Genomic DNA, 60,337 nt, shown 5'->3' with positions numbered 1-60,337 from the left:
GAGGTCACGAGCGGCGGCTGGAAACCCTAACGAATGGTCTAGGGTTCCCACCGGTCTCCAAAACCACTTATGTACTGGACGCGCAGGGGTAAAACTGTCCGCACCATCCTGGACGCGCTGAGAGTCCATCCCAACCGTTATACTTTGCCCCTGGGGCACGTGGCTCCCATCTGACGGCCCCCGCCCCCCACCAGGCCTCGGGGAGAAATCCACACTCACAGCCTGGGCCGGCCCAACCTGCTCGCCCGGCCCAGACGAAGGCCCAACCTGGCCCAACAGCGAAAACGACGCTGGACCAAACCCTAGCTCCTGCGTCCTCGTCTCCGCCACCGGCGCCGCCGTCCGCCTCGCCGGCAGAGCCACCTCCACCGCACCCACCAGAACGTGGCCGATCTGCGTCCCCGGCCCCAAGGGAGGGAACGCAGCCAAGGAGTCGAGCGGCGGCGGCCCCCGCGCCTCCCTCGAAGGCGCTCGCCGGGAGACCTCCAGATCCAGGGTGCATCCCGCACCACGAGCTTGATCCTCCAAAGGCCGCCGCAGAAAAGCGCCGAGCGTCACCGGCAGCGGAGCAGAACCCTTTTCTGCCCCAGGTGCCGTGACCTCGTCGACAGAAGATGCTCCATCCGAAGACCCGCCGCCGTCCGGATCCCCACCGAGACGCACCGTCGCCTCCGAGGCCTTCCTGCTCCGACCAGCAGAGGAGTTCCCTAGAGCCCCCTCCCTTGACCGCCGTGCTGAGCCCTGTCTCCGGCGCCGTCGGGGTCGGAGCGGCGGGGGAGAGGCCCTGTCCTTGCCCCGCGCGCCATCCGCGTCGCCATACGCAGGAGCGCGACGCTTCGTGAGACACATCCTCGCTCCACGGTTGAGGCCTTTGTTCATGTAGTGCTATTTGGCAAGTTGAATTGCTTAGCCATTCACCGAGCCTAACAGAATCAGCCAAGTCCCAAAGATAGATAAAAAAAGATCCATAGTCAATGATTTTCTGTTTGTTCAACGCATCTTCAGTTTGACCTCCATAGGAACAAACTCTACTGTATACATCATTGGCAAATTTTGTTGCAACTGATTTTTTATCATTTCGTACAAAAGGCGACTTCTGGTTTGCGGCTGGCTTGACAATTCTCTTTCTGTGAGCTTCAGGAACAGGAGTGTAGCTGCTGGGTCCAACAGATGTAACAACAGGAACTTGGCACTGATCTTTGTGAGGAGTCCTCAAAGGAATCTCAACTGTGGCATAAATCTTATCTAACGAGTCGCCACTCTCGTTACTAGATATAACAATGAGCTTCTCCTCCTTTGTGTCGAGACGGTTTGAGGGTTCTTGGTTAACTTGGGTTTCAAATCCAAGATCAAAACTTGGACAATCATCAATTAAATCTCTACGTTTCCTCTGCATTTCTGTTTCGACAAGAACTGGAGAGTTCTAGGCTTCATCCTCTGACACTATATTGCTGGTGTTGTTCACAGAATAAGAGGATGCACCTTTCTGCAAAAAAACATTGACTGGTGCGTGTTCGATGATGTCTGATTTGTTGCTGCTTGCCCTCAATTCAGATGTAGCAAGCCTAGTCTGCCTTCTGGATTGTTGAGGACTTCCTTGAGAAGTTATTGCTGGCTTATTAGGAGACATTGACCTGGTCACTGGTCTCCTAGCAGATGGACTATACTGAACTATTTCTGAAGGAGAAGCTACAGTGTCTTCATTTAATTTTGGTTGCTGAAAATGGTTTTCTCCCTGTAAATCAAATGACACTGACTTCTTTTTCCCTGTCGAACTGCCTATTAACACAAACTTGGTACCACTACCATCATAATCTTGATCTTTGGACTGTGCATTTTGGCTGGAAGTTGTATGTTGGGAGGCAGAACCATATAAAACCTGCAGCTGGTTCAGAGCATTTGGGGTTGCTAGTTCAGTAAGTTGAGGTACATTACTTGACTGTGGATGTACAAACTGATCATCCAAGCAAACATCATCTTCATGTAAAGGAACTTCCTGTCCAAGAATGCTCTTGTTCAAATTATCTTCCTGAGCATTATGGTCTACCACATCACCGGCCACTTCAGCTGCATTTTGTGGTACAACGTTGTCAACATCCATCATTTCTGCATGGGACTGAATTTGGTTTTCCTTGGGGCCTCCCAGCACCTCCTTGGTTGGAGCACGAGTAACTCTTCGCCTTTTCTGTTTCTTACTGCATGGCACTTCTTCTTGATTGTGTTTTGATGTCGTGCCTTCGTTACATCCCAGAGAGCGAATGAATGTGACCAACCCATCTTCGAAAGTAACGTACATGCTTACAACAGCCTTTCTGCAATTCACAATATCCTGGAAACATGTGTAGAAAATAAATAAATTGGAGAACATAAGTTTTCTGTCACATCAAAAGAAATATACATCCTACCAACTGGAAAAACATAAGTTCTTGTCAGTATTAGCGAAAAAGGAACAAATGCTGACACAAAAATGATAGACATGTTTAAGAAGATATTTAAGAACATATGCCGAGAACAGTAGGGTACAAAAAAATGTTGCAGTGCAACTAGAGGTACATTTGCTCACCTCTTCTGTGTGATTGCCCGTCAGATGGCGTTTTATAAACATGTCAACTTGCGAAGGTTCAGAAATGAACAATGATAAATTAACCCTGAAGCATGTTTTCAACTGCAAAAGGAAGAATATCAGTACAAAAATTAATTTAAGGGACATTTAGCTGAGAGATGAAAAAACAATACACGAAATGTAAAATTAGAATGACGAAAACGTACCGGTAAGGCACCAAATGAACCATCACTACGTGTGTCCAAATCACATACAGTGGTCATCATCTTGTTTGTCCAAACTGAACAACGAGTTCCATCCTGTGGAACATCTAAAGCGTCTGTTTCCAATGAATCAACATATAGGACCTGCAAAGCACATTCAAAAAAGAAAAATCGTCTAAGTGTTGTCCTCAACATGATTAAGATAGAGGTTAAGATACGAAAGACAATACTGACCATGAGATAAGGCATACAAGCCTTGAACCAATTCTTCTTATCCTTTGCACTTGCAGTCTGGCATATGATGTCAACAATAAACTGAGCCCATTTCAAAGTACCTATGGCTTCTATATTCACAACTGACGGATAACATTTAGGACTAACTTTTATCCCACTAGTAGGAGCAAAGACTGAGCTAATAAGGAATATTACAAATTTCCTCATGTATGAATCATCTGCAGGATATTCTGGACCAAACTCCTTCTCGACAGTTGAAACATTTGGGTGTACTCCATTGTGAATACCAAACATCTTCAAAACCAAACAAGTGGCGTCAACGTTTGGGTGATAAGGAACATCAGCGCTGCCAACAGGGACACCTAAAACTCTGACAACCAACTCAGCATTGACTGGGATTATTCCTCTTCCTCCAAAATCCAGACAGCATCTTACAGGATCAAAACAAGACATTAGGAAGCGGCAGAGCTCCGGTACAAGCTTGGAACACTTCATCTGAGCAATGTCAGCAAAAACTGATGTAGAAATCAATTCCATCTGTTTTGGTGTCATGCCCTTCCAGACACGAACAATTTTCATAGGAGATGAACGATTGAACAGAGAACTCTGACAAAAACAGCAAAAGAAAAGGAGTGAACCCTGTCAGACCTATGACTAATTAACAAATTTTCACTCCAACATAATCATAGAGAATCAAAGGATTATGGATGGATAAGTACCTGGTTTTTCTTCTTAGTAACAACCATCCCCTCTTGATCATTATCCTCATCAACATGTTTATCATCGACAGCAACATCAACAGCTATATCTTCCAGATCGGCTAATGGCAAAGATGCACTTGGCACGTCTCCAACAACATCTGTCTTTGGTATCACCCCTGTTTCATCACCGAGATCACCCTGCACAGTTGATTTTAAGTGCAATTTGTTCCTCATTCTGCTGTACTTTGATTTCTCAGGTTTTGAACTCTTTGGAGTATGTTCAGGTCTCTACAAAAAGGAAGATGTAACTGTTTAGTCATCTGGGTAAGCTGTGATAGGAAAAAACCATCATGGAGTGAAAGCACATATGATATGATAGGCAAACATTCATACCATGATTGGTAGAAATGATTGGAAATGATTACACCTGCAAAAACATTAAAAATAATTATGAAAAATACATTATATAGTGCCATATACATTTTGCATGCACTGGATAAAAAAAATACAACATAAGCATCAGAAAAGATGTACAAAAAACAAATGTATATAGTTACTATTTTTTACATCCTAAAAGTAAAAAAGCGAAGCAATATGTCAAAACATATACATACAAAACAACAAGTATATGGCAATTATATGACAATTTTAAATGTGAACAATTATATGACAATTTTTAACATTATACAACACATTTGCATGGACATGAACATTGTACAGGATGTATATATCAACAAAAATTATAAAATTCCTGTGACTGCCATCATACTGCATGGTTTGAAAAAATAATAAATCATATAGAACAAATGTTACATGCAATTCAGATAATTTGCAAAATAATTACTACATCCTGTAGAAAATATGAAGAACCTCATCAAATATACTACATCCTGCAAATAATTACTACATCTTGTAGAAAATCATCTATGAGGTCACCAACTAAAAGTCACATGGCGTGTATTGAAAAATACATCCAACAGAGCATTCACGCATGCATTACTGCTAAATAGACCCAGGATGTATAAACAACAAAAAATGAAGCAAACAAACTACATCCACCTCCTCTGTGCCTAAAACAGATGATATCATGGAAAATCGACCTCCTCTGTGCCTAAAACAGATGATCACATGGCGTGTATTGAAAAATACATCCAACAGAGCATTCACACATTACTGCTAAATAGACCCAGGATGTATAAACAACAAAAAATGAAGCAAACAAACTACATCCACCTCCTCTGTGCCTAAAACAGATGATATCATGGAAAATCGAAAACCTAACGCATTCAGGAACGTAAGCAAAACGCGAAGAATCATCTAATTGGAGGCGACGGCACGTACGCAACTCCGATTGACTCCTAAGTGGAGGAGAAGAAGCTTAAACGAGGGGAAATCGACCTACATAACGAGCGAAATCCAACCCAAAAATCAACAGTAAAAAGCATGGACGAAGAACTCACCGACGGGGATGCTCTCCTTCGACGATGTACTCCACGGACCGGTCGGATTTGCGGCCCCCGCACCGCCGCGCCGCCGCCCAGCCGCCGAACGAACCTCCAAGCGCCGCACCGCAGCGCCGCCGAACGAAAGCTCCAAGCGCCGCGCCGCACCAAAACGCCTCGATCTGCTTCTCCGCACCGACCGAGCTGCTACACGACTCGACCACAGATGCTACTACACGATTTGGTCGGGGAGCTCGCCGCCGACGAGCCAGATACGGCGGTGGAGATCGGGAGCGGAAGGATTTGAGACGGGGAAGAGACGAGAGGCGACGGGGACGAGAATGTGGAGGAAACCGTAGCTGAAACGGCTCTCTCGACGAGAAAAGAAAAAGAAAAAAAGAAAAGAAGCCAATCGTTTTGGACGTTAGCGGGGAAGAATCTGGGACGCACGATTCTGATCCGACGGAGCGGACGGGGGAGCACCGTGTAAGGCTACAGAGTGCCATAGCATGTAATAGAATTGGGTTTCTTTTAGCCATGCTTCGCCACAGCCAAACCAAAACTATGTGAGATAAGAGATTGTACATGTGGTGTCCTATGTAAGTGCGTGTATTATTGCAAAAAAAGACTAAAAGAAGAAAACACACAAGGACAAAAAAGATAATTTTTAAAAGATGAAACCCCAAAAAAAAGCAAAAGTAAAATAAGAAAACAAGAAGGGTAAAGAAAGAAAAATAAATAAAAACCGTGCACAGGATTGAATCTCATTTTTGAAGCCCACATTATCTCCGATGCGGGGTCTAATTGAATTCGGAATTTTTGCTAAAAAGAGGAGGAACTTGAATTTGAATAGAATACGATAATTTCCCTGCGTCTTCCTTCCCTTTTCCGGAGCGAGACGGAAAAGACCCAAATCCCGTCGTTTCTTTTCTCCCCGCACCGGCGCACCACCACCTGACTGACCCCAAGGGCGCCGCCGCCGTAGCCCCTCTTCTTCAGCGAGGTTCGTCCAACGGCGGGTTACTGTCTCCGCTCCCTGCTTCCATTGAGCACCCGGTGCAGGTTACGTCCTCAATCCCCGGGCAGGCCACGTCTCGTCAGCGGCGACTGCCGACCCCGGCGCGCCTCTGCTCCTCCACCGTCCATCTAGTCAGCGGCGACCGGCGGCTTGACGCCCCACCGCCGCTGCCCTTCCTCATCACCTCCACGTGGTACGCATAAAAATCCCCATTTTCTGGGTGATCCTGATCTGTTCCCTTTTGGGGCTTTAACTTCAAATTTCCGAGTTAAATTTTGATGATACACACTAATTATGGATGCTATTGCACTAGCTTATACTGGTTATCTACTAGTTTAATTGGGGTCGATTTCGCTATCGCTAGTCAAAAGTTCAGCGCCATGTGAGCTGAAACCTACGTTTCGTGGAGTTCAGTGCTCAGTTTCTTTATCACGGCCGAACATCTGTATTCTGTCAGATGAAAGCTGAAATCATGTCAGTGCAAAGCTTTTCGCGAAAACGCAAAAGGTTTGCGTTTCGATTCATTGATAGAAAGGAAGTTTACATTACAAGCCTAAGAAAAGGCCGAACACCCACAGTACACACCCGACACTCAAACTAGACTACGACAAAAAGGCCGAAATCCGTCGAGTGCTCCTCCGGGACACTACAGAGTGAGCTCCTCCGCAAGACAGAACCCTTGCCGATGAAAGCCGCAGTGCTCGCGCATCGTCGAAATTACCAAGAACCTGCCAGCTGCAGCCAAGACGCGTACCACCTGAATCCCGCGAGCCCACCACGGCTCAGCTGGGAGCAATTGCTGCTCCGGCCTCGACCCAAATCCGAGGAACGCCGTCGGCGCGGCGGCTAGCTCCCGGCAACCTTGACAGACGTGCAAGCGTGCAGTCTTCAGCAGCCCGCCAACAAACACAGAGGCCAGCCCACCACTGCTCATCCAGAGGCATGCTCGCGCTGATCGAGGAAGATCCTCATCGCGCAAGCCACCGCGATACTACACGAGAGGCTAGCGCGCTACCTGCATCGCAAGACACCTCCCATGTGGTCAGCGCTAAGATCCACGAGGAAGACGTACGGCCCGAACTCAAGTTCCCAAGACGACGCCTCCAAGGAGGGTACGACGTCCAAGACGCCGTCGTCGCCCGATTTGGCTAGCCAAATCTGAGGTTTTCACCCGAAACATGAGACCCTAGGCAAGGGAGGTGCCGAAACTCCTCGGTGACGCCACAAGAGGAAAACGGCGCCCTCAGGCGTCGCCGTCACCGGCCCCGAAAGGCAGGGCTTTCGCCCAGAGCATGGTTCCTCACCACTGCAGGCACTATCATCCTTCGCCAAGACCTCCTGCGCTGACCCTTTTCTCTCAAAGCGCTAGCTTTGGCAGCGCAACCCACCGGCAGCACGTCCGGCGCGCCGGTCGGGGGCAGCCATGCCCACAAAGGGAGAGGCTGCCTAAGAGGGGCACTGCGAGCCGCAAGCGGCGCAGTGCCACCATGGGGTGGGTCGCCGCGGGATCGCGGGACTGCACACATCCACCTCGTAGAGCATCGCCGCCCACCCAGCATCCTCCTCAGTCCCACCAGCGCCGCGCCGACGCCACCAGCCGCCCCGCCACCAAGGCCTACGGTTCCACCCAACCCGGCCAGACCAGCAGCACCTGCGCTCGGAGCCGAGACGGACGGACAAGGAGGAGGTGCTCGGCCGCACCCGTGCGCCGGAGGGCAGGACGGCCGGGGCCCGCCAAACCCAGATCGGGCCCAAAGGGCCCAGATCCGAGCCAGCAAGCCCGCGCCGCCATGATGCCAACTCCGGCCGCCCAGCACAACCTGCCGCCAGCGCCGTCGCCGTTTCCCCAGCGCCGTCGCTGCCATCCCCAGCGCTGTCGCCGTCGCTGGCCACCCCTACGGCGCCGCCCGCCGCCGGACTTGGTGGCCGCCCGAGGGCAGCCGCCGCCTCCGGCACGGGGTCGCCGCCACGCCACGAAGCGTCCACGCCGCTGCTGAGGCAGCCGGGCCGCCGCGCCCCTCGTCGAGCGCGCCGCCCTCACCGGCCGCGTCGGCCCGCGCCAAGGCTTCCGCGCGAGGGGGAAAGGAATCCCCGCCGCCGCCAGCGCCCGGGCTTTGCCCAGCGACGCCCTCCGGCGGCGGCGAGGGGAGGGAGGAGCAGGGGGAGGGGCCTGGGCCGGTGGCGGCTAGGGTTCCCTCCCGTCGCCCACGGGAGCGACGAGGGGGGAACGAGGGGGGAAACCAATTCTAACACTAGATTTGGCTAAGTCTATGTTCCGTCAGTGCAAAGCTTTGAATTCAACTAATTGAATGTGTTTGGTGTTGATCTGTTCTTCACTGAGTTGAAAGTTGTCACGTGAAGTGTTTTTTTTTTTTCGTTCATCAACTTAGACGTGGCGCTATCTATAGCCAGCACTGGTGGCAGATCTCTTCTCCTGCCCTATGTCCTACTATCTTCTGGCCAGATCTCCCTGGAGATCGGCCTCCTTGGTTCAAGCGCGTCTCACGTAAGGTCTTAAAACAATACTGCCTAGGCTTCATTTTCAAGCCGCACGTCTAATTTCTTATCCAAATCAATAAATAAGCTTGCTCTTTTGTGCCAACTCATCGATTTATGTATTGTTCATTGTTCCATCCAGTTCAGTAGTGGGTGTCATCTCTTGACACGATGGGGCTCTAGATCTGGATTCGTTCTAGTAAATAATTTTTTGTGCTGCTGCATACTGAGATGGACCTGTATATAGTATGTTGCGTTACAGTGTGCTATTTCTTCTTCTGCAATTAAACAAACTACATTTGAATGCTCTTTGTTCTTGCGCTATGACAGTGGTCCCTTTGGTAATAAAGTGAACAACATCAGACAACGCTAAGACCTGCTGTCAATCTTATCATCTCCTAGAGTTTGCTACAGTTGCCTTCTCCAACTCATCGATGGCTTCTTCCTCATCCCCACGTCCACTTGAGCCTGTTGCTGACCTCCCATCGTCCTGCAGTCCTGCATCTCATCATCCTCTGAAGTTTATAACTGGTAAGGCCTCAAGCAGCTTATAATTGTGTAGAGTCTGTAAATGTGTTGTAATTGCATTGATCCTTGCTCATTCTCTTGTGCTATATTGTGACCTTATTGGGTGGGCTACAGATGTTGGATTAACTGTCTCTCATGCTGAAAGCAAGGTTTCACCTTGCCAACAGGCTGATGGTTCTCCGAGTGCTGATGTATTGGAGCCAGAGGTTACCCTTCCAGAGGTATGATGTAACTGCAACTAAAATATCCCCCCTGGACCAAGTTAATGCGCGCGGCCATATACTATCTCCACTACAAGTGTACTCCTGAGCTGTGTCAATTAATTAGGGCCGGAGGGAGTACTACTTTCCTTTTTTCGGAAATAGATGAGATGTCCTAGAAAGCGAAAAGTCAACTATTTTATGTAAAACTTATAGTTTTTCATGTGAAATAGAATCATTATATTCGTCATGACAAACATTGTAATGGTGACATAATATATGCTTACTATAACATACTTATGTGAAAAGTCAGTCAAAGCTGCACGTTGGAGGCTGTTCCCAAGACCAAAAAAATGTGTATTTACAAACATAGGCAGTAATGCATTCTCTTATATTTTCTAATTTTTGGCATAAAGTAATTCAATGTTTAAATCATGTTTGCTTGATAACAGTAACTGAATTACTCCCTTTGATCCATATTACTTGTCGCTGATTTGCATGTATCTAGACACATTTTCGTGTGTTCACTCGTTTAGGCGACAAGTAATATGGGATGGAGGGAGTAAATCATTCAGTAATTTGTCGTAGAGCCCGAGGGCGAAACACCCCTATTCAAATTTTATTCAACATGAAACATAAAGTCCATTTGTAGGGCATGCCAGCTCTGAACTAGTAAAATGTACAATCCATTGGTACGCGCTCCACGGGGCGTACAATTGATCTCAATGAGTAATGTAGAGCAACAAGTCATCATGGCCAACACTCTTCAACACTTAATTCTTGTAGCATGTTTCTGCAGGATATCCTTTGGAAGATACATGCACTTATGCCAATGCAAGATGCTGCTCGTGCTGCCTGCTTGTCTCATAGTTTTCTTCACTCTTGGAGATGCTATCCCAAGCTCATATTTGATATGAGAGCACTTCGCAAACAAACAAAAGATTTTATCAACAGAGTTGACCACATCATGCAAAATCACTCTGGCGTTGGGGTGGAGATATTTAAATTGCAAACTCGCAATGATTTCAGTGTGCATCCAAGTTATCTTGATCGCTGGCTAGAAGTTGCACTTACGCCTGGGATCAAAGAATTTGTGCTAGGGCTCCCCATAGAAAACGAAATGAAGTACAACTTTCCTGGTTCACTTTTATCTCGCGAGCGGGCACACTCAATTCAGTATTTTCACCTCAGTAGCTGCTTGTTTCATTCTGTAGGAAAAGTTGGTTGCTTGAGTAGTTTGAGGACTGTTCGTCTGCATGATGTTGGTATTACTGAGGAGGAGTTGTGTCTTCTTCTGTCCAATTCCTTCGCATTAGAGCATCTGGACCTCGAGTACTGCTATGATATACGTTGCTTAAAGCTATCACATCTTTTGTCGAAGCTTAATAGACTGGACGTGTACAGTTGCAAATTGTTGCAGATGATAGAATGCAGTGCTCCAAAAGTCTCCATCCTCAATTATGATGGCCCCACAATACCTATCTCTCTCGGTGGTTCATTGCAAGTGAAGAAAATGCAGATGACAAGTACCGATGTGCCCAACCTGCTCCATTATGCTAGTACCAAGCTTTTATCCATTGCGCCAAATGTCGAAACTCTTTTTCTGTACTCACTTTATGAGGTTAGTGTTATCTTTCATGTACCAGTTCAGTAATTTGTTGACCTAAGCTATAAATAAGTTCTAATCTTTGGGCATTTTTTTTCAGAAAGTCAATACACCAATGGTTTTGGGTAAATTCCTGCACCTCAAGTATTTGGAGATAAAGCTTTTCATACCAACTCGTTCTCCAGATTACGACTTCTGCTCTTTGGTTTCTTTTCTTGATGCTTCTCCCAACTTGAAGATGTTTGTTTTGCGTGTAAGTCATTCTCCATTTCTCAATACTTTTTTTTATGCGAAATAATTATTAGTAGATTATACCTTGTCTTGATTATACAGATTAGCTCGGCCCTTCTTCATTTTTATTTGGTGAACTATCATGTACTTTTTTCTTACAAACTATTTTTGTCACATCAGTTTTATGCAGTAGATACAATGAATTACTACATTAACTGTGAATCGGTGATACCTTATGCATTACCTTAGTAAACTCAATCTTGCTAAGAATCAACTGTTCTTGGTGTTACTTTTCTGTATGGATGCCCTTCATCCCAACTCTTACGGTCAATTGATTTACTATGATGCACTTAAAAATGGACTAACAATATTATGTGACAAAGTTTTGCTTAAGAAACTGATATCGGGAAGTACATCCATGCAGATAGAGGCGCCTACCATAGAATCTGGTTTTATACCTGGAGTCAAAATTGGCGAAGACTTCTCATTGGCAGGTTGCATTCGGAAACACCGCCATCGCAAGCTCAAAAGTGTGATTATCAATGGCTTTCGCCCCTGGAAGACCATGATTGAACTTACTAGATGTATTCTTGGTTATGCGACTTCACTAAAGCACCTTATTCTGGACACCACCAATGGGTATCATAGGAGGAAGTTTGCCAAGTGTTTTCCTTTGGATAAGGATACAGTTAACGAAGCCCGAAAGGCTGTTGTGGCTATCAGGACATACATCGAGGGGAAAGTTCCCCCAACAGTAAAATTTAAGGTTCTTGAGCCCTGCAACTGCAGTAAGTGTTGGGTTCCGCTGTAATGCTGTATGGATAACGTTTTTTCATCTGTTTGAAAATGTCACCTCGTCGGCTTGAGCACACAAGCGCCATACTCGGATGCCAAAGGCAAACAAACACTAGCAATCGCCTTGCTCTATAAAAAATTTCTTCTACGCTGCTTCCTTAGATGCCAAACAATATAGAAAGCAATTGCCATCGTCACATTCCTCTAAGGTCCAGGCACACGACAAAAAATGCGTTGCCACCACCCTCAATTGGTTGTCACCTGAAAACTAGCAGACGCCATGGAAGGGTTAGTGATCTTTACTATACTCCTTCCGTAAAGAAATGTAAGCTGTATTTTCATTTGCTAACATAAGTACTTGACAAAATATTTACTCTATCTATGTATTTGACAGATTCGAAGTTACAGTCACATGTACTTGTTACAAAGCTCATGGCATCGATTTTAGTCTTCACACATGAAAAAAAAAATAGTTTTCAGATATGTGTACTTATTATCGATGCTGTCAGCGGCCGGAGCATGCCAACACACTGGTTGATGATAAGGTAAGCAAAATGATACGTAGTAAATACCTTAGGCGAGGACGATGGCCGTCATGTCAACTATGTTAGACGCAATCTGATCCAGCACCTCGTGTAGCTGTGTGGACAGTCGACTAGGTATGATGGAGAGCCACACGATGCCGAGTCCCTTTCTTTGGCAGGCAATGACAAGCGTGTGGGCGCGGCGGAAGGTAGCGAGGAGCTTCTCCAGGGCGCCTCTCATCGCCGGCTCGTGCGCCATCTTTTTACCCTCGAGCCGCGACAGGAGGATGCTTACTTTGTTCACAAGCTGGCCAATCTCAAGGCACTCGTCATTGTTCTTGCAAACCGCCCCCGCCGCTTCTTTGATGTTGCCGGCAACTTTAGCAATTCTGTGTACCAGGCTGCGCGGAGCCATCATATGAGCGCTACAAAGAACCTGTAATGTTAGTATTTATCTTTACTATTAAATTGAAATAGGACGCGATGGTTGGTGATGGTACGTCGTGTCTCTCCTCTGAAAAACATTACCTGGTTTCACTCAGTTGGATCAGAACTCGGTTTTCCTCCACGCTTGATCCCTGCACGTCGTCCTGCGAGAAAGATAAAAAAAAATAGCTGGGTTCAGTCGTACCCTTCCAGGAGTCTGCGTGTGCACTCAGCCCGCCACCAAGAGACCCGCTTGTCCGGTTCCTGACACCCTGAGTTATCCCCTCCCCCGGTGCCGCCGGTACGGCGGTACTGCCACGATCCATACTTGCCCCGAGCCAAGCCGCCAAGATCCGCCCGCAGGCGAGGGCGCACATGGACGGTTGACCGTCGGCGAGCCGTTCCTGGAATTTTCAACCATGGGAAGAGGCCTCCCTAGCCTCTGCTACTTATGCCGTGCGACCGCCTCTACATGTGCATTCATGGGTCAACACTTACCGGTGTCCTGGTGTGATTGGATGGACAGCATTTTCTCTACATCTATGTCTGCGGTGCTCCTTAATGGTATTCCGGGCAAATGGATCACCTGCAGGAGGGGTTTGCGGCAAGGCGACCCCTTGTCTCCATACTTATATCTCCTCATGGGGGACGTGCTGCAGCGGATGATTCAGCAGGACGCCGTTCTCCGTCACCTCCTTTCTGACGATGCACCTTGCCCGGTGTTGCAATATGCCGACGACACGCTGATTATATTTCGTGCAAGTGCTGAAGCTGCTACACGGATGAGGCTGCTGCTGGATCAGTTTGCTCAGGCAACCAGGCTGGTGATCAACTTTGCAAAAAGTACTTTGGTCCCCATGCACACCACTCAGGAGTTAGCGGATGAGATGCAGGCGATTCTTGGCTGCCGAGTGGAGGGTTTCCCGCAGACCTACTTGGGACTGCCACTGTCCAGTGGAAAGCTGCGTATGGCTCATTTATCCCCGATGATTGCCAAGGTTGACAAATACATGTCCGGGTGGTGCTCGCTTCTCCTCTCCTCGGGCGGCTGGATTGTGTTGTTGAATTCCGTGCTCGATGCTCTGCCAGCCTATGCTATGGGGGCCCTTGAGCTTCCCCCGGCCCTCCTCCAAGCCATCGACGCTCTCCGAAGGGCTTTCCTCTGGAATTTCGATGGGCGTGCTTCTGGAGTCTGTAATTCAGGTGTTGTCTTGACGGTAGATGTATTGTTGTTGTTAGGTCCAAGATACTGTAGCGGGACTTTTGTTTCTTAGTTTTTTTCCTTTTTTTTGGCTGCGTGCATCCGTAATGCCATTAGGGTGGTGCGTTGTTGCAGAGGTTGTGTGTAATTGGTATCTTATTGATATTAATATATTCCCTTTATCGAAAAAAAAGATGTATCTAGACGCTAAATCTATTTATAGACATAGGTAGTAGAAGAAACTGGCAATTGGCAAAGCCATGCAATGACCATGTTGGTTTCACATACTTGCAAATGTAAGATTTATGTGGTGCACATTAACTTTTAATAAAACGCGCAAATAGACACACTCGTAGCACGAAAGAAAAATATGGAAGACTTTACCACCGCCGATTCGTGGTTACTCTCGGTCCTAATCCTCTCGAATATTACGGTGTAGCTCTCTGTCTGGTGTGAGTTCGTAGTGTCCCATTCTCCAATCGCAGCGTCCCATTCTCCAAACACTGGAGCCTAGAAATTTTTTAAAAAAGTTACATGTCATGTGTTGTGGGGGATGCGACAGTAGTAGTCCCATATTGTATATAGATGCATACAGGAACATATAAATTCACTTTTGATCTTAGGTAGATATGCTCCGTTTACCGAAAAACATAATTTTAAATGTGAAAATAAATTCTAAAAAATATTTCACACGTGCATATCGATATTTTATGTGAGCATGTAAAGTTTCCAGAAAGAAAATGATAACTTTTGAAAAATAATATCTCCTACAAACCTTTATTTTAGCTCCGATTTAAATAAAGGAAGAATATGCAACCTAGAGCCAAAACATTGCTCCCATGCATATAGACATACTTACAAATGAGAATGGAAGTTGTACCCGTAGGGGTGGGTCAATTGTACGTGTGCTTGCATTAAATGTTAATTTGACAACGAATTTGAAGTTGTGTAGATATGACTATTAAGGATATATATAACAACCTGCATGTTTTAGCAAGTGCACAGTCAGGTTTATATTAGAATTTGTTTATTCTATAGTTATTCTTGACAGTACCACACTAATCATGTTTGTGTTACCCCCTCCCTCCGATCCATTATAGTGTCACGGTTTTTATTTAAATTTAACTAAAAATAAATTAAAGCCACAAGACTTATTATATATAGATCAAATGGAGTATTTCTTACAGATACTTTTAGGAAAAGATATATAAAGCTTGGCCTCTATACTATTGATTCATGCACTCATATATTATTAGTTCTACATCAACTGATTAATATGTCGACTCGATAATCCTAAGCAACGTCAAGCATCGGTGCCCTACATAAATTTTACAAAAAAAAAAAGAAACCCAAGGCTATCCAAACTGGAGGTTTATCGCGGTAGTATCTGCACAATCCTATCACAAAACGTATGACCTACTTCATTAATCCCCAGGTCAAGTTGGTACATAACTTTCGAATATCATAGTCACCATAACATAGTGGCGACATATTAATGTACATATTTAATTAATGAATTGTAGTCATACCTGCGATGTCTGAGTCCGAGTCTGTTCTTTCTCGCTGGCTTCATCTTGATTTTGTTTTGACTTCTGGTAGTCAAGGATTTCAGCATAATATCATTTATACATGAAAAAATGCACATAATCACACATTTCAGGGCTAGAGTGATATTCTAACTGTAACTTACACGACTTTAAAACATGACGACTTAGTTACATGAAGGGGGTAAACCTGCGTTTGGTTCGTGACCAGAAAATATGGATGATCCCATCCAAAAACTGAATATTTCTAAAAAAGGCTGAACCATATGATCTGTGAATTTCATGACTAATCTCAATAGCCACCTGAGAATCCATGGTCGTCGACACGACTCCGACACCTAGCACCGTCGTATGTCTAGCTCCACAGCTCGGCGGTGGCAAAAATATCGCGGCGAGCGGTGGGCTTGCTTTTCCGCGTGGCTCCCCAGCTCGGCAGCAGCGGCCTCCATGGTGCGGTGAGCGGTGGGCTTGATTTTCAACGTGGCTTCCTAGCTCGGCGGTAGCGGCCTTCATGGCATGGCGAGCAACGAGCTTGCTACGTCTGCGCCACACCCAGTCGACAGAAACGGCCTCGCTAAATACGTGTGGGCAGTGACCTTGCTAGGCATGGGTAGGCGGCCGCTCCGCTAGGTCCGGCCTCTACCACGAAGGGAAAAGGACTCATTAATTACATATTAACTGGTGTGTTAATAGCATATTTATCCTTTTCTATTAATCGTTAATTAAACATATTTTATCCCATCTCATTCCGTACATATTTGCCCATGAACCAAACACACACGTTAAATCAACCCACGAAGGGGTATCAGCAGATTCTAGCCGTCTAAGTAGAACAAAGTTTAAAGAGGGGGGGACACCGGAGCAATAGCCTTAGGACATAGGAGTGTAACGTCTAACATCAGTAATCATGACAATTATCCGGTTGACTAAAAATCCGATACATGGAGCTCACACGTAAGTAGTATAAAGGACAAAGCTTGACATGAGCCGGACTTGAGAAGTTGAGCTCAGCTTCATCAAGACCAAGATGCATACTTCCTCCGTCCGTAAATAAGTGTATATCTAGATTTTATGTGTAGTCAAACTCTTTAAACTTTGATCAAATATATAGGAAAAAATAGTAGTATTTATGATACTAATTTAGTATCTCGAGATTCGTTTTGAAATGTAGTTTTAAATTATACCAAAATCTTATTATATATGTTGCTACTTTTTTCTAAGGTTGGTCAAAACTTAAAATGTTTGACTTAATACAAAAGCTAGAAGTACACTTATTTGTGGATGGAGAGAGTAACTAATAAATTTATGCATGGCCTGGTATCTTCTAGCGATATGTATGTCGAACGCTAATCGACCGGCTACTTGTTCTTATACATAAGTATGTAACTATCTAACATGATAATCACCATACAAACACAAGTTGGTGGCATATTAATGAAACAAGAGTAAGTAGATTGTACATATATATTTAGGCAAACATACCCGTGATGTCTGAGTCTCATCTTTCTTGTTGGCTTCATCCTGATTTCGTTTCGACCTCTCGTAGTCAAGGATCCAGACATACCATCATTTACACATGAGGAAGTTAGGGCATCTCCAACGCGGGTTCGCAAAACGTCCGCGTGCGTTCTTTTGAGTAAAAATGCGTTTCAATACGCGGACGCAAATGCAAAATGGACGGCCAATAAAGTCCGAGGTGACCTAAATTCGACTTAAATTTGGGCGGACTTTGCGTCTGTCCGGCTAGCTTGGGACGGCTCCGGACGTCCGCTTTATCCACCCAGGCCCAGAGCTTCTCTCTCCTCTGTCTTCTTTTCCCCATGGAAATGACCGGCACAGCCACCGGATTTTGGCTGGCCTGGGCTAATGCCGCCGTCGCCCACGCCGGCCGCACCCCGTTGCCGACTCCTCACTTTATTCCATCCATGCCGGAAGTTGCCGCTGCCAAAACGAGCTCCGGCGGCGAACCTCGTCGACGGCGACGCGCAGGGCGATGGCCGCTCGCCACGCCGGTGCGAGCACGACCAAGGGCGGAGCCACGGCCAAGGGGCGGGCAAGGTCGTCGGCCGCTCGCCACGCCGGCCACGGAGCCACGGCCAAGGGCGCAGCAAGGTCGTCGGGCCGCGCCTCGCCACTCCGCAGCGCAGCGTCGGCTGCAAGCACCGGCCGCCGCGGCGCCCTGCCATGCCACGCCGGCCGCGTCGCGCCACGCCGCCGCGTCGGCCACGGGCGGGCACGGGCGGAGCTCGCCGCGACGGGCGCGGGCACGGGCACGGGCGGGGCCGGCCGCGTCGGCCACGGGCGGCGTCGGCCACGGGCGGCGTCGGCCACGGGTGGGCACATGCGGGGGCGGGCGGGGGCCGACGCGCACGGGCGGGGCCGGAGCCGGCCGCGACGGGCACGGCGGAGCTCGCCGCGACGGGCGCGGGCACGGGCGGGGCCGGCCGCGTCGACCACGGTCGGCGTCGTCCAAGGGCGGGCTCAGGCGGGGGCGGACGGGGGCCGGCGCGCACGGGCGGGGCCGGAGCTGGCCGCGTCGGCCACGACCGGGCACAGGACTTCCGACGCCGGTGGGGCGTCCTCCGCCTCGGCCAAGTCCGGCGACGCGCGCACGGGCTCCTGCTGCGCGGGCGCACGGCCTCCCCTACCTCCGCCGTGGCCCTGCGGGAGCTTGCCGTCGTGCGTCTCCGAGTAGTACTAGTACGAGCAGACTTTGGGTATTTGGGTGCATTGGGGAACACAAAAAAAAGTAGGACATCCGCTACTATCCGCGTGTCCGTGTAGCTGATCCAAACGACCCAAAACGGGCGGCTCAACGCGTCCATTTGGGTCGCAGGGTTGGAGATGCTCTTACACCAAAACACATATTCAGAGGCTGTTGTAATAAAGAACTACAGATTTAGTTATCTCAAAAAAGAACTACAGATTTAGAATATTTCAGTACATAATCCAGACTCGGGGTATTGACTAACAACTTCAATCATTGTCAGCTAGCCGAATGATTGAAGATCTGTCGCATGCGGCCCACATATAAGTAAGCCAGCCTTGTGCTCAGCTTGACATGCGTAGTTAGTAGACACTTCATCGAAAATTCAAAGCTGCATATTGGTTACGTGTACTACTTTACCATCTTATACGGCTATAATATGTACTAGTAGAAAAAGAGGCTTCCGTTCAGCCCCATTAGTCGCCAAAATATATGAACCGCGACTAAAGGGGTCTTTAGTCGCGGTTCGGGAGGCGAATCGCGAATAAAGACCTGGGTCCAGCGCGCTCGGTGGCTAGCTGGTGGACCGGAGGAGCTTTAGTCGCGGTTGGCCAGGCCAACCGCGACTAAAAGCCCATCCCTATAAAAGGCAGCTCCGCTCACTTCACTTAGCCATTTGGTGCCACTTCTCTTCACAATCTTCACAAGGGGTGGTGGGTTTGATTTTGGTTCCTCTTATGCACACAAGGTGTTCGTTGAAATGCCCGAGAGCATGAAACAATATGATATGAACTGCCGAGTCACACTTGAGATTTCTCATTTATTTTTCCTCGATCGCGCGGTTAGCAACTTGAACCTTTCATGTGTCATTGATAAAATATGCATGTGTGTAGTTTATTGTTTAATTTCTATTGTTTCTAGCTCGTTAGTTTAACAAATGCATGATAGTTAATTATATACTTTATATAATAATAATGCAGATGAATCGGCAATGGATGTACGGTAACCGACTCTTCGGCGAGTTCACTACGGGTTTGAAAGGTTTCCTCGTAGTGGCTAATGCGAACAAGCAGGGGGGGTTTTGTTATTTGTCCATGTGTTGCCTGTGAGAATCAGAAGAGTTACTCTTCCTCAAGAGCAGTTCACCTGCACCTGCTTCGGCACGGTTTCATGCCAAGCTATAATTGTTGGACCAAGCATGGAGAAAGAGGGGTTATAATGGAAGAAGATGAAGAAGGGGATGATATCATCGATGACAACTATTTTGATCATTTCGGTGATACTTTCATGGAGGATGCTGAAGGTGGGGAAGGTGAAGAAGAGGCACGTGATGAGCCCGCTGATGATCTTGGTCGGACCATTGCTGATGCACGGAGAGGCTGTGAAACTGAAGAGGAGAGGAAGAATTTGGATCGCATGTTAGAGGATCACAAAAATTCACTGTACCCCGGATGCGATAATGGTCTGAAAAAGCTGGGCTGCACACTGGATTTGCTGAAATGGAAGGCACAGGAAGGTCTATCTGACTCGGGATTTGAAAATTTCTTAAAAATGATGAAGAATATGTTTCCAAAGAATAATAAGTTGCCCGCCAGTACGCACGAAGCAAAGAAGGTTGTCTGCCCTCTAGGTTTAGAGGTTCTAAAGATACATGCATGCATTAACGACTACATCCTCTACCGCGGTGAATACGAGAATTTGAATGAATGCCCGGTATGCACTGCATTGCGTTTTAAGATCAGAGGCGATGACCCTGGTGACGATGTTGAGGGCGAGAAACCCAGGAAGAGGGTTCCCGCCAAGGTGATGTGGTATGCTCCTATAATACCACGGTTGAAACGTCTGTTTAGGAACAAAGAGCATGCCAAGTTGTTCCGGTGGCACAAAGAGGACCGTAAGTCGGACGGGGAGTTGAGACACCCCGCAGATGGAATGCAATGGAGAAAGATCGACAGAGAGTTTAAAGATTTGGTCTAAGTACAGATGGCATGAATCCTTTTGGCGAGCAGAGCTCCAGCCATAGCACCTGGCCCGTGACTCTATGCATCTACAACCTTCCTCCTTGGTTGTGCATGAAGCGGAAGTTCATTATGATGCCAGTGCTCATCCAAGGTCCGAAGCAACCCGGCAACGACATCGATGTGTACCTAAGGCCATTAGTTAATGAACTTTTACAGCTGTGGGGCAGACCTGGTGTCCGTGTGTGGGATGAGCACAAAGAAGAGGAATTTGACCTACGAGCGTTCGGACTGATGTGTGAGTAGTTCATCCTTGGACTATGAGTCCATAGCAGTAGCTAGATGGTTGTCTTCTCCTCTTGTGCTATCATGTTAGATCTTGTGAGCTGCCTATCATGATCAATATCATCTATTTGTAATGCTACATGTTTTGTTTGTTGGGATCCGATGAATATGGAATACTATGTCAAGTTGATTATTGATCTATCATATATGCGTTGTTTATGATCTTGCATGCTCTCCGTTGCTAGTAGAGACTCTGGCCAAGTTGATACTTGTAACTCCAAGAGGGAGTATTTATGCTCGATAGTGGGTTCATGCCTCCATTGAATGCAGGACGATGTGAGAAAGTTCTAAGGTTGTGGATGTGCTGTTGCCATTAGGGATAAAACATCAATGCTTTGTCTAAGGATATTTGTGTTGATTACATTACGCACCATACTTAATGCAATTGTCTGTTGTTTGCAACTTAATACTGGAAGGGGTGCGGATGCTAACCCGAAGGTGGACTTTTTAGGCATAGATGCATGCTGGATAGCGGTCTATGTTATTTGTCGTAATGCCCTAAGTAAATCTCATATTAGTCATCATGATATGTATGTGCATTGTTATGCCTTCTCTATTTTTCAATTGCCCAACTGTAATTTGTTCACCCAACATGCTATTTATCTTATTGGAGAGACACTACTAGTGAACTGTGGACCCCGGTCCATTCTTTTACATCTGAATACAATCTACTGCAATCATTGTTCTCTGCTGTTCTTCGCAAACAAACATCATTCTCTACACCATACGTTTAATTCTTTGTTTACAGCAAGCCGGTGAGATTGACAACATCACTGTTAAGTTGGGGCAGAGTATTTTGATTGTGTTGTGCAGGTTCCACGTTGGCGCCGGAATCCCTGGTGTTGCACCGCACTACACTCCTCCACCAACAACCTTCACGTGGTCTTCATCTCCTACTGGTTCGATAACTTTGGTTTCTTACTGAGGGAAAACTTGCTGCTGTACGCATCACACCTTCCTCTTAGGGTTCCCAACGGACGTGTGCTTCACGCGTTATCAAGCTCTTTTTCTGGCGCTGTTGCCGGGAGATCAAGACACGCTGCAAGGGGAGTCTCCCACATCCAATCTCTTTACTTTGTTATTGTCTTGCTTTACTTTATTTTCTGTTTTGTTTGCTTTCTTTATATCAAAAACACAAAAAAATTAGTTACTTGCTTTACTTACTGTCTTGTTTACTTTCTTTATATCAAAAACACAAAAAATTAGTTACTTGCATTTACTTTATTTACCTTTTGTTTATTTCATTATGCTTTCCTCTAAGTTCACTCTTAAAGATATGCCAGTGGGGCATGGGTCTATCATTGGAAGAGATAATATAGAAGAATTTTTCACTTATGTTAGTACAGTTAAAGATTTTGAAGATAGACACTTGGTAAAACTTGTTCCTACTTATGAAAGTGCTACTGCCTCTTTAGTACACATGTTGGAAGCTAGATTTGTTAATCTCAACCCTATAATGCAACATATGTTTCTTACACTCTCTGATATGGAAATGGGAGAAAAGAGAGATTTTGTTTTAGAAATCCTTCTTAGAGAATTTGGTGATATAGCTAAAGAAGCTAGGAAAGTTTTTATTAAGCATAAGAGGCTTGGCTTTTATACCGATTTTGCAAAAACACTTGAAAAGATGGAAAAAGATAGACTAAAGTACACTAATAAAGTCAATTGTGAGGGGAGATTAAAGTACCAATACCTAGTAAGCTCCTAGGAATGCATGAAACTCTAGAAAATAACTATGCTTGGCTTGTTCCTGAAAATTTGTTTGATGAGGATAGTAAGCTAAGAGTAACGAAAGAGGAGTTCCTTACATAGACAAGATACAATGCATAGTTGATAAAAATCCGAACCCCTCCGTTGATGCTTCATCTCTTGATAATACTTGATTTACACTTTCTGCGCCTAGCTGAAAGGCGTTAAAGAAAAGCGCTTATGGGAGACAAACCATTATTTTACTTCTGCATTTTGTTTTATATTTATGTCTTGGAAGTTTTTACTACTGTAGCAACCTCTCCTTATCTTTATTTTGTTGCATTGTTGTGCCAAGTAAAGTCTTTGATAGTAAGGTTGATACTAGATTTGGATTACTGCGCAGAAACAGATTTCTTGCTGTCACGAATTTGAGTAGGTCTCTCTGTAGGTAACTTAGAAAAATCAGCAAAAATTCATGAGTGATCCTCAGATATGTACGCAACTTTCATTAAATTTGAGCTTCTTCATATGAGCAAGTTAAGTGCCTCTAAAAAATTCGTCTTTACGGACTGTTCTGTTTTGACATATTCTGCCTTTTATTTCACATTGCCTCTTTTGCTATGTTTAATGGATTTCTTTGTTCCATTAACTTTCAGTAGCTTTGAGCAATGTCCAGAAGTGCTAGAAATGATTGTGTCACCTCTGAATATGTGAATTTTTTATTATGCACTAACCCTCTAATGAGTTTGTTTTGAGTTTGGTGTGGAGGAAGTTTTCAAGGGTCAAGAGAGGAGGATGATACAATATGATCAAGAAGAGTGAAAAGTCTAAGCTTGGGGATGCCCCCGTGGTTCATCCCTGCATATTTCAAGAAGACTCAAGCATCTAAGCTTGGGGATGCCTTACCTTCTTCATTGACAACTTATCAGGTCACCTCTAGTGAAACTATATTTTTATTCCGTCACATCTTATGTGCTTTACTTGGAGCGTCTGTATGTTTTTGTTTTTGTTTTTGTTTGAATAAAATTGGATCCTAGCATTCTTTGTTTGGGAGAGAGACGCTCCGCTCGTTCATATGAAAACTGGTGTTCTTAGCTTTACTTTTAATGTTCACGGCGAAGGATGAAACTGCTTCGTTCATTGTTATTTGGTTGGAAACAGAAAATGCTTCATGTGGTAATTGGTATATGGTCTTGAATAATTTGATACTTGGCAATTGTTTTGAGCTCTCAAATAGATCATGTTTAAGCTCTTGCATCGTGTACTTTGCACCTATTAATGAAGAACTACCATAGAGCTTGTTAAAATTTGGTTTGCATGATTGGTCTCTCTAAAGTCTAGATATTTTCTGGTGAAGTTTTTGAACAACAAGGAAGACAGTGTAGAGTCTTATAATGCTTGCAATATGTTTTTATGTAAGTTTTGCTGTACCGGTTCATACTTGTGTTTGCTTCAAACAACCTTGCTAGCCAAAGCCTTGTACTGAGAGGGAATGCTTCTCGTGCATCCAAAACCTTGAGCCAAAACCTATGCCATTTGTGTCCACCATACCTACCTACTATGTGGTATTTCTCTACCATTCCAAAGTAAATTACCTGAGTGCTACCTTTAAAATTTCATTCCTTGTCTTTGCAATATATAGCTCATGGGAAAATAGCCTTAAAAACTATTGTGGTAAAGAATATGTAGCTTATGTATCTTATTTCTTATAAGTTGCTTGTTGAGAGGTAACCATGTTTTTGGGGACGTCATCAACTATTACACTTTTGTTGAATATCATGTGAGTTGCTATGCATGTTCGTCTTGTCTGAAGTAAGGGTGATTTATCATGATCAAATGGTTTGAGTATGCATATTGTTAGAGAACAACATTGGGCCGCTAACTAAAGCCATGTATCATGGTGGAAGTTTCAGTTTGGACATTAATCCTCAGTCTCTTATGAGAATATTATCTGTTGTTGAATGCTTATGCATTAAAGAGGAGTCCATTATCTGTTTTCTATGTTGTCCCGGTATGGATGTCCTTAAGTTGAGATCTATCAAAAACGAGAAATCAAATGCGATCTATCTCCTTGGACCTTTGTACAGGCGGTATAGAGGTACCCCTTTGTGACACTTGGTTGATACATATGTAATGCAATGATAATCCATGGAAATCCGAGCTAATTAGGACAAGGTGCGAGCACTATTGGTATCTGATGCATGAGGCTTGCAACTTATAGGATGTCTTATGCATAACACATATGAATTATTACTACCGTTGACAAAATTGTTTCTATGATTTCAAAATAAAAGCTCTAGCACAAAAATAGTAATCCCTGCTTTCCTCTGCGAAGGGCCTTTCTTTTACTTTATGTTGAGTCAGTTTACCTATTTCGTTCTATCTTAGAAGCAAACACTTGTGTCAACTGTGTGCATTGATTCCTACATACTTGCTTATTTGCATTCATCATATTACTTTGTGTTGACAATTATCCATGAGATATACATGTTGAAGTTGAAATCAACTGCTGAAACTTATATCTTCCTTTGTATTGCTTCAAAACCTTCTTCTAAGAATCTATTGCTTTATGAGTTAACTCCTATGCAAGTCTTATTGATGCTTGTCTTGAAAGTACTATTCATGAAAAGTCTTTGCTATATGATTCAGTTGTTTAATCATTGTCTTTACCATTGCTTCGAATCACTTCATTCATCTCATATGCTTTACAATAGTATTGATCAAGATTATGATAGTAGCATGTCACTTCAGAAATTATCCTTGTTATCGTTTACCTACTCGAGGGCGAGTAGGAACTAAGCTTTGGGATGCTTGATACGTCTCAAACGTATCTATAATTTCTTATGTTCCATGCTAGTATTATGACAATACTCACATGTTTTATACACACTTCATATTATTTATATGCATTTTCCAGCACTAACCTATTAACGAGACGCCGAAGCGCCAGTTCCTGTTTTCTGCTTTTTTGGTTTCAGAAATCCTACACAGGAAATATTCTCGGAATTGGACGAAACAAAAGCCCAGGGTCTTATTTTCCATGGAGTTTTCCAGAAGACCGAAGGAGATACGAAGTGGGGACACGAGGTGGCGACACCACAAGGCGGCGCGGCCAAGGAGGGGCCCGCGCCGCCCTATGGTGTGGGCCCCTCGTGCGCCCCTCGACTCTGCCCTTCCGCCTACTTCAACTCTCCGTCGCGAAAACCCTATCACCAAGAGCCACGATATGAGAAAAGTTCCAGAGACGCCGCCGCCGTCAATCCCATCTCGAGGGATTCAGGAGATCGCCTCCGGCACCCTGCCGGAGAGGGGAATCATCACCCGGAGGACTCTACATCACCATGATCGCCTCCGGACTGATGTGTGAGTAGTTCATCCTTGGACTATGAGTCCATAGCAGTAGCTAGATGGTTGTCTTCTCCTCTTGTGCTATCATGTTAGATCTTGTGAGCTGCCTATCATGATCAATGTCATCTATTTGTAATGCTACATGTTTTGTTTGTTGGGATCCGATGAATATGGAATACTATGTCAAGTTGATTATTGATCTATCATATATGTGTTGTTTATGATCTTGCATGCTCTCCGTTGCTAGTAGAGACTCTGGCCAAGTTGATACTTGTAACTCCAAGAGGGAGTATTTATGCTCGATAGTGGGTTCATGCCTCCATTGAATATGGGACAGTGACAGAAAGTTCTAAGGTTGTGGATGTGCTGTTGCCACTAGGGATAAAACATCAATGTTTTGTCTAAGGATATTTGTGTTGATTACATTACGCACCATACTTAATGCAATTGTCTGTTCTTTGCAACTTAATACTGAAATGGGTGCGGATGCTAACCCGAAGGTGGACTTTTTAGGCATAGATGCATGCTGGATAGCGGTCTATGTTATTTGTCGTAATGCCCTAAGTAAATCTCATATCAGTCATCATGATATGTATGTGCATTGTTATGCCCTCTCTATTTGTCAATTGCCCAACTGTAATTTGTTCACCCAACATGCTATTTATCTTATTGGAGAGACACCACTAGTGAACTGTGGACCCCGGTCCATTCTTTTACATCTGAATACAATCTACTGCAATCATTGTTCTCTGCTGTTTTTCGCAAACAAACATCATTCTCTACACCATACGTTTAATCCTTTGTTTACAGCAAGCCGGTGAGATTGACAACCTCACTGTTAAGTTGGGGCAAAGTATTTTGATTGTGTTGTGCAGGTGACAAGGTATCAACTTGTCAATGCCTATGGATTGTAGGCTAGGGTTTAGTTAGAAGTAGAGGGCAAGTAGATCTCGAAGGTTTCAGCCGAAAAGTACTCGACGATTATGAAAATTAGGGTTTGCAGATAATGATTCGATGATCTCCTCGTCCCTCGACTCCCCCTTTATATAGGAGGTGGAGCCGAGGGATTCGTGTAGTACAAATTACAGAGTCCGGGACGGTTTCTAACTCATCCCGCCAGATTACAAAATAACACTTCCTATTACAACTCTATCTTTCCTTAAATACATCTTGGGCTCTCGAATCCTCTTATTCTTCGGGTAGTGGGCCTTCAGTAAACCCCGGGTACTATCTTCGGCAAGCCCATTTGGGATGCCTATGTCAGTAGCCCCCGAGATTTTGCTTGAATCGTAGAATCAGGGAAAATCTCCACTGTTTATTTTTATTCAAAAGCTTTAACCTTTTTATACTTCTTCATATAAAATTCTATATTGTACAGGGATAATGGTAGTTGGGGCTAGTTCATCTGACGGATCAGGTACTAGTTAACTGCTCTGGTGGCAATCCGCAAAAACCTACTTCAAGATCACGTCCCTGGACATGATCTCGGGATACTGGTGTAAACGTCGACAGTGCCGCTTAAGGTCTTACCATTCGTCGAGTCCCAGTCAAATTTATCGGGTACCTAACGCGTCCGTTAGGATTTTTCTTCGTATCTGTTGATACGGATAAAAGCAGCAGAGCGCAGTCTTTGGCGATGCCACGCCCAGCAGAACGGATCTGGGGTCTTACCTTCGCAAATTTGCGGCATTCAGAAATTGATCGCAACTTTGGCGTTCTGAGAATATATTGTCGAGTGCTTTTCCGGCTGTTGGAATGGCACATTTTATCGAGTCAATTTTGACTTATATTGTTCTCCCGATGGGAGTATATGTAGAGTTAATTATAACTCGAAATATACTCTCTTGCTTTTCTATCTTTTATTTTTGAACTTCATCGGGTACGCGAACAGCGTTCCCGATGGGAGTAGCCCCCGAGGCTACAGCCAAGAACTTGTGCTTGGTTGTAGGCTCAACATTTTAGTCCACCTTGTCACTATATTGTTATTATGTCCCAATATGATCTTCTCTTTATCTCTCGGGTGCGCGAACAGCGCTCCCGATGGGAGTAGCACCATAGGCTACAGCCAAGGACTTGTGCTTGGTTGTAGGCTCAACATTTTCTATATTGCCATACTCGAAATTTTACTTTTTGTCGAAGTAGCCCCCGAGCATTTGGGCAAAAACTTGTATTTGGTCAAAGGCTCCCGAAGTATTCAAATAACTCCTCTTGTCGCCAATCTTTTCGAATTCTTGTCGGCATGCTTCAAATTTACTTCATCTCTGTTTAACAGTCGTGATTTTTCTGCCCTGTGGGTCCATTTGCTTCTTCCACGTTGACACGTCGTGCAAGTGGGGGACACACGTCCTCCGCTTTTCCGGCGCACGTACGGTAACGCTTATCTCGATAAAAATACCTTTTTACCCTTTTATCTAGAAGATTTGTCGTCACCACACGATTTCTTCATCCAACGGTTCATCGCTTCACCCGATTCTTATATAAACCTTTCTTCAACCTCCGTGCACTCCCTCGCTTGCGCCGCACATCTGTTTCTCTTCGCAAAGCTTCCCCTGCGCCCAACTCTCTCTGTTCTTCCACACTCACGATCACTGCTTTGCCCATTGCCGTTGATGCCACCGCGCACACGACTTACTCGCCACAGCACGCCAGAATCCAAGATGGCCGCCGAAGATCTTGAGTGGGAGAGATCCAAGATCTCCAACCAGGATGTCAATACGCTGAAGAGGCTTGGCCTCATGAAGAAAGAAGACGCCATCCGCTTTCCTAGCGAGGAGAGCTACCCCAACCCTCCAATGGAGTATCGGGTTAGTTTCGTTGATCACCTTATCCGCGGCCTGTCGGCCCCAATTCATGATTTCCTCCGCGGCCTTCTTTTCGTTTATGGGATTCAATCGCACCAGTTGACCCCCAATTCCATCCTTCACATTTCCATTTTTATCACACTTTGCGAATGCTTCCTCGGAATTCCTCCTAATTGGATTACGTGGAAACGCATTTTCTGCCTCCGCCGTAATGGCTCTCACAACGCCACCTATAACATAGGCGGCGTTGTTATCTGTGTCCGAACTGATGTCGATTATTTCGACGTCAAGTTTCCTGATTCTGTCCAAGGATGGCGCAAAAGATGGCTCTACATTCACGAAGAAAATGCCAACTCTGTGGAGCACAACATAATTCCTTTCGACGGAAGTGCCAAGATCCAGCGCCGCCGTTCCTGGGACGCTGAAGCTTCCGAAGAAGAGAAAAAGGCGACAGAAGCTCTTATGTCTCGTATTCATCAGCTCCAAAATACTCGAGGCAAAGAACTATCTCGGTGTTCAAATCACTGCCTACTTCCTTAGGATTAGAGTGCAGCCTCTTCTGTGCTCGCAAAAATCCCCTTTGAACGTATTCGGTGAAAACGACGCCAATGCAGAATCTCCAACGATCTTTACGTAAAGGACTTGGAGAAATTGGTTCGAAGAGTTTCTCGACTAGCCAAGAAGGATCCTATTCCCTCCTCTTGTCGAGTAGAACCATACAGTGCTTCCAATCCTCTTCCCGAGGTATTTTGTCTTCTCGAGTTTTTGTCTTGTTCTAAACTTTTCCTTGCATCTCATTGTATTGGTATCTCGCTAATTTTCTTTTGTCGCTATTTTCTTGCAGAACCATCCTACTATGGCTTCCCTTCCTCCTCTTCCTGAGGATGGAGAAGTCGAAGAAAGGACCATTGTCACGGATGATAATCAGGAAGCTCCATCTTTTGTGAACGAACCCGTGGATTCTCGAAAATCTGCGGGTCATTCTGAAGATACTTTATCGGCACAATCTCCTCCCCCCACTGTCTCTCCAAGAGGCAAAAGGAAAAGGAACGATGTCGAAGATTCCGGCACTTCCAAAGCCGAAGAAATTGATCCTTCACGTCAGAAGGCAGCTTATGAACCTTATCTTGGATCCTTCGTCAGCTCGTAAGTCCTTTTTACTTTTCTTCTTATTTCTGTACTCGAAATGTTTATCTTGTCTTGATTTTAAGCTGTCGATTTTTAACCAACAGTGATGACGAGGAAGAAGTACCAAGTGTTGACGTGGCTCCTCGAACAAGCACGTCACATCTTGTACTTGCCTCGTACACGCTAGTTGAAGGAGAAGAATCCTCGCCTCCTCAACAAAACGTCGTCACCACAACTCCGCCAGGAAGCCCCCTTGCTCCTTCACCAAAAAGGACAAGGGTTGAAAAGATTGTTGAGCCTGCCCCTCAATTGGGCAGTTAAATGGACTCTGCTCTTGGATGATGTAAGTTTGTTGATATCTGTGTTTCCCCTATGTTGCTTTTTTTACGTCTTCACTCTCTTTTTCATGTCGGTGCTTCTTTTCCTGCGTTCTTCTTTAATAGCCCATGATCAAAGAGCTTCTCCGCATTGGGTCCCAATTTATTGGGTACCGTGAGTATGCTAGCGAGCCGAAGGTAACAACTTTTATACTTGCCGTTTTTCCTTGACTTTTTGCTCCTGTTGCTTGTCGCGATTTTTGATCTTTCCTCTCTCTCTTTTTATATCTCGACGGAGAAACTTGCAGAGGCCACCAAACGTGCCGACGCGCTTGCTCAAAAACTTGAGCAAAGTGAAGCGGCTCGTAAGAAAGCCGAGCTTGTTGCTAGTGAAGCCAAAGCCGAGGCTGATGACGCTAGAGCAAAGGCTGCTAGTGTCGAGGGATTGCAGAAAAAACTTGAGGATGTCAGAATCGCCTTAGACGAGCACAAAGCTGCACAAGCTTCTCGTGAACAAGGAATCCTCAAACGTCCGAAATCCCAAAGTCGACGCACTTTCGTAAGTTTTGATCCCTTCTATTTTTACGAGAGTCACTGTTTTTTGTTGTTTGACCCACATTTTATTTCCTTGGCAGACCAAACAAACCAGGAATTTGATCTGTCGAATCCTCGTCGACGACCCTCTCATTGATGCACTTTCCTATCTGGAGCTGCATGGGTCCGAAATTCGTGAAGGCGTGGCCAATGCTAATGCAGGATTGTCGGCGTTGTTCCCCTACTTCTTCCCGAAGAAAGAGGAGCCCTCGACTTTCCTTAATCTCGCCAAGATGTTCAATTCATCAGAAGACCTTGGACTGAAGATGCGCCAAGAAAATATGAAAATTGCTGTCGAAAGCACTGTCGCTTTGGTTGCTGACAGTCAACAGGCTGTTGATTGGACGAAAGTTGGCGACACCGAGCAGATAGAGCAATCAAGATGGAGGTCGTTGATTAAGGCAGCCAAGCCCAACACGAAGAAGATCTTGGCCTATCTCGGGATCAAACCAGCGTCGACTCCTAGCTCATCAAGGCCGGAGGTCTAGTTGCATGCCTCTTTATTTTTCTTTCTATGTTTCTTTTGCTCTTGTCGCCAAAGTAGTCATTTGGCGACACGTACTTCCTTAGCTCCACTGTAATGCCTTTGTAATTATTCCGAGAGATCAATGAAAACTCTATCTTTGTTTGTTGTTTGATGTTGTCTTGTCTAAATTTCAGTTGATATTTGATAACTATACTCCGTCTGCCGCTCCTTCCAATATTTCGCCCTCTTCTTCTCGCTCGAGGGGAGCTTTTGCTGGTACTGCACCTGTCGAAGATACCTTGTCGCAAGAACTGGACGAACTTCGACAGCAACTTCAGTATGCGAAGAAGCAAACACTTGTGATGATGGAAAAGTCTCATAAATCATCTGAAGCCGAAAAAATTGCACTTCAGCAAGCTCGCGAGGCCGTGGCTGCTAAGGAAATTGCTGCTTCCGAGGCTGAAAAGGCGACTACTCGAGAAAATTTCATGCTCGAGTTAATGAATGAAGCCAGTGCTGATATGTCGGGTATGCTTGTTTCATCCTCCGATATCTTTTATCTTCATGCTACGTCTCTTGAAGTTTTTCTGCTCCTTTGCTTTAATGTGTTCCTTTATCGATATATTGTTGCGGAAGAAGAGAGGGTAAATACTAGGACGAACCTCCTTGTTAACCTTTCCCTTGATCATGGTTCTTTGTTTTGGGCTACGCCAGAAAGGACCCGCCAGGTTGTCAGATTTCAAGATCGCGTTTCTCAAACTCACGATTTCCTTGATTTCTGTACCAAGACCCTGTTCATGGTTTACAATTCCATGTTCCCTCGGAACGTTCAACCAAAAACTCTTCCTGAGGTAATGGAAAAATTTAAGGACGCTCACAAGATCCATGATTTTGTCAAAGCTCAACTGGTGGCTGGCGCCAGATTTGCTCTTATCATGCTTCAGATATGCCACTCGAAACTTGACCTGACCGAAGTTGTTGCGAAAGTTCATGAGAAGGTAAAGCGCCGAAGAGTTGGTGTCGACCGAATTAACACGAAGGTTTCGCCTATAGCCGAGGAAATGATTGAAGACCTTCTTCGGATGGATGCCGACTTTTTTGCCGACGGTCATTATGCTGACTTTCTTGGCGCTGCTCCCGAAGAAGGCAGAATTACCCTTGATGACATACTGCATCAGGAGTAATTATTTTCCTTTTGTAGATAACTCTTCTTTTTAACCTATGACTTTGATTATATATTGTGAAGCAAACGTCGTATTTCTATATTTGACTAGCCCCCGAGTATTTCGGTGGCTAGTTGTTGCGAGGTTTTTGAACCAAGGCATTCATTATTGTGAATATCAGCCCCCGAGCGTTTTTATTGAGTACTATTTTGTATTTTCATTGACTCACGAGGTATTTTTAATACCAAGGCGATGCTTTTTTCTTTCGACGAACTATATTGAAATTTGTCGGGTTCGAGACTTTGAGCATGTCGATAAAGAAAAAGTTATATTGACACTATCTTTATTATATTGCAGCACCGCGAGCCCGCCTCATTAAAAACCTTTCCCGGCCCCACTCGGTGCCCCGAAAAAGGAAAAGAGTGCGTCTGAAAACTCGCGGGCGTTTCAGTACATTGAAGTTTCATAAGGACTGTATTTCAGCTCTAGGCATAGAAACGCCTGAGTTGCGCCACGTTCCAAGGGTTTTGCTCCTCCACCCCTGTCTTCTTGTCCTTTATTCTGTATGCTCCTCCTCCGATTACTTCTGTGACGATGTAAGGGCCAAGCCATGGTGACTCGAGTTTTTCATGACTTTTTTGCGTGAGCCGAAGAACTAGGTCTCCCACCTGAAAAGACCTCGGCCGCAAACGTCGACTGTGGTAGTTTTTCAAGTCCTGTTGGTATTTGGTTACCCTTGATAGTACTTCGTCTCGAGCTTCGTCGAGTGCGTCGACGTCGTCCTCCAACGCTGCCGTAGAAGTTTCTTCATTATATTCAGTGACTCTGGGGGAGTCGTGCTCTATTTCTGTTGGCAGTACTGCCTCTGCTCCATGGACTAGAAAAAACGGGGTCTCCTGTGTCGCCGTATTTGGTGTTGTTCGGATGCTCCACAACACACTTGGTAGTTCTTCTGGCCAGGTATGCCGAGCTTTTTCCAGTGGTCCTAACATGCGTTTCTTGATGCCGTTGCAAATGATGCCATTGGCTTTCTCGACTTGCCCATTGGTTTGAGGATGTGCAACTGATGCAAAGTGCAGCTTGATACCTACTTCCTTGCAATAATCTTTGAATTCGTTGGATGTGGAAGTTACCGCCATTGTCCGTGACGATCTTTGTGGGGTACTCCAAATCTGAAGACGAGGCCTTTTACGAATTTTACTGCAGATACTCCGTCTGGTGAATTTATCGGCTTCGCTTCTATCCACTTTGTAAATTTGTCGACAGCTACTAGCATATACTCCTTTCCTCCTGGCCAGGATTTGTGTACTTGCCTACCATATCAAGTCCCCATTGGGCAAAGGGCCATGACAATGGTATTGGTGCTAGTTCTGCTGCTGGAGAGTGGGGTTTTGCGGCAAACCTTTGACACGCGTCGCAAGTTCTTACTATTTCCTTAGCGTCCTCGATTGCTGTCAACCAGTAGAATCCTGCCCGAAAAACCTTGGCTGCAATAGCTCGACTACTTGCGTGGTGGCCACAGATTCCTTCGTGTACATCCTTCAGAATTATTCTTCCTTCTTCGGGTGTGACACACCTTTGCAGGGGCCTTTGAAATACTCCGCTTGTATAATTCCCCTTTGACTACCGTGAAGGCTTTGGAGCGTCGAATTATTCGCCTTGCCTCGACTGGATCATCGGGTATTTCTTTCCTGAGGATGTATGATATGAACGTCTGCATCCATGGTATCTGTATCACCATGACCAGGTCTTGTTCTTCTTCTTCTTCCTCTTGCTCTTCCTTGGTAGCCCCCGAGGGTTTCTTCTTTTTTGACTTTGTTGATTTGGTGGATCTCTCTGTTATCTCTTCCCAGAATACACCTGGCGGGACCGCAAGGCATTGCGACCCGATATTTGCAAGAACGTCGGCTTCGTCGTTGCTCAATCTACTAATATGATTTACTTCGCATCCATCGAACAACTTCTCGAGCTCGTTGTACACCTCCTTGTATGCCATCATGCTATCATTGACTGCGTCACATTGGTTCATAACTTGCTGAGCCACCAGTTGTGAGTCGCCAAAGATTTTTAGTCGAGTTGCACCGTTGTGCTTTCGCCATCTTCATCCCGTGTATGAGAGCCTCATATTCTCGCTTCATTGTTAGATGCGTTAGGGAACGTCATCCGAAGGATGTACTTCAACTTATCGCCTTCAGGTGATATGAGCACTACTCCTGCGCCAGCCCCTTCTAGTCTTTTGGACCCATCAAAGTTCATGGTCCAGGTTCTCGACAAGTCTGGAGGTCCTGTGTTTTGCAACTCCATCCACTCTGCGATGAAATCTGGCAAAACTTGCGACTTGATTGCTTTTCTTTTTTCATACGTGATGTCCCGAGGGGAAAGTTCTATTCCCCAAAGGGAGACACGACCCGTAGCTTCTGGATTGTTTAGTATATTTGACAAGGGAGCTTCATTGACCACTATGATCGGATGTGCCGAAAAATAGTGGCGCAATTTTCGTGCTGTTGTGAACACTCCATATGCTAGCTTTTGGTACTGAGGGTACCTTTGTTTTGAGGGCGACAGAACTTCGCTCACGAAGTATACTGGCCTCTGCACTCCATGGATTTTGCCTTCTTCTTCTCTTTCGACTACTAGCACCGTGCTAACCACTTGAGGTGTGGCTGCAATATACAGCAGGAGAGGTTCCTTTTCCTTTGGTGCCACCAAAATTGGTGGTGTCGAAATTTTGCGTTTCAAATCCTCGAAGGCTCTATCGGCCTCTTCGTTCCATTGGAATTTATCTCCTTGCTTTATCAAAGCGTAAAATGGTAACGCTTTTTCTCCTAGCCTGGCGACGAATCTGCTCAATGCTGCGACTCGCCCAGTTAGCTGTTGTATCTCTTTCAACTTTGTTGGCTTCCTCATTGTTACTATAGCTTGTATTTTGTCGGGATTTGCTTCAATCCCTCTTGCTGAGACTAGGAACCCCAGGAGTTCTCCTGCTGGGACACCGAAAGAACACTTCGTCGGGTTCAACTTTAGGCAGAATTTGTCGAGGTTGTCAAAAGTTTCTTTGAGATCCTCGATCAGCGTTGCCCCCTTTTTTGACGTTATGACGACATCATCGATGTATACTTGCACGTTTTTCCCGATCTGTGTTGCTAAACACTTCTGCATCATCCTCTGATATGTTGCTCCCGCATTTTTTAGACCGAAGGGCATTGGCGTGTAGCAGAACACGCCCTAAGGTGCAATACACGCTGTTTTGGCTGCATCATCTACTAATAATCCGATCTGGTTATAACCGTAGTATGCATCCAGAAAGGAAAGACGTTCACAGCCTGCCGTGGAGTCGATGATTTGATCGATCCTTGGGAGGGGAAAGTGATCCTTAGGACAATGTTTATTGAGACACGTAAAGTCGACGCACATGCGAAGGACTACCGTGTGTTTCTTCGGCACCATCACTGGGTTAGCTACCCATGTAGCTTCTGTAGATATCTCTTTGATAAAACCAGCCTCCTCGAGTCGATTTATTTCGGATAGCATGGCTTTGCGGTTTGGTTCCGAAAAACGCCGCAAAGGTTGTTTGATTGGTCTTGCTACTGGATCCAAGTTTAGGTGGTGCTCGGCAAGTTCCCTGGGTACTCCTGGCATGTCAGCTGGACACCATGCAAAGATTTTCCAGTTCTCACGGAGGAACTTGACGAGCGCGCTTTCCTATGCGATATCCATATTTGTTGCAATGGATGTCGTTTTTTTCGGGTCTGTCGGGTGGATTTGCACCTCCTTAGAATTTTTCTCGGTATTGAAAGTTGACTCTTTATTTGGCCTTCCAACGTCCGCAAGACGTCGTAGTCGGTCATGCTTTTTGACGCCAAATACTCAGCTTGCATCCCGAAACTTTCGATAGCCGATGAAAATCCTTGTCGCATTTATCGGCTAAAGCGAAGCTTCCTTTGATCGTGATTGGTCCCCTTGGTCCAGGTAGCCTCCACAACAGGTATGTGTAATGTGGCACTGCCATAAATCTAGCGTATGCTTTCGGTCGTCCCAACAAAGCGTGGTACTGCGACGGAAAATCTACGACTTCAAATTCCAGCCTCTCGATTCTATAATTCTCTCGGGTTCCAAACTGAACGTCGAGGTTGATTTTTCCCAGTGGATAATTTGGCTTCTCTGGTGTGATACCGTGGAACCTTGTGTCTGTTGGCTTCAGGTTCGCTAAGGATATGTTCATCTTCCTCAATGTATCTGCATACATGAGGTTTAAGCTGCTGCCGCCGCCGTCTATGAACACTCGAGAGACGTCAAACCCTGCAATAACTGCTGGTAGAATAAGTGCTGACTGCCCTGGTCGAGGAACTTGTTGCGGATGATCTGCTATGGTGAACCCAATATCTTGCCCTGACCAATTAAGATACTCGACAGTTGGTGGAGGCATTTTTTCTGCCATAAACACTTGTCGTGAGATTACTTTCTGAGCTCTATTTGATGGCCTTGCCTTCTGAATCATCGACACCGCTCCATGAGAATTGGGATCAACGTAAGGTGGTGGTGGGGGTGCTGCTGCTATTCTGAGCTGATGTCGATTGTCGTCTGTGATTGCGGGAGGTGGTGGCAGGTGGATCTCGCTCCTGGGTTCCCGAGGATTTCTCTGTGCTGCTCGAGCATTAGCGTGCTCGCATGCCTTAGCATTGCTCGAAAATTTCGACAGTCTTTACGCAAGTGCCCTGACTGTCTTTTACCGTTGTTGTCAATGAAAAAGTGCATCCGACACGGCCCGTTCATCATCTCTTCGGGGGACATGAAAGGCCTTGGGAACACAGGCCCGCTATTTTGTCTGTTGTTGCGAGAATCATCCCTGTTGTCGCTTCGCTGCTCATCGCTTCTCGATAATCATCTCTGTTGTTTCCTCCTGTATTTGTTCGAAAACCTGCCGAGATTTGTCCTGGAGCGTCGTAATTCTGGTACTGCCGAGGAAACCGTCGCCTTGGTTGATAGTTTCGCCCCCGGTCCTCTTCTGGCGACCTGTGTCGTTTGTTATAGACAGCATCTTCTCCATCTGCCCATTTGTTTGCTATCTCCATTAACGCAGATACTGTTCTTGGATTGGTTCTCCCCAAGTCCTCGACAAAATCTCCACGCCTGATTCCTGCAACAAACGCATCTATTGCTCTCTCGTCGGATATATTTTCTGCCGAGTTTTTGATGATATTCCATCTTTGAATGTATTTTCTCATTGACTCATCGGCTTTTGTCGACATGCTCTCAACTCCTCTAACGACGCAGGTTTTTGCACGTGGATCTGAAGTTCTTGACGAACACGTCCTCGAAACTTTCCCAATTGTCGATAGATCCCGGAGTGAGTTTCTTTATCCACGATCGTGCGGCTCCACTCAAATGCACCTGAATGCTTTGCATGGCTGTTGCCCTGGTTCCTCCCGTGAGCTTCACTGTCTCCAGATAGTCGACTAGCCAATCCTCTGGATCTTGAAGGCCGTCGAACTTTTTGAAATTGTCGGGTAGCTTGAATCCTGAAGGGACTCGAGTTTTTCGGACTCTCCTCGTGAAGCATGGCAAGCCGCACATATCTTCGTCGTTAAGCTCCGGAGATTGCCGATGATCCCTTCTGCTTTGTCGTGCTCTGTCGACTCTTGCTTGTGCTGCCGTATCTCTTGCTCCACTTGGTCCTTCAGGAGCTGCCGCCGTTACTGCTGCAGGTCGTGGACTATTTTGCCTTGCTGTTCCTTCGGGAGGCGTTGAAACGAACGCTGTCCCCATAGCTCCAACTCCTGCTATCGCCATATTGTATAGTGTTTCCCTTGGATCACCTGGAGGTGGTTTAGACGCGAGGATAAAAGCTTGTGTCGCCATATACCCAGCTTCTGGTGTCTTAGGGATAATGTTTCCTCTTGTGTCTATCGACATAAAGGACATGTCGAGATTTTGAACCAAGTGCTCTCTTTCTGCTTCGGGTATGTGTTGTAACCTTGATCTTCCTCTGTTCCGAGCCTCCCTGTGGCTATCACCCGAAGTTCTAGATTGTCGACTCAGATCTGCCCTTCTCCTGCTGGATGCGTGTCTGCTTCCTTTCTCCTGTTCAACTCAGCTGTCTGTTTTTCCAATTCCCTCGCAGCTCGTGCGAGCCTATATTGATATGCTTGCAATTCCTCTGGTGTGGCCGTGGTAGCCATTGGTTCTGTACCGTTCATAGCTCTCGCGGCTCTGTCCCACGCTGTTTGTGAAAGTTGGACTCTATCTCGCGGCTCTGGCCCGACGTATTTATTGCCCAGGCCTTGTCGCAGATTGGAGGGATCGACGTATGGATTTCCCAGATCGTCGAAAGCCTCAGATGTTTCCTCTTGATCTTCAATGGCATAAATCTGATGATACTTTGTACTCAGATCTATGTTGGGTTTGGTGGCATCATCGTTTAGATTGATGAAGACCTTGCCTTGTGATAGATTTGTCGATGAAGTCATAGGCTGTCGACATCGCTTGAGCCATCGCTTATATATGAGTCCGCAGATGACTCAAACGACATGTCGTTGAAGATCTTGGCGAGTTTCTCTCTTGTTCTGGTGCTGATGTAGCGTGTCGCCGAAGTTTCTTCTTCTCCTGACTCGGTTGACGACGCATAGCTTGAAAAATCGGAATCGACCTTCGACGATCCCGACGAAATCGGAACCTCGACACGATACGATCCTTCCTTCTCGACGCGAAAGTGAAACCTTCCGAACGTCATCTCCATGGGCTCCGCCAGATACGCATATGCATCCAAACGGGAGGGTGGGTGAGGAACAAAATCGACAAGACCAGCAGCGATCTGTTTACCTCGATCCATTGTGTTGCTTGCAGTTGATGATGTCGAAGATCTTGAACGTGCCATCGAGATCAGATCCTTACGCCTCTAATTCCCACAGACGGTGCCAATTGACAAGGTATCAACTTGTCAATGCCTATGGATTGTAGGCTAGGGTTTAGTTAGAAGTAGAGGGCAAGTAGATCTCGAAGGTTTCAGCCGAAAAGTACTCGACGATTATGAAAATTAGGGTTTGCAGATAATGATTCGATGATCTCCTCGTCCCTCGACTCCCCCTTTATATAGGAGGTGGAGCCGAGGGATTCGTGTAGTACAAATTACAGAGTCCGGGACGGTTTCTAACTCATCCCGCCAGATTACAAAATAACACTTCCTATTACAACTCTATCTTTCCTTAAATACATCTTGGGCTCTCGAATCCTCTTATTCTTCGGGTAGTGGGCCTTCAGTAAACCCCGGGTACTATCTTCGGCAAGCCCATTTGGGATGCCTATGTCAGCAGGTTCCACGTTGGCGCCGAAATCCCTGGTGTTGCGCCGCACTACACTCCTCCACCAACAACTTTCACGTGGCCTTCATCTCCTACTGGTTCGATAACCTTGGTTTCTTACTGAGGAAAAACTTGCTGCTGTACGCATCACACCTTCCTCTTGGGGTTCCCAACGGACGTGTGCTTCACGCGTTATCAGCCTGCTCTTAGTAACCTATCGGGACAGACAAATAAGGGATACAATGCATGCACGCACTGCTTACATGAGACTGAAAGTGTGTATTTGCCAAATTGTAAGAAGAACGTGTACCTGGGGCATCGTCGATTTCTTCACCGACATCATAACGTAAGAAAGAAAGGCAAGCATTTCAACGGCAAGGCAGATCACCGGCCGAAGCCCGCGGAACGTACTGGTGCGGAGGTATTTGATATGGTCAAGGATTTGAAAGTCATCTTTGCAAAGGGTCCTGGCGGACAATCAGTTCCGCAGGGAGCTGACGGGCACGCACCCATGTGGAAGAAGAAATCTATATTTTGGGAGCTAGAATATTGGAAAGTCCTAGATGTCAGCTCTGCAATCGACGTGATGCATGTTACGAAGAATATTTGCATGAACCTGCTAAGCTTCTTGGGAGTATATGGGAAGATAAATGATACAAAGGAAGCACGGCAGGACCATCAACGTTTGAAAGACCCTGATGACCGGCATCCGGAATGGTTTAAAGGTCATGCCAGCTACACTCTTACCAAAGAAGAGAAGGTCATCTTTTTTGAATGCCTGAGCAGTATCAAGGTCCCGTCTGGATTCTCGTCCAATATAAATGGAATAATAAACATGGCGGAAAAAAAGTTCCAAAACCTGAAGTCTCCGATTGCTTTGAGGGGGCTCCTACCGGAAAATGTTCGAGTAGCCATTGTGAACCTATGTGCATTCCTCAATGCAATCTCTCAGAAGGTAATCAATCCAGAAGATCTACCATGGCTACAGAACGATGTGGTCCAATGTCTTGTCAGTTTCGAGTTGGTGTTCCCGCCATCCTTCTTCAATATTATGACGCACCTCCTGGTTCACCTAGTCGAAGAGATTTCCATCCTCGGTCCTGTATTTCTACACAATATGTTCCCCTTTGAGAGGTTCATGGGAGTATTAAAGAAATATGTTCGTAACCGTGCTAGGCCAGAAGGAAGCATTGCCAAGGGCTATGGAAATGAGGAGGTAATTGAGTTTTGTGTTGACTTTGTTCTTGACCTTAAGCCGATTGGTCTTCCTCGATCGCGGCACGAGGGGAGACTAAGTGGAAAAGGCACGATCGGAAGGAAATCAACGATATGTATGGACGGCCATTCTATGGTTGAAGCACACCACACAGTTCTGACCAATTCCATCTTGGTGGCTCCGTACTTTGAGAAACACAAGAATATTTTACGCCCGGACAACCCGGGGAAGCCTGAATCCTGGATTAGAAAGGCCCACATGGAGACTTTCGGCAGTTGGTTGAGAAAACATTTAATGAATGACAATGATGTTGGAGATCAGCTGTACATGTTGGCCAAGACACCATCTTCGACTATAACGACTTTCCAAGGGTACGAGATAAATGGGAATACATTTTACACGATCGCCGAAGATAAAAAGAGCACCAACCAAAACAGTGGTGTCCGCTTTGATGCAGCAACCGAGAATGGGCAAAAGGTCACATATTATGGTTACATAGAGGAGATATGGGAACTTGACTATGGACCCTCCTTTAAGGTCCCTTTGTTCCGGTGCAAATGGTTCAAGCTAACAGGAGGTGGGGTAAAGGTGGACCAGCAATACGGAATGACAATGGTGGATTTCAACAATCTTGGTTACCTTGACGAACCATTCGTCCTAGCCAAAGATGTCGCTCAGGTTTTCTATGTGAAGGACATGAGTAGCAAACCGAGGAAACGGAAAGATAAGAAAATGATTAGTACATCATGCGATGATCCAAAGCGCCACATTGTTCTTTCAGGGAAAAGAAACATCATGGGAGTGGAGGACAAGACAGACATGTCAGAAGATTATAATATGTTTGGTGAAATTCCGCCCTTCAAAGTGAACACCGACCCAAGCATTAAGTTAAATGATGAGGAGGCTCCATGGATACGGCACAATCGTAAGCAAGCAGGGACACAAGGGAAGAAATGATGTGTAATAATCTATTGTACCAAACTTTGTTGAATGGATCATGTGAATTATATTATCTGTGATGTGTTTGGTGTCCATTTTCGAATGATTCGATTGATTCGAGATACCACTTATGATACATGAAATTTGGAGTGACTTAGTCATACTCCTGCCTAGGCGTATAATATGCATACTCGTAGTCTTCATAGTCGCCGCCGTTGTACTCGTAGTCGTCGCCTTCTAAGTTGCCGTCGTCGTCGTCGCTGCCGTCGTCGCTGTCGTCGGGCGGCGCTCGTGGCTCGAACTGAGGGTAGCGCAGGCGGGGGATATCGCCGGCTGTGATGTAGTCCATGATGGTCTGTAGAGTCCGGCCATACCACCATAGCCGACGGCCGGCCTCGTGGAAGTTCCCAGGAGACAGACCTTCCTCCTCATACCTGGCGAGCGCCCTGTCACGCCGATTGATGAAGAAGGCGTCCCAAGTATGCTGGTTATCGGGATGCCAGCGGGGATTCATCCGCTGCTCTGGCGTGAGGTCGAGGTAGTAGTGGTTCGTGATGGCCGCCCGGCGCGTAGTACCCTGAGGGACGGGAGGGACCGGCATGCCTCCGGCGCTTAGGCTCCAGCCGGCGGGGACACGGTAGCCCGGTGGGCAAGGGTAGTTCGAGGCGCAAAGCTCCTCCACCTGCTGGTAGGTTTGAGTGGGTACGGTGGAAGCCATGAGAGAGTGATGAGAGATTGTAGAGATGTGATCATAATGCTGACCAAGCCGGGCTACATATATGTAGTGACAAATGGCGGAAAAAATGGGAACGGGAAGACAGGAGACGGAAAGAAAGAGGCGGGAAGAAAGAGGCGGGAAGACAGGGAAGAAATGGCGGAAAGAAGAGGAATCCAGAGCTGGTCATCTAACCTTTAGTCCCGGCTGGTGGGTGCAACCGGGAGTAAAGGTGGTTTTGTATCATCTAACAAAACTGTCGGTGGGATAAGGACGTTTGGGTAAGCTTTAGTCACGGCTGGAGGGTGCAACCATGACTAAAGCTGTCGGCAGGATAAGGACGCGTGGGTGGACGCACTGCTCGATGAGATAAAGCATGTAGCGCACGACGCCCTGTCGGAGGAACAAGACAAAGCAGCAGCGGCGCCATGCCTATAAAAGGAGCATCGATACGCCTTGGCAAGCAAACCAACAAGCCAACCTAGCAGGTAGGGAGAGTTTCATCCCCATGGATGGAGTAAAGGGTTGGAAAATATCCTGTGGCGCAACTTCTCGAAGATGTCGTCGGTGCACACGCCCTACGGCATCTTCGGAAGTTGCTCCTCAGGAAAATTTTCCTGCAAGCCCGTGAAAGACTCCATCTCCTCTAACAGTATTGGGTAAAGGGTTGGAAAATCTCCTCATACCAGGCGAGCGCCCTCTCACACCGACTGATGAAGAAGGCGTCCCAAGTATGCTTGTTATCGGGATGCCAGCGGGGATTCATCCGCAGCTCCGGCGTGAGGTCGAGGTAGTAGTGGTTCGTGATGGCCGCCCGACGCGCAGTACCCTGAGGGACGGGAGGGATCGGCACGCCTCCAGCGCTTAGGCTCCAGCGGGGATTTTTGATATATTATTTGTATTTTTAACTTTTTGAAATGAATTAGTTTTATTTTTCTATTTTTTTGATATATTATTTGATTTTTAAGATTTTGAATTGAATTAGTTTTATTTTTCTGAATTTTTTGATATATTATTTGTATTTTTAACATTTTGAAATGAATTAGTTTTATTTTTCTAAATTTTTTGACATATTATTTGTATTTTTAAGATTTTGAATTGAATTAGTTTTATTTTTCTGAATTTTTTGATATATTATTTTTATTTTTAACATTTTGAATTGAATTAGTTTTATTTTTCTAATTTTTTTGATATATTATTTGTATTTTTAAGATTTTGAATTGAATTAGTTTTATTTTTCTGAATTTTTTGATATATTATTTGTATTTTTAACATTTTGAATTGAATTAGTTTTATTTTTCTGATTTTTTTGATATATTATTTGTATTTTTCATATTTTGAAATGGAAAAGAATTTTGAAAATGACCTTTAGTCGCGGTTGGCCTCGCCAACCGCGACTAAAGGGTCTTTCCGTGGAAACCACTGGCCCAATCCGCCCAAGTTACAGAGACGCGCGACGCCGGCTCGCCGCCCAAATTACGCCGTCAGGCTGCCTCTCTCGCCGACCGCCGCCGCACCCTCTCTCGCCGACCGCTGCCGCGCCTCGACGTCATCGCCGCGCGCCCTCTCTCGCCGACCGCCGCGCCGGCCCCTCCTCCCTCTCGCCGACCGCCGCCGCACGCGCTCCCTCGATCGACGCCGTCGCCGCGAAGCCCCGTCACGGCCGGAGTACGTGCCGCCCCGCCCTGCTCCTCGCCGCGCCGCGCCGCCGTTGTCTCCTCGCCGGCCGCGCGCGCCCTCGTCGCATGCAGAGAGAGGAGGCGGCCGGGGAGGGAAACAGAGAGAGGGAGAGGAGAGAGAGATCGAGGAGGCCGGCCTTTTTTTACAGTTAGTCAAATTTGAAACTAAAATTTGAAACTAACTTCAAATTTGTAACTAAAGTTTTGTATACTTAAGAAAAATTTAAACTTAACAAAATCTTGACTTAACAAATTTTTGACTGAACAAAATTTTAACTTAACAAAATTTTGACTTAACAAAATTTAACTTAACAAAATTTTGACTTAACAAAATTTAACTTAACAAAAAAATTAACTTAATTAACAAGAAATTTTTTTTTTGTTTTAACTTAACACAAATCGCCGCGCGTATACGAAGGGGGCAGCGAGCCCCTCGTCGCCCCCTCCATATACGCGCGGTGTTTTTTTTGGGATCGAGAGGGGGCGGTGAGGGTTATGTGTGTTGTCCTCGGCACCGCCACCGCCCTTTCGCCACCGCCACCGGTCTCTCGGTCATGCGGTCACTGTGAGGCGAGGTCGATCGTCCGCATATACACATCTAATACGCGTCCCCCCTCTCGCCTCCCTCGTCGCCCTCTCTCTTTATATGTAGAAGAGATGTGATAATGCTGGCATATACAGAATTAATTAGTTTTTACTACATGTTTTCAGGACTGACATATGGCGGACGATAAAGCTGACCCGATTATGGCCAACTATGATCCGGAAGCTGAAGAACATATAATGGGCCTCATAAACGACGATGTTCTTTATGTGCCGACCGAACAAGATGAAGAAGAGGATATCTCTTCTTATCTGAACCTTGACGGTGAAGATGAAGGTCGTCAGCGAGGTGATGACGAAGGAACGAACATTGTCGATGGAGGTCAACCGTCGATAAACGACGATCTTCAATTGCAAGTAGCAACCACCTCCGGCGAGGTATATATATACATTGAGCCTCTGGTGATACAAACTTACTGATTTGAATAAATATGTGTACTAACACGTGCGACTCTCTTTCTTATTTTAGCCCTCGGCCGGATCGTCGAAACAATCGAGTACGTCGTCAAAGCGTGGCGCAACCAAGATGCTGAAACAAGGAGAAACATATACCATCGAGGTTGTCAGTAGTGCAACCGGCAAGCCGATGGAGCCCCAAAAGAACTCCACCAAGTTTATCAACCAATGCGGAGCCATTGTTAGAGACAACGTCCCGATCACCGTCCAGGAGTGGAATGATCCAAAGAAGGCACGTCTTGGTTTCAGTTTTGTCGACAAAAGAACAAAAAAAGATTGCTGGAAAAAGCTTATGGAACATTTCGTTCTACCTCCGGAATACAACAAATTCGATGAATTCGGTAACGAGATTCCGGGTGGACGTGAGAGGAGGAGGCTAGTCAAACAGTTCGCTCTTCATAAGATGGCGGACGCATTCCGGAAATTCAAGAAAAATCTAGCCCGTGACTATGTCAACAAGAACAAGACTCCGGATTTCAAAGGACAATATGAGAAACTGAAAGATGATTGGCCAGAATTTGTGAGGCAAAAGAAATCGGAGCAGTTCATTGAAATATCGAAAAAATAAGGAAAATGCGGCTAAGAAAGAGTACAATCATATTATGGGGCCAGGAGGGTATCGCCTTTCGGGGCCTAAGTGGGAGAACATGGAGAACGACCTGAGGGCGCGAGGAATCTCTCTAGGTACAGAGGGATGGGACCGAAGGGCCAAAAGCTGGTGGTACGGGCATGGGGGATCGCTAGACCCGGAGACAGGGGTGTGTGTTCACCGGAAGAAAGCGTTTAAACCCACCCAAGCCCTTATTGACACAATGACCGCTGCTCAAGAGGGGAAGATCAAGTTCAACAGAGAGAACGACGCGCTGACAAAAGCCCTCGGGAATCCTGAACATGGAGGACGTGTACGAGGCATGGGGGCCATTCCATGGAAAATAGGGTTTTCCCAGGACGATGACCCGTACGGTTACAGAAGCTGTAAGAGAAAGACGGATCGGGATGCAGATGTTGTGGCGCGGTTGGCATCGGAATTCGATGAGATGAAGAAAACCCTAAATATACTAGTACAAGAAAGATCGGCAGCTGGGACACATGAAGATCATTCAGCGGATCTCGGAAGCCAGCAGCGGAGAAGCAGCGTGGCTTCCACGGAGGCCCCGCCGGCTACTGCTAATGCACCGACGATCGATATTACTGCACCGGAGCCTCCTCGCTACCCCGTGGACGATGTAAAGGAGATGAAAGAATGTTATCTGCATTATCCAGTGGGGAACATTTCCATGAAGGTAGCCATCGGCAGTGCTTTACCATGTTTACCTGGAGCACTCCACCACAACAACCCCATTCAAGATGGCTATGCTCGTGTCACGGTGGAGGACATAGTCCCAGGGTTTGAGGACCTGGTGATTGACTATGCTACACCCGAAGGGGAGAGAAGACTTGGAGGTGTCAAGCGCCAGTTCATTCTATGGAAAAAGAAGTTTATCAAGTTTCCAGGCGAGGCGCCAAGGCCAACAAGTCCACCCCCCTCCGGTGGTGGTGGCGGTGGCGGTGGTGGTGGTGGTGGTTCACCTACACCTCCTTCACGTCAGCCGACGCCGCCCCCAATCCACAACCTCCGGCGGGTGATCAGCCGCCGCCCCCCAGTCCTTGTCCGGTGGGTGATCAGACGCCGCCCCCCAATCCACCTCCGGCGAAGAAGCAGAAGCAGTCCTGGACTATTAACCCGAACCCTTATGTACCTAAGACCACAAAGGTACCGGAGCCATCACTGAAGCCTCTCCCCACAAGGCCTTGGGAACGTAGTGCCGAGGAAACTGACGTGGCCGTGGCTGCTCAGTATGAGAAATGGAAGGCGGATACGAAGGCGAAAAGAGAGCCTGAGCCCAAGCCAGTATTTTCTGACAAGGAAAAGAAGTGGGCTAAGTCATTTTTGAGCACACCGTCCCAAGCCACGAAGAATATGCCTGATGACTATGCACGTGAACTTCGTAGGCAAGCACTCATGTTGAAGGAGAAGAAAGACTTGGCGGAGAAGTAGGAGAAGAAAGCCTTGGAGGAGGCCGAGAAATAATTAGAAAGTAAAAAAACAGGAAACGAGTTTCTCAGCTCGGGGAACAAAGTAAACAATCGACCCCCCCCCCCCCCCCCACCGCTCATAGTGAAAGCCTCCGGTCCGGTTGCTGAACTAATGGACCCCACAATCATAGCAGTTGCGGCAGCACAGGGAATGAATGTAACGGGTGCCGGAGAACAAGCGGGCCAGATCGGTATGACTCTTCGTGCAGTGTTAGGCCTTGAGGAGGCGCCAATGAGTGAGGTAGCAATTACATATGTGCCGAATGGGCCTCTCATCGAGCCTGCGCAGGAAGAGGATCTACCTCCACAAATGCAAAATCTGCTACGTTGGTACAAGGGTTACATAAAAATTAACGCCGGCAAAGAATATATTTTTGCGGAAGTTAGACATGAGCATCACTTCAGACATTACTATGTAACAGTTCATCTGAGTGAATTGTTCCAGTTGTTCAATCTGCGCGAGCTCGACAAATTTATCAACAGTTGCTACATTCTGTAAGTGATTTATTTCTACCCCATCTCGTTCATTGCCTGCACTATATATATATATTGTCCTAACTATATTGTTGTGTACGCTATTATGCAGAATGAAGATTAGAGAATGCAGAATAAGGAACATCCATGATGTTGGGTTCATTGACCCACAAGTCGTTAATGGATATGTGTTAGAAAAACACCCCGCCGACGTGGAGCAAGACCTGTGGCTTTTTCTTACAAAGCAGCAACTCAAAAGTGAAATTCTATTTCCTTACCATTTTGGGTGAGTGTTTCTGTCTTGAGCACATTCTCTTTTATTTACTCCATGCATGGTATGTGGCTAATCGATGAGTTATGCATGACTGTGCATGTATCGTGTCCGCAAGTTCCACTGGATTCTGCTAGTAATTCAATTTCACACCTCCACAGTTCTCGTCATCGACTCTCTGAATATGGATGCAAAGATTTGGGTCGACATGAGAAGAATGATGCAAAAGTAATTATTTTCATTCATTTGCGCTCTATATCGATTGGCCTCTTTCGTTCAGTTCCTATCAAGTAACTAATAACTCTCTTGTTCATTTAATTTTCTTTGCCTCGTAGGGTTTGGAGACGGTTCACAGATGAAAAGGTCGGTGAATTCAAAAAAGAGCTAGAATTGAGAAGGTCAGTGACTAGGGATATTCAGCCACCGGGGACCAATCTATGTGGATACTATGTTTATGAGGTCATCCGGAGATACACCTATGAGCGTAAGCCGTCTGATAACAACGTCAAGAGGAATAACCTCCGGAAGACGCTTAGTCCAGAAGCTAGCTTCCGACCACTTCAAGAGGAACTAGCAGGATGGTTCATGAGGGAAGTCCTCCATCCTAAAGGAGAACACTATTACGAGGACGTAGAACTGTGGATGAAGTAAATTATGTAGGAAAACTTGTTCAAAATTGTATATGGTCATCCGATATTGAATATATATTGTTTATTCCTCTTGAATTTTCTTGGTTCTAATTTCAAATTTGTTTGAAATTGTACATTCATATACATGTATATAGTACCATAGAATATGTGTACTGAAACTTCTTCAAAATTAAAATAAAACACAAAATAAAATATAAAATAAATAAAACAATATAAACTAAAAGAAACCAGATTTAGGGGGGCTAAAACCCTAAACCTGCGGAGGTCTTTAGTCGCGGTTGGCCAGGAGAACCGTGACTAAAGGTCCTCCGCCCCGACGGACTGCTGACGGCCACGTGGACGTGCCTTTAGTCGCGGTTCGTAAGCAACCGCGACTAAGGGGGGGTTTTAATCGCGCTTCATTGATCCTCGTTGCGCAACCGCAACTAATGGCAGTTGCGAACCGGGACTAAAGCCCCTTTTCCTACTAATGGGTACTTGTTCTTATACATAAGTATGTAACTATCTAACATGATAATCACCATACAAACACAAGTTGGCGGCATATTAATGAAACAAGAGTAAGTAGATTTCGTTTCGACCTCTGGTAGTCAAGGATCCAAACATACCATCATTTACACATGAGGAAGTTAGGGCATCTCCAACGCGGATACGCAAAACGTCTACGTGCGTCCTTTTGGATAAAAACGCGTCCCAATACGCGGACGCAAATGCAAAACGGACGACCAATAAAGTCAGAGGCGATCCAAATCCGACTTAAATTTGGGCGGACTTTGCGTCTGTCCGGCTAGCTCGGGACGGCTCCGGACATCCGCTTTATCCACCCAGGCCCACAGCTTCTCTCTCCTCTGTCTTCTTTTTCCCATGGAAATGACCGGCACAGCCACCGGATTTTGGCTGGCCTGGGCTAATGCCGTCGTCGCCCACGCCGGCCGCACCCCGTCGCCGACTCCTCACTTTTTTCCATCCATGTCGGAAGTTGCCGCTGCCAAAACGAGCTCCGGCGGCGAACCTCGTCGACGGCGACACGCAGGGCGATGGCCGCTCGCCACGCCGGCGCGAGCACGACCAAGGGCGGAGCCACAGCCAAGGGGCGGGCAAGGTCGTCGGCCGCTCGCCACGCCGGCCGCGGAGCCACGGCCAAGGGCGCAGGCATGGTCATCCGGGCCGCGCCTCGCCACTCCGGCAGCGCGGGCGTCGGCTACAAGCACCGGCCACCGCGGGCGCCCCTTGCCACGCCACGCCGGCCGCGTCGCGCCACACCGCCGCGTCGGCCACGCGGGCGCACACGGGCGGAGCTCGCCGCGACGGGCACGGGCACGGGCGGGGCCGGCCGCGTCGGCCACGGGCGGGCACATGCGGCGGCGGGCGGGGGCCGACGCGCACGGGCGGGACCGGAGCCGGCCGCGACGGCCACGGGCGGGCGGGGACGGGCGGACCTCGCCGCGACGGGCGCGGGCACGGCGGGGCCGGCCGCGTCGGCCACGGTTGGCGTCGGCCAAGGGCGGGCTCAGGCTGGGGCGGACGGGGGCCGGCGCGCACGGGCGGGGCCGAAGCTGGCCGCGTCGGCCACGGCCGGGCACAGGACCTCCGACGCCGATGGGGCGTCCTCTGCCTCGGCCAAGTCCGGCAACGCGCGCACGGGCTCCTTCTGCGCGGGCGCACGGCCTCCTCTGCCTCCGCCGCGGCCCTGCGGGAGCTCACCGTCGTGCGTCTCCGAGTAGTACTAGTACGAGCAGACTTTGGGTATTTGGGTGTGTTGGGGAACACAAAAAAGTAGGACATCCGCTACTATCCGCGTGTCCGTGTAGCGACCCAAACGATCCAAAACGGACGGCTCAACGCGTCCGTTTGGGTCGCAGGTTGTAGATGCTCTTACACCAAAACACATATTCAGAGGCCGTTGTAACAAAGAACTACAGATTTAGTTATCTCAAAAAAGAACTACAGATTTAGATTTAGAATATTTCAGTACATAATCCAGACTCGGGGTATTGACTAACAACTTCAATCATTGTCAGCTAGCCGAATGATTGAAGATCTGTCGCATGCGGCCCACATATAAGTAAGCCAGCCTTGTGCTCAGCTTGACATGTGTAGTTAGTAGACACTTCATCGAAAATTCAAAGCTGCACATTGGTTTTTTTTTTTTTTTGAACAAGAGGTGGTATTCCATTAACGTGACACGTGACGGGTACAATTTGCATACATGCCCTTTACAACACTTGCCCTAATGAACCTAGTATTTAAAGATAAGGCCTGCAACTTTACGAAGAACACCCCAGGACAAAAAATGGAAAAGCAATCAGGTCCTGGAGCACCACCGTCGAAGCTCGCCGGCATCCTCAAAGCGTCGCCGCCAAGGAAAGGAGAGAAGGTGCTCGAACTCTTCCATCCGGCGAGAAACAACTCCCACTGGCAACCTCCTCGCCGCCGGGAACGAATCACTTGGCGGCAGGGTGGCGTCGAGCTCCAGTAGGAATTGTGATTTGCCTTCTTCCTGAAGGCAGAGAGGCAGCCGTCTCATCGACTGCAGATGATAGCGGCCATGGCGGCAACTGTGTGATTGCACTTGAACAAGAACCACCGGAGATCGAGCTGGCTTCGTCCACTCGAAAGCTCTGCACCATCCCTTCTTCTCCCCTCGCCTCCATGGCCGGACAGAGAAAGAAATCGGATAGCGCAGCACTTAAGCAGGTGCCACAAGCGAATCCTATCCGCTCCTCTCTTCACAGGAGACGGCAAAGCCGTTCCCCCCTCGCCACCGAGGCCGGCCGGGGAACAAACCTTGCTGCAGTCTTTGTTGCGGCGCTCCTCTTCCCTGCCTCCACGGCCAGCCAGCAAAGCAATCGTTGAACACCTGCAAAGAAAGAAGCAACTAGCCTTTATTCATCACAAGGGGCTTCACCATTCAAGGCAAACCCGGCCTCCTCCACCATGGAAGCTCACTTGGAAACTCAGATAGGAGACGCCCAGCACCGCTCTCAAGCGCTGGACCTAACCCCCTCCACCCTGAACCTGCAAAACCTCCATTGCTTCCCCGCCTCCCCTCACCACCACGGTAGGCCAGAAGGAAGAGCAGCAGCAGGAGAGCATCCCAGATCAAAGGATGGGCGAAGCTGGCCTTATTCGCGGAGATCCCGTACATGGTACTGCCCGCCGTCCGCTCCGACCACCGAAGCCCAACGCCGGCGCAGCACTCCCGCCGGATGCAGCAGTATCGGCCAAAAAAACACTAGCGCCCTACTCCAATCTACCGGCAAAGAGCCGAAAAACAGAAAACTGACCCTAATCTCTACTCCGGCACCTCTCCTCCGCCATCTCCGGCCGGCAAAGCCGCCGGGGAGGGCTCGGGATCGGCCCGGCCGACCTTGGTTTGGGCTCACGCGAAGAGATAAGGTTGGGGAGGGGAAAGAGAGTGAGCCACCCCTCGTGCACATTGGTTACGTGTACTACTTTACCACATTATATGGCTATAATATGTACACGTAGCATAGGGGAGTCCACATGCATGGTAGGTAGATATGATTCAATGTACTCCCTCCATACAGAGGATTATTAAGGGCATCTCCAACCGGGCGACCCAAACGGACGCGCTGGGCCATCCGCTTTGGACCGTTTGGGTGGCCGAACGGATACCTGGACAGCGCCCCGCGTCCGCGTGTCCGTTTGGTTCGCACGCTGCGCCCAACGCGCGGACGCACCGCATATGTAATTAAAATAACAAAAATAAAAATAAAAAAGGAAAACAGCAAAAAAAAATATTAAACTAGTGGTTAATTAAACTTAGCCCTATTTTGGGCAATTTTTACACAAAAGAAAGCCCTATATGGGCTTTAAACTAAAAAAAAAAAAGAAACCCTACACAGGGTTTGCGAGCACGGTGGCCGCCGGCAGTACTACCCCCAGTAGTACTCGTCATCGTCGGCGTCGATGACGACGACGCCCCCCGGCGGCGACGCGCTGTTCCGGCTCGACACGCCGGAGGGCACCGGGGACTCCGGCCAGGGCTCCCACTGCGCCCTTTCCCAGGCGGACTGCGGGTTCGGCGGGCTCGCCGGCCTGCGCAGCCGTGCCCTGCGCGCGGACTGCTGCCGGAGCTGCTCCTCCGCCGGGCGCGTGGCCCGGCGCTCCTCCTCCGCCGGGCGCTCCTCCTCCGCCGGGCGCGCGGCCCGGCGCTCCTCCTCCCGGAGCGCCGCCGACGCGTAGCCTCCTCCCGACGGCGCGCCAGCTCCGGGAAGGCCCACGCCTCCGCCCGGGCGTCCTCCCCGGGCCTTCCGGCCGCCTCCTCCAGCGCGGAGGTGCGCAGCGCCTCGGCGAGGTGCGGCCATTTGGCCAGCTCATCGAGGTCCCGCTGCTCGCGGGACGCCGCGAGCGCGGATGTGAAGCATGTGCGCCGGCGCGCATCGTGCTCCACCTCGAACCACAAGTCCCGATTGGGACTTGCGTCGCCGTACGCGGGGTCTGCCGAGGTCCGCCGGCAGCGAGCGCGGCGCCTCCGGATCTCGGCGTAGCGGGCGCGGCCGGAGCCGGGATGGGCGGCACCGGAACCCGATCTGGGCTCGGGTGCCGGCCGTGGGGGAGGTGCACGTCCCCACGGCATTGGGACGCCGGCGTCCCCGGAACATCCGCGCCACCGCTACGGTGACGTAGATCCGGTCGCGTGCAGGAGGCGCCGGCGGCCCCATTGCGAACGCCGGCGGCGCGACTTGCCGGCTGCTGCCGGCCTCGTGGTCGTTGGCGGACGGCTCGAACTCGCGCTTCGGGGCCATGGCGGCGCGGAAGCTTCGAGCTCGCGCGTGCGGCCGGAGTGGAAAGTGGGGACTGGATAGGGACAGTCCCCTTCCCCAGTCCACATTTAATAGGACTGGGGCACCGACAGGTGGGCCAGCCAGGCGGACAGGGCGGACACGTGAGGACGCCGCGTGCCATCCGCGGCCACGCAAACCCGGCCCAGATTTGGACCGGGTTTGCGTCATTCCGGACGCCGCGGCCGTCCGCTTTTGCGGTGCGTCCCCGCGTTGGGCCGGGTTTTTGTCCGTTTCGACCCATCCGGACGCGCGGGCGCGGGATGGGTCGCCCGGTTGGAGATGCCCTTAGGCTCATTAGGGAGAGCGCAGCGACCAAGGTTTGAAGGATGAGTGGGCGAGGACATTTTTCACCCAATCAACATGCTACAAAATTGCAATTAACATCTCATAATTATAACGTTTAATGTAGGGAGGTGAAACAGGCTGTGTCCAGCTAGGCAGCCGCATGGATGAATTCGTTTCAGCCAATCACTGCCTATGCAAGGTTGTTTTCAATGCGTAGCGAAATAAAAGGGAGCGTGGGGAGACGGACCAGCGGCTAAGAGAGCCATGCATGCTATTTAATCGGATCATTAAAAGTAAATTAGCCCTATTTATCGGTATTTTTCTAATTTTACTAAGAGCCCAGTAAATTGGCCCTTTTATTTCTATACGCATTGAAAACAACCTTGCATGCAGGCAGTGATTGGCTGAAACGAATTCATCCAAGCGGCTGCCTAGCTGGAGGCAGCCTGTTTCACCTCCCGACATTAAACGTTATAATTATGAGATGTTAATTGCAATTTTGTAGCATGTTGATTGGCTGAAAAATGTCCACTGAAGATTTCTCTCGCCCACTCATCGTTCACCTTGGTCGCTGCGCTCTCCCTAATGAGCCTAATAATCCAGTATGGAGGGAGTACTATTATTCAATCATATAATGCCTCCATTTAAAAATAGGTGTCTTAAAAATAGTGTTTTAACTTTATATAGATAGTGATATATCTCTATATATTTGTATCTACGGACAAAGTACTATGTATGTACACCATCATTCTTAATTACCACCTTTCGCACCCGACCTGGTGGTTGCAATGGACTGTGTGTACCAGGGGAGTAAATCACATAATTATATTAAAATCAATGTTTTTAAGCACATAAAACAAAATATGCAGTAACCACATGGATATGTGGTCTCAGATCTCAAGGCTAGAAAAAAAGTGCAGTAATGAACTTGGAATTTAATTATTTATAACCAGACCTGTGGTGGCGGATGTGGAGCAGCTTCTTGAAATTTCGTGAGTAGTTGGTAGCTCATAATGGTCAACATTGCGTCCGAGCTTAGGTACGATATCCGCTGCTCCACCTTGCCTAACTGCCGGGAGAAATTTCCAGCGGTGCAATAGAGGCAAATGATGTTCCTCTTCTCCTGGCACTGGGTGACGACCTCAAGTGCCTCAGCGAGTATCCCATGGAGCGCCTCAAGCGCAGCCATCACCGCAGGGTCCTCCGTCAAGTCCTCGTTATTCTCGTGGTGCGAAAGTGTTTTGTTGAGTACATCAACGCGGCCCTTAATGTGATGACAATCCTTCTTATTCTGGCGAGCCGTGGTGGCCGCTTCCTTGATCTTGAGAGCGATTTCGACAATCTTCGCTACGCTGCCCACTGCATCGGCCATCCCGATCTGTCTGCCGATCCAATAAAATCAAATGAATAAGGTGATGAAAAGACTCAAAGAGGGAGAAACTGTGCTGATTCTCTTTCTGAAAAACAAGAAGCAGCAGCAACCTACCTTGTTGGATCCTCACTTTTATTCCCTCCCAATGTCTTCCTCCATGCTCAGCAGCAAGCCAGGCCTGCTCGGCTGCTCGCCCCACGAACGAGTAATCCAAATTTTTGAGACAAATGATGCGTTTATCTGCAACGCGAGAGGGAGAGAGAGTGTGTGTGTGAAGAAGGGACGACTAGTGCAAAGTCTTTGCCGGAAACTACGAGGAAATGGTCAGCCGGAAACATTACGACGAAGTTGCAAGGACAGGCTAAGTTAGACTATTTATTTTTGAAGTACACGAAAGAAAATGGTTTACTTAAAAACAAAATGTGCACATAGCAAGTGTGCTCTCAGCTATCGCAATCGCAAGCAGTTAGTAGCTCATGATGCATTGATGCTACCGGAAAATTTGTTTCTGCTGATTATACACCGGTTTGCCGACAGTTTTGATTTTGGAACTCGGCAAACAGAGTTATTGGTTTGGAACTCGGTAAACAGGCTCTTTGCCAAGTGTCAAAGGAGAAAACACTCGACAAACAAACTACACTCGGCAAGGAACAAAAAAAAATAACAATCGGTAAACAGTCCCACTCGGCAATAATACGGGTTCGGGCCGAAAGAGGCACGGAACGGAGCCCGACCTCGAGGCCTCGGCCCCGTATGAGAACGGGCCGCGGAGGGGAGTTCGGTTTCCAAACCCAACTCCCTCCGCCGCTACCACTTCCTCCTCCGCCGCCTGCCTCCTCTCCGGCGAGCAATTCCGCCGCCGCTGAGGCCGCTTCGCCGCTGCCGCCACCACACCTCCATCCGCAATGGGGTGCTTAAGACAGAGCGGTTGGGGAGGGGGGCGAATCGGCGGCAGGAAGTCGGCAACGCGTCCGCCGGTTGTTCGGGCGGAGGCGGAGGCGCTTCGATGGAGCGTGGAAGCGGGTGGCACAGAAGTGGCTGCGTGCTTTCGCGCGTGTGGAGGCGCGCCGGGAGGTACGCGAAGAAGAAGCCGAGGTGGACCCGCTGGCTCGTGCAACCCGTCGCTGCCAGCGCTTCCCCCGCGTGCGACGACGACGATGCAGACTGGCCGCCGTTCACCTGCGGAATCTCGGTGGAGGCGGTGGCGTTCGAGGTGGCCGCGTTCGTCGTCCCATAGGAGCTGCCGGCGCGGAAAAACCCTCTGCCGTCGCAAGTACTACCCCGGTTGATGTGGGCATTACCCTTCAGGTAACTGATATTGCACTACCTCTTGCGGCTCAACCAGGGGCCCATGAAGGCACTCGATGACCAGGTGGGCCGCTACGTCGGTTCCAAAGGAGAATTCTTGAAGAACAAGACAAGGAGACGAATAATACAAGGAAAGTTTAGAACTAGGACTCTTTGTAACCTAGACGTACCCGGGCAGATCTCTCGAGAACTGGCTCCCAATATCAGGAGAGAGGCTGCCAAGGACACACGCAATCTAAGCAAGCATAGCCACCGCAAGTCTAGAGCTAGGTCCCTGCAGAACTTAATCTCTCGACGAGATCATAGCCGAAATCTTCGGCACCCCATTGTAACCCGATATTTTCATAATCAAGATCAGACAGGCAGGACGTAAGCGTTTTACCTCATCGAGGGCCCCGAACCTGGGTAAATCGCTCTCCCCGCTTGTTTGATAACCGATGTCTCGTGTCAGCCTACAGGATTCCATCTACCCTAACCCCCATACGGAGGGTATTGCCGAGGAATACCCTCGACAATTGGCGCCGTCTGTGGGAAATCTGTCGGCACAAGGCATGTCATCGGCAGTTCCAGTAACGTCTGCAGCGTTCGTGTTAGACTCTCCAACACCACCAAGTCCAAGAAGTTCGGTTCGTTGCGGATCTTTCGAGTACACGCCACGCACTGAGGTGTCGCATTCGATCTCCACGGAGTCGCGCGGCAACATGGATATGACTTTCGGTGGTGTCCATTTCATCATCGACTCCAGAGGTTTTCTTCGCCTTTCTAGTTCAAACGCGCCAAGCCCAAGAACTTCGGTTTCGGATGACATCGCGCCAGCAGTAGCTTTGACAATCCTGCCTGGGAGCATTGGAGAGGGCAGTCGAAGCAGTTTCAGCGGCAGAGAGGAGCAAAGGAAGAGACGAAGGGATTCACGCCGCGAAGAGGAAGAGCGAGTTGCGAGCCGCCCTCGACAGTATGAACGAGGATGTCACAATGTGCAGTCAAACAAGAGCCGCCTTTGCACACCTTATCTATCAGCCACAGAGCAGCTTGAGGCACCATGTTACCTGCAATCTTACATCGATCCGAAAGATAACCTTGAAAAGGCCACTCACCTGCTTAGGAATTGTCGGCAGTTCCTCAAAGTCCGGCAGTTTTGTGAGGATCTTAGGGCCGAGACATCAGCGAAAGCTCACTCGAAGGAAAGGGTTACAACTTATAGTTACCCACCAGAGCCATACATACCCGAAGGAGGAGACGTGTATGTACTAACCGAAGAATTCCCAGTGTCTCGAGGACAAGTCAACATGATCCATAAAACTAGTTTTTCGAAGAGAGAAGCCAAGAAGTTTACGCGAGAGGTGAAGTACGCAGAGGTCGCTATGACTGAGGTGCCCGAATATATCGACTGGTCAGACCAAAACATATCTTTCGACAAGGCGGATCACCCAAAGGCAGTTCTGAGGCCTGGCCACGCTGCCTTAGTTCTTGAAGCACAGATTGGAGGTTACAACATGAGCAAGGTGTTTATGGATGGAGGAAGCGGTATGAATTTGTTATTCGCCAGCACAATGAAGGCAATGGGCCTAACGGTTGATATGCTCAAAGAATCTGATACAAGATTCCACGACATCATCCCGACCTGACCCGCTTATCCCCTTGGCAAAATATCATTGGACGTAGTTTTCGGCACGCCTAGCAACTTCAGGAAGGAGAAATTCGAATTCGAAGTGGTTGATTGGGAATCCCAATATCATGCCATTCTCGGCAGACCAGCGTTTGCCAAATTCATGGTGGTACCTCATTATGCATATCTACAACTGAAGATGCCAGGCAATAACGGGACAACAATAACCGTTCACGGAAGTTTTTCTCGATCTGATAGCTACGATAAGGATTTCCAGAAGATCGCCTCGAAGTTTGGCAGTAAGGAAGAGCTTAATGCACTCGATGTTGTTATAGATCACACGAAACCACCAGCCGACAATCGGAACATGAGATCCGACGAATTTGACGTGGCAAAGGAGGCAAAGAAACAACAAGTGCACCCCTCTGACCCGAAGAAAACAGTCAACACTTCGGCATACCTTACTGTCGCATAGGAAGGCGCGCTCATCGAGTTCCTCCGTGAGCGCTAGGAAATATTTGCATGGGAGCCATCCGATATGCCAGGTATTCCCAGGGAACTCGCTGAGCACGCCCTCAATGTTGACCCCAAAGCCAAACCTGTACAGCAGACGATGCGTCGCTTTTCGGAACCAAAAAGAAAAGCTATTGGCGAAGAAGTTAATCGACTCCGTAAGGCAGGATTAATTCGGGAGCTCAAGGAAGCCGAGTGGGTAGCTAACCCAGTCATGGTGCCAAAGAAGGATACGACAGCTCTTCGCATGTGTATCGATTACACAAGTCTTAACAAGCATTGCCCAAAGCATCACTTCCCGCTGCCCCGTATCGACCAGATAGTTGACTCTACAGCAGGCTGCGATCGTCTCTTCTTTTCTCGATGCGTATTAAGGATATAATCAGATCAAGCTCAAGAAAGAAGATCAAGAGTTGATGATACGTCTCCAACGTATCGATAATTTCTTATGTTCCATGCTACTTTATTGATGATATACATATGTTTTATACATACTTTATGTCATATTTATTCATTTTCCGGCACTAACCTATTAACGAGATGCCGAAGAGCCAGTTGCTGTTTTCTGCTATTTTTGGTTTCAGAAATCCTAGTAAGGAAATATTCTCGGAATTGGACGAAATCAACGCCTAGGGTCTTATTTTTCCACGAAGCTTCCAGAAGTCCGAAAGGGAAACGAAGTGGGGCGACGAGGCGGCGACACGCCAGGGCGGCGCGGCCCAGGCCCTGGCCGCGCGGCCCTGTTGTGTGGGCCCCTCGCGTCGCCCCTAAACCTACCCTTCCGTCTATAAGAAGCCTTCGTCGATAATAACCCTAGTACCGAGAGCCACGATACGGAAAACCTTCCAGAGACGCCGCCGCCGCCAATCCCATCTCGGGGGATTCAGGAGATCGCCTCCGGCACCCTGCCGGAGAGGGGAATCATCTCCCGGAGGACTCTTCACCGCCATGGTCGCCTCCGGAGTGATGTGTGAGTAGTTCACCCCTGGACTATGGGTCCATAGCAGTAGCTAGATGGTTGTCTTCTCCTCATGTGCTATCATTGTTCGATCTTGTGAGATGCCTAACATGATCAAGATCATCTATTTGTAATGCTACATGTTGCGTTTGTTGGGATCCGATGAATATGGAATACTATGTTATGTTGATTATCAATCTATCATCTATGTGTTGTTGATGACCCACAAGTATAGGGGATCGCAACAGTCTTCGAGGGAAGTAAAACCCAATTTATTGATTCGACACAAGGGGAGACAAAGAACACTTGGAAGCCTTAACAGCGGAGTTGTCAATTCAGCTGCACCTGGAAACAGACTTGCTCGCAAGAGTTTATCAGTAGTAACAGTTTTATGGCAGTAGCAGTAGTGAAATAACAGTAGCAGAGTAACAGAGACACCAGTAGTGATTTTAGTGAACAGCAGGATTAAAATACTGTAGGCACGGGGACGGATGAACGGGCGTTGCATGGATGAGAGAAACTCATGTAACAATCATAGCAGGGCATTTGCAGATAATAATAAAACGGTGTCCAAGTACAAAGCAATCAATAGGCATGTGTTCCATATATAGTCGTGCGTGCTCGCAATGAGAAACTTGCACAACATCTTTTGTCCTACCAGCCGGTGGCAGCCGGGCCTCAAGGGAAACTACTGGATATTAAGGTACTCCTTTTAATAGAGTACCGGAGCAAAGCATTAACACTCCGTGAACACATGTGATCCTCACATCGCTACCATTCCCTCCGGTTGTCCCGATTTCTGTCACTTCGGGGCCATTGGTTCCGGACAGCGACATGTGTATACAACTTGCAGGTAAGATCAATAAACAATGAATATCA

General features: G+C 47.5%; 2 protein-coding genes across 6 annotated transcripts; one reads left to right on the top strand and one right to left on the bottom strand.

Annotated features, from left to right (window-relative positions):
- Positions 1 to 6,044: 6,044 nt before the first annotated feature.
- Positions 6,045 to 12,033, top strand: LOC127331786 (F-box/FBD/LRR-repeat protein At3g26920). 2 transcript variants are annotated; one of them, XM_071825966.1, is made up of 6 exons: positions 6,045 to 6,354; positions 8,988 to 9,188; positions 9,300 to 9,406; positions 10,185 to 11,006; positions 11,092 to 11,244; positions 11,647 to 12,033. In XM_071825966.1, the coding sequence occupies exons 2-6, from the start codon at positions 9,092 to 9,094 to the stop codon at positions 12,031 to 12,033; spliced, it is 1,566 nt and encodes a 521-aa protein (XP_071682067.1). In that variant the 5' UTR covers positions 6,045 to 6,354; positions 8,988 to 9,091. The 2 variants fall into 2 exon arrangements, with proteins under 2 accessions (XP_071682067.1, XP_051213940.1); XM_051357980.1 differs by having other exon boundaries at positions 11,092 to 11,248; positions 11,651 to 12,033.
- LOC127331787 (uncharacterized) lies at positions 12,007 to 55,403 on the bottom strand. Of its 4 annotated transcripts, none has more exons than XM_051357987.2 (7): positions 55,188 to 55,403; positions 54,657 to 55,083; positions 17,195 to 17,251; positions 15,698 to 15,760; positions 13,070 to 13,131; positions 12,590 to 12,966; positions 12,007 to 12,285 (listed from the first exon to the last, which is right to left on the bottom strand). In XM_051357987.2, the coding sequence occupies exons 2-6, from the start codon at positions 55,071 to 55,073 to the stop codon at positions 12,591 to 12,593; spliced, it is 975 nt and encodes a 324-aa protein (XP_051213947.1). In that variant the 5' UTR covers positions 55,074 to 55,083; positions 55,188 to 55,403; the 3' UTR covers positions 12,007 to 12,285; position 12,590. The 4 variants fall into 4 exon arrangements, with proteins under 4 accessions (XP_051213947.1, XP_071682069.1, XP_071682068.1 ...); XM_071825968.1 differs by having other exon boundaries at positions 12,007 to 12,278; XM_071825967.1 differs by having other exon boundaries at positions 54,657 to 55,079.
- Between the last annotated feature and the right edge of the window lie 4,934 nt (positions 55,404 to 60,337).

The sequence above is a fragment of the Lolium perenne genome, chromosome 2, assembly GCF_019359855.2.
Source record: "Lolium perenne isolate Kyuss_39 chromosome 2, Kyuss_2.0, whole genome shotgun sequence".
In the NCBI taxonomy this organism is placed as follows: domain Eukaryota; kingdom Viridiplantae; phylum Streptophyta; class Magnoliopsida; order Poales; family Poaceae; genus Lolium; species Lolium perenne.
The sequence above is the reverse complement of the archived record's forward strand: the minus strand, read 5'-3'. Positions and strand labels throughout refer to the sequence as shown.

What these genes read in the sequence shown, in the direction of transcription:
- LOC127331786 (XM_071825966.1), top strand. Translation starts at nt 9,092, where the DNA reads ATGGCTTCTTCCTCATCCCCACGTCCACTTGAGCCTGTTGCTGACCTC. An exon ending in TTCTGTACTCACTTTATGAG is followed by an intron (nt 11,007 to 11,091) that starts GTTAGTGTTATC and finishes ATTTTTTTTCAG; the next exon opens with AAAGTCAATACACCAATGGT. An exon ending in TGAAGATGTTTGTTTTGCGT is followed by an intron (nt 11,245 to 11,646) that starts GTAAGTCATTCT and finishes ACATCCATGCAG; the next exon opens with ATAGAGGCGCCTACCATAGA.
- LOC127331787 (XM_051357987.2), bottom strand. Translation starts at nt 55,073, where the DNA reads ATGGCCGATGCAGTGGGCAGCGTAGCGAAGATTGTCGAAATCGCTCTC. An exon ending in CTCCACATCCGCCACCACAG is followed by an intron (nt 17,252 to 54,656) that starts GTCTGGTTATAA and finishes CTTGACTACGAG; the next exon opens with AGGTCGAAACGAAATCAGGA. An exon ending in ATGAGACTCAGACATCACGG is followed by an intron (nt 15,761 to 17,194) that starts GTATGTTTGCCT and finishes CTTGACTACCAG; the next exon opens with AAGTCAAAACAAAATCAAGA.